Source organism: Aedes aegypti, chromosome 1, assembly GCF_002204515.2.
Source record: "Aedes aegypti strain LVP_AGWG chromosome 1, AaegL5.0 Primary Assembly, whole genome shotgun sequence".
Lineage (NCBI taxonomy): Eukaryota > Metazoa > Arthropoda > Insecta > Diptera > Culicidae > Aedes > Aedes aegypti.
This window is the reverse complement of record NC_035107.1, coordinates 98,602,751-98,674,839: the sequence shown is the minus strand read 5'-3', so window position 1 is coordinate 98,674,839 and position 72,089 is coordinate 98,602,751. Positions and strand designations below refer to the sequence as shown.

The following is a 72,089-nucleotide window of genomic DNA, read 5'->3' as shown; positions in this document are numbered from 1 at the left end:
CTTGCGAGCAAACGATCTTCCCCAGGACCCCAACGTCCACCCGTGCAAAGCCGAAGTGTCGATTTGCCGAAGAGAAGTGATCATACCCCGGACCCCTGCGTCCACCCGCTGCAACCCCGCATCCATTCATCGGACCGTCAGCGTCATAAATGGACCCTAGCGTCATCATCATCAAGCAACAAAAAATCAATCAACGAAAGCAAAACATCATCCCGTTCAAGTGTGCTACGTGCCATCGACCAAAATCAAGCGAGCCCTCATGCCAGGCTAAGAATGCTACCTAGACGGACTGCGCATCACCACCGTCGAGCGTGAACCATCTCACTCTGCCAACAGCAAGCTATCGTCGCGCCGAGCCGAGTACCTACCAACAGTGGAAAACATTCGTTTTCGGGCGGGAGTATGTTCGGGCTCACCGCAACGATTCCCCATTCATTGCTAGGCGCACTCTGCTACAGCAGATGCGCAGCAGCGTATTTAATTTCACTGTTTCTCCCCCAGCTAGCAGCAAGCAGCCCAACTGCTTTCATGCTGTTGCATTGGGCTGCGTGATGCTAGCTGTCGGCGCAAATTATCATTGTAAAGCAAAGCAAATCCGTACTACCTCTCGTATATAAAAGAGGCACAGTATCATGTGTAATGTTAGTTGTAAGTCGTTGTTGTAACCGTAGAGTATCCCCCACCGAGCAGGAGCACTGCCTCTCGGTGGTGGGCAATAAATCAACGTGAGAGTAATAGTTTGCGTAGCTTCGTTATTCGTCTGCCCCTCCGGGACCAAAGTAAATCACAACGTAGGGCCTGGTCAACCCTGGACGAAACACTTCTCGATTACTTTTTCAAATCGACGTAAGTAACTTCTACACGGTTTTGAGAAAATTAATTCAGAAGAATCACAACCTGTCTTCTAAAACTGTTTTAAAATGAATCACCATTTTGACATTTTTTCGCCGTGTACATTGCTTAAATTTTGCATACAATAAGCTCGCATTCAAAAACTAGGAACTTCCTGTTATTTACCACAAAAAAATTATTACAAAATGATAAGCCTATTTATTCAGTTACTTTCGACGTTTTTGTACCAGTGTAAAATTGACTCAAGTAGTGTTTTGTTTTGATTCGTGGTTAAGTCACTTTGTCTCTCCATACAGCGGAGCGGCGAAAGTAGTGGTTAGGTAGCGAAAGTTGAAAATCTTACTTGCGTCGTTTTGTAAATCCGGAAAGTAAACGTTCTAAAAGTGAAAAATCGAGTTGGTTTAGAGCAAAACGTGTAGAATTTCGTCTGCGAAACACGTAGAATTGATAAAGTAAGTTTGTATACTTTTTTGACTTGAGTCTGTTTGAATAAGTTTTCGAGACTTGCTTTTCGTTCACATCAGCAGCGGTTAAGGAATTTTTAATCAATCCCGAAGAGTTGTTATTGTGTATGATTTTTTAAAGAATCTTTATAGAAAATTCTGGATCAAATGAAAAAAGGCATAGGAATTATTGTAATTTCTTGGAAATATGTCGAGAAGATATTTTTCAAAAACTCTGGAATTAACCTTTGTGGAAGAACTTTTGTAGGACCTGTCCTAGATGAAACAGTTGAAGAAATTGGCGAAAAAACATCTGGAAGAAATCCTGAGATTTTTTCCTCACAATAATCTCTATGAAATTTACTGGAGGTGCCGTTGGAGAGCTCTAGGATTTTCTGGACCACATTCTGATCCATTGATAAGTTCCTGAAGGTATTCCAGAAGGAATCTTTGCAGAAATAGTCACATAATAGTCTCTGACAGTTTTTCTAGCCTTCATAATATTGAACTAGAACTCATTGCATCTGTTCAACCTTTTTTCCCACGACTTTGATCGACTATTACTTTATAAAAAAAAAACATTCTTAAAAAAATACTCGAACAAACAATGTTTCAAGTGGTCTAATTTTTCATAAGTTAGTTAATTTTTGTTTTTAATAGTAATTTGATTGTATATCAATAGTTTTACTGTTGAAACAGTTTGTTAAATTTTGGAATAATCTGATGGCTAAAGAATGATATTCTTGTAACTAATACATAGTATTAATCTGGTTCGTCTAAAATTAATGGAGCTCTGGAGACAAAAAAGTGACTTTAGAGACCATTTTGATTAAAATGTTTTTACAACCTTAACCAAAAGCAGAGTTTGTTTAGAGACATGCATTAAAATAGTGATCAAGACTCTTGAAAGATAATGTACTATTCGTACTTTTTGTAATTTTCACTATTTTCCTACAAAATTTATTATTTCATATGCTCATGAAAGACACCCAACTGGAACTGAGAAATGTCCTTGCCTTTACCAACTTGGCAGTCTTAGGTCCTGTTTGCTTGTTTAGATGAGTTTTATTCGGAATAAATATAAATCACTACAAATTAAAATACTGAACATTTCAAGTAGCTTTTTAAAAGCGGCGCAGCCGAAAATTTTTTCATTGAAAGGATTTCGTGTTACAAAAAGGACATATTCTACCATGTATTACTATTTCGCAATAATTTCCCTGAGTGTAATCGAAATTCCCTGAGAATTCCAGGTTTTTTCCAGGTTGAATAAAATTCCCTGATAATTCCAGGTTTTCCAGGTTTTTCCAGGTAGTAGACACCCTGCCAGGGGAGTCAAGAAAATTTCCTTTACGTAAGACACCTTCAGCATGGCTTTGTAGCCTTTGTAGCCGCGGACTCTAACCACTCGGCTAAGGAAGGCCCCATTTTCACATAAAACTGTATGCCATTGTGGCGCGTGTGCCCCCTGTTTTATGTTTTGATATACGATTTCTGATGCGCATGCGCTATTCGCTGTCTCTCCGTCAAGGTCCCTGCACACTACCTCCGACAGGTAACTAAGGGTAGGTGCACTAGTTTTCGACCGACCAAAAGTTATAAATCCAAGAGCTGCCCAAGTAGTTTTTTATTCGAATGTCTTCTTGTTTCTATTTCTGGCGTTATGTCCCAACTGATTCTCAGTTAGGTGTTATTATGAGCCCTCCCACAGTTATTAGTTGAGAACTTTGTCTATGTCTAAGTATTAAGGTTTTCACTGAAACTATGACGAAAACCGATGCATCTACCCTACCTCCAACAGTGTATCGCAGCAAAATATTTAGAGTTATATACTTATATACCTACTTCTAAGTTCTTAACAATCTTTAGTTTTAGATTTGACTGGGAAAACTCCGTTGAATGTTTTGGATATCATTAGTGAAATGATACCGACGAAAGCTACCCACAGAAATGTTCTCTCAATCTGGAAAACTGGAAATAATTCAGCAGTCGACTAATTGCAGTTTAATTATGGAAATGGTGACAGCAGTATTTAAGAAATAAATCTATCGTTCTTTTAAGCTATAGCTAAGGTATATGCAAGAGTATTTTTTGTGTTTAATACGTAAAACAAACGAATAGGAAAGACATCACGAAAACTATTTCAATACTAACGATAAGCAGCTGTTAGGAAAGGTAGGAATGTGGCTTAATGAGATTATCAGACAGGAACATAGAATCTGAATCGGTGATCTAAATCTTTCACAGCTCGTCAGGATGGATTGGGGATCACTTCCGTTGGAACTGCTTCAGGCCATTTTTGAACAACTGCATTTCAAGGACCAATTAAGCTGTGCACTTGTTTGTCGCGCCTGGAACCAAGCAATATTCGAGTGCCCTTCGCTGGCCAATCGAGTGGTGTTCTCGTTCGATGCGGCTCACACGGAACAGTTGAGGTCGATCATACCGATGAGTGAAAGAAACTATCGGCAATTAGCCATCGGGTTGAGCGTGCCGTGGAATCAGGACATCGAGAAGTGCTTGGGTGAAGCCATCCAGCAGTGGAACATCCGGTTCGTTTCTTTGGTGGGTGAACCGGACAAAGTGCGCGACTGTCTGGACTCAAACATGCCGTTTTTTAGTTCGCTCACGGAGCTGAATCTAGAGTTCACGTTGACCCGTGCTTGGCCTGCCATTGACATTAGAGAGTTAGAGCTGAGCCAGTTGAAGAAGATGCACTATTTGCAGGTCTACACCGGTGCAACACAGACCAATACACTCTTCCGGTTTGTGCTTCCAAAGGTGGAAGAAGTTTCTCTGGTTCTGGATTCCTTGGCAAACGAGGAAGCGATGTACTGGGAAGATCCTTTGATTGAACTGTCCGGCTGCGATCGCCTCAGATCCCTGGAGGTTGATTTGAACGGAACCATGTGGGAGGATTTTTTCGCCATACACAAACCGTATATGGAACGGTTGGTAATCCGTCGAGCGATCGATGAATATCAGAACCGCAACTGGAATCACGAGTTTTCCAAAATGCCAAATCTACGACACGTAGAGTTCACCTTCGCGAATAATGATATGCTAACCTGTTTGAACCGAAACTGTAAAAAGATCGAAAGACTGCTCATCAATGGATTCTGTCTGGACGATGGCACCTTTGTCAGCAGTATGCAGTTTCCGATTCTGAGAAATTTACACATGGACGGATGGTCAAATGGATCGCTCTTTTCCAACGAGCTATCACTTACTCTAGACAATCTGGAAGACCTTACCTGGAAGTACGTAGAACTGACTCCTGCTCAGGGCATATTCACTCTCATTGCGCCCAACGTGAAACGCCTTACGCTTAGAGGCTGCGAATACGCTCGTTTCGAACTGGATATCGGCAGCCGGTTAGTGTCACTCGACATGGACTACTACGGAGTACAGATAGTGGCACCGAATTTCCTGAATCGGCTAGATCACCTGAGGCACCTGACACTCCACATCAGTGGCCGGTCTGCATTGTTGGCCTCCAAAATGTGCCATCTTCGTCATGTCAAACGGCTGGAAGTGGTGTGCTCTACCGAGAGCTACGGATACGATTGTAACGATCTCTTCGAAAGCATTTGCCACAATTTGGTAGAACTGGAAGAATTCGTCCTGAGAAATGAGCACGAAAATATGCTTAAGTTAGATTACCGGCATTATACGAAACTTGCCAATTTGACTCAGCTGAAAGTGTTAACGCTACAGTACGTCACGCTGCAGAATGTTACCGGTGGGACGGAACTGAAACACGTGCCACATTTGAACGTGGGGGGTTGTTCCACCTCAGGAGATTGCGCCGTTCGTCCTAGTCTGATGGAAGTGGAGAGCTAACATAGATGAAAGAATTAGTGCGAAGATTAGTAATAATGTACACTGGTTTTCACATTCATTGATCACTCACTTTAAGTAGTCAAATCACACGCCGAATAGTGTGGCTAGTAGAGTAATATTTATTATATGATCCAAAAGAATGTTATGCTTACCTCTGATACTAAATAATTTAACATCACAACTTATTTTAATAGAAAGGAGTAATGAAGTACCTATAGTTTATACAAAGTTTTTTAAATGTAAGTGATAACATAAAAGAACTCAATTGCTTTTTCATTTAATTTGTCTAAATCATATTCCAAGATGACAAGCCTATAGAAACCTGGGTAGAATCGGATTAGCAAAATTTACTGTTGTTCATCAAAACTCACAGCTTTTATATCCAGAAACTAATCTTTGGAGAGGTTTAAATAAAACGTCCAACTCACTTGAAAGTCACGATACAAGAGATCGAACCGTTGGGTTTATTCATTCTTTATACCTTACAGCTATAATTTCGAGTTCACTCACGTGATTACTATAATAAAGTTCATTTGATATAATCTGAGGGTTTTGATCTAGTAGCTCACCGCCACTCCGAAGTAGTTCGCTCACCAGTAGCTCACCGCAGCTTTTCCTGCACTCTTGCACACGAATGCTTTCTCTCCACACTGCCGATTATCAATTATTCAGTCGTACTAGTCACTCACCTCACAGTAGTCTCATAGCTCATCACCGGCCTTGTAACCACTCACCGACTATCTCACTACAAACTTCTCACCACCAGTCTCGATAGTAGGCTCACACCGTCTAACACGCTAGCTTTATAACTTATGTCGAATTCGTTTTTGAACCCAGGTTGGAACTGGCGCAACCCGTTCTGAATCACAGTTTCAACCCCAACCCGATTCAGGTTCGACCGAACTATAATTTGCTTGACGTTTGTTTGTTTATGTGTTGATCACCGACCCAGTTCCTAAAAACGAAAACGACATTAGGCAGCCCACTTCTCACCTATTGTTTTAACATACGTTTATTCTGATTGAAATCGAACAATGCCCTTCAAAATGGCTTTCGCCGGTACCCCACACTTGCCTATCTAGCCAATAATCCCAAATGGCGCCTAATCACGCAAGGGCAAACCCTGCTACACTTAATCTATGCGACATTTTTTTTTCTTTTGTTGGACTGGAAAGCGGGGCACAGGCCACTTAATACGGCTAGCAATCGATACCAACCCAAGTAACCACTAAGCCGTATAAATCGGCACCAAATCGGTTCTATAGTCGATTTAAAAGCATGCTTAACAGGGCTTATTGAACCTATATCGTAATTAAGGGCTGATATAAAGCCACTTTTGGCGAATTATTCGGCTGATAAACGGCCTAATCGTTCCGAGTCTCTGTAGTGAGAGGTGTCAAAATTTTATAGCAGGTGGGCAAAAAAAAAAGAAAGAAAAAGAAAGTTGTTTATTTTCTGCACCGTATTTTCTATCTATGCTCCTCTTCGAAGTTTTTTTTTTACTTGTTCTCAGACTTGAACTGATGTATTCAAGGCTTCTATCAGACATTTTTCATCGCGTATTCCAACTGCTCCACCGACGCGCTGCTGAATGACTTCGCCCAGCGTCATATATAAAGAAAGAAAAGTTGCTGTAGCCTGCAGACTTTATGTTCAGCAGAAGAAGTCTAAAAGGATGGTAATGCTATCAATATCATACAGTTATTAGACCCGGAATCATTTCCAACTCCCTTTTTGAGGATTGCCCTGAAAGCTGACTGAATATGTTTTCTCAAAAAAGAGATGCATGTTATGATATCCCGAGATAAACCTCCCTTTTCCGTAAGCCATTTACGTATTTGTTTCCTTCTCTTTTACTTGCTCTCATCGCGATTAAGCAACTCCCAAACGATTTCAGTATCAAAAACTATATTAAGCGAAGGAGTTTCACTCACGCAACAAATGATTCCATTCCAACAATCATCCCATGTAATCTAGAATAGCATTCATAATTTGGGAAAATTGTTCCCAAATTTCATCATCGTTCATTACGGCTTTGTTTTGGTTCAAATTTGTTTTGCGATACAAACGTCATGATGCTAAGCCGTTTATAGGCATTGACAACTGTTGTGTGCGGCTTATATACACAGGGTTCACAAGCCCTGTAATAAAGCGTTATATAATTATATACGGCTTCTATCAGGGCTTGATGGTCACAGTGCCTATGAGCATTTTAAAAATGTCTTATGAAACCAGATAACACTGAAAAACCGTTAACCGGCTCATATACCGCTTATAACAGTGCTTAATGGTTACCTGGGAATGGCAGACCACGCCGTGCTCTGTATCTAGCCACACCACGTTTTTTAGAATTTGTACAAAATTCTGCACACAGCGATATGCTGCTCAAGCTGCAACTTTATACTACCTTTAAGAAATCGGCTCAATCTTACAGCACGCTACCACTGCCTAGAAAGTCACAAAAAAATCTGCTAAGCACGTTCTTCTATTCTAAGCTTTTTTTCCAATTCGTCACCACTTTTTATATACAGAAACTAATCTTCGGAGAGGTTTAAATAAAACGTCCAACTCGCTTGAAAGTCACGATACAAGAGATCGAACCGTTGGGTTTATTCATTCTTTATACCTTACAGCACATGTGCTTACAGCTATAATTTCGAGTTCACTCACGTGATTACTATAACACAGCGTAACAAAAATGACATTTTTGCGTGTCTCAAGGATCAAATTTTGTGTCTCTAGTAGATTTGGGGTTACTGAATCTGGTGCCATTCTCAGAAATGTTCCAGCACGTCACAATTTTTAGCTACAGGTCGCCAAAGTTGTATAAACCAATGATTTTATTAATGTTTACATGAAATTTAAAGTACAATTTATCATACTTTTTTGCAATCTAATCCACCAAACATGCAAAATAGAACTTGAACTTTTATTTCAGACATAATTTGATTGAAATTGCGCGATTAAATTTCGATTAAACCGATTTTTTCAACATGCTTGCAGTCTCCATACAAAATTCTTCGTTTCTTCTATATGGCAAAATACATCAATTCTCTAAACCATCAAAAAATGACTTTTCCGTATCGAAAGTAATACAAACTTTGATGATAAATATTGTTATCCACATAAAGTTTGAATTCTGTGGCAAATTAAGCCAATATATGACCTTACAAGCTGGCAAACTTGCATGCAAGTTAGCTGAAATAGTCATTTTTTGCATTTTCAACAGTCAATATCTCAAAAGCTAGACGTGCTATGATATTTCTGAAAACGGCAATGGATTCAGCAACCCTTAATTAAGTGAATAGCGGTATTTTGGTGCTGGAGACAAAAACGTGTTCCGCAGTGTAATAAAGTTCATTTGATATAATCTGAGGGTTTTGATCTTAAAGTCGAACATAACAACAGCAAATATATAAAATTATAGGTACATTGAATTCTCCATGAGACGATGTCCTAAGACCATCTTTGCAAAATAATATTTTTGCCGATAGCCCAAAATAAGTGCCTCAACCGTGTGCGTGAATAGCCAAAGCGTAAAAAAGTCGCGAACAGTGGCGCGGAAGTGGGTAGGACAGATAGGACATGCCCAGACAACCAGAGGTCGCATAACAGTTTACGAACAAAGTCGTTTATTAGTACAAATAGCATCACACCCGCACTACATGGAGTGCAAAATCGTTTGACCGACGATTTTACTCGCATAAAACGCTTTTTTATGGGTTCATATGTACATTTCGTTTCGTCCCGCATAAACATACAAAGTAAGTCTGATCAATCCGTAGCAGCTGTCAAATCAATTTAGTTGTTACCAATTAAGTCGTATAAGAGTACAGATTAGTTCGCTATAAAATATACACACTCACATTGCAAACTACTTTTCATCATATAAAATATACACGTATATCGCCTTCATTTTTGTACCTATAAGGCCTTTTCGCGACATCTTATACGTAAAACTTTGCGCATATAAGCATCGCATAACGCAAAAGGTGATTTCGTTATATGTACATTCTGGTTGTGTGGGTAGATACCTCACGATTTATTTTTCAGAAAAAATTTCGTGGAGGCATTGCTGAAAAATATCCTGAAAAAAATCATCCAAGACTTAATAAAATCTCATGTAATTAGTGGACGAATTTGTGTACAAATCTTAGATGGAATCTATGAAGCAATTGCTGAAGGTATCTTCAGATAAATGGAGATTCAGATAAATCCCTAGAAATTCTTGGAGACATTTCTGGAGAAGTTATTGATTGAATTTTAGAAAACCAGGAATTTTGGAGGATGTCCCAGGAAAATCTATGGATGAATCACTGGATAAAATCTTGGAGGAATTCTTGATTTTTTTTTTTAATGAGGGGGAATTTTTAATACGACACACTAAAATCAGTCCTAGCTCTGTACTGAGGTGTACAGTGCACCGATATTACCCTTGGCCTCAGACTTTCATCTTTCTCGGAACCACCTTACGGTATTTCTTCCTCCCAGTGCATATAGCACTTAACACATCAGGGTGACCACCAAATTTCGATTTTTAAATTCCCGCTTTTTTCCCGGTTTTCCCGGTATATTTTAGAAGATTTTCCCGGTTTTTAAACTTTTCTTTCCCATGACTTCAAATGTCTATTTCTACCCGTAACGCGGGTAGATCACCTTTTCGTGGTGCGTTACGGGATAAGATCTACCAATTTGAACTCTAGTCTCATCTTGTTTGTCGGGCTAGGGTAATATGTTCTGGTAATTCAAGGATTCGCGGTACAAAGCCCTTGTTACTGGCAACAGTTTCTGAAAATTAATCTATTTTACCTAGCAAATGGTTAAACATTCGGAGTTGGTCAGTCCCGAGACTACACTTGAAGCCAGGATAACAATCATGAGTAATGGTAATTCAAGGACTCACGTGAATTCTGATTACTAAACAATTTTTCTAGCTTGATTCGGTTTTGCTGCTAGCATAAAGCCCCTTTTTTCTAGTATTTTTCTGGGACTAAACTAAAAGCGAAACAAGGATGTGACTAGAGTTCCGTTGCATGGTCATTTGCCGATTTGGTTCCTCAGAAATTTATTCGATTTTGTTTGCTAAGGTGCGCGCCTTCGCTGAGATGTAAATTTCTATGAAGGGTGTAAATAGCGGGACCTTTTCATCATAGTCGATTTTTATCAATATCTGAGAAATCAAAACAAAAACTGTACAGAAATCGATGCTTCATTGCCTATCAATGGAAATGGAGTAATGCGACATGCACTATACACTAAGGATACGGGTAATGCCACAATAGATCTAAATACTGGTCGCGCCACTGCGAACACTCCGAACAGAGAAAAAAAAAGTCTATTTCTATATTAAACATCGTTTCTATTCGTGATCAAACGTCAACATCCCACCGCAAAATCGCTAGTGTTTGGAGGTGATTTTAACCTCCATATTGCCAAATAACCTCCAAGTTAGTTCTAATAACCTCCGTTATATGAAATATGGTGGCGCGTCGATCATCGCAAGTTTATCGTTAAACAGTCAATAAAAAGCACTAACACTTTTTTATCAGTTTTAATTTTTTCATCTATTTTTTTTAAATAGTAATTTAATTGTTTGTTCCACTATTGGAACAATAACTTGATTACTAGATTTTTCTAATCTATATAGAATCTTATTCTGAAAACTATGACATAGTATTCATCTTAATAGATTTGTCGCGCGTTCGTCGAAAATCAATGGAGCTCTAGAGCTACCAGAAAAAAGGTGATTAATTTTGCTAATAAAACGGATCCTACTCTTGGCACGACAGGGGATAAATTTGAAAGCTACTAAAACCATATTTATCAACAAGGTGTCCCTTAAAGTGATTTTAAAACGAAGACAAACTTCGAATTTTTAAGTTCAAGTTCTAAGATGTAGAGAACCTGACAACCATTCGCGTTGAAAATTCGATAGATTGGTTACATTCTGGTGATAATCAAACAATCAAAATTTCAGCTCAGAGCGCTGTTTGGTTCTCTAGGCTCGTGCTCTAGAGAATTCGGTTTGGCTTTGGTTTATAATAATCTTAACCCTCTAATACCCAACCCCGCCTTTAGACGGGGTACACTTTGGAGTTTTGTGTATTTTTTCATAGCTCGGAAATTAAAATGATTTTATTTTTGGCTTAAACCTTAACTCATAACACGCATATAAGAAAAGTTTTTTATGATTTTTGAAACTTATTTGTATTATTAAAAATTGTTTGAAAAATTGTATTCTTATATAACCTACTGGGATTCATTTACGTGTATTATAAAAAATCGTATCTTTTATATTTTTTTACGATCAACCTATCACAGAAGAAGAGCCTGATGGTATTAAAATGATTTCAAATATGTTTTTCCGTTAGTTACACGAAAAATAAAAAATGTTCCAGAAAAAAATTAAAAAAATCATATTTTCAAAAGTATAGTGAAAACTCAATTTTTTATTATTGTCAAAAATCAGTATCCAGAAGAGGCTTCAAGAAAAAATTTAAAAGGATAGGGATGTTCAAAAATAAAAATAATAAAAATCAAAAACCAAAATTCATAAATTTGCGAAGAAAAATAAATCATTGCCCAAACCGTGTTTAGAATGATTTTAGATAACGAAAAATAATATTTAGATCGAAAACAAAAATTTGGGTATTAGAGGGTTAAGTGCATCTTACTGCTGAGTTTCAGATAATTTGGAAGACAAAAGCCCCAGATGCCTAAGTAAATCATCAAGATGCCCAATCTACGATAAGGAATTGGACATTAATTCAAAACTTCGAATAAAAAAGTTAGAGAAAATATCAAAAATGTGAGCTCTGACAAGGCGAGAAAAAAAATTCAAAAATATATTTGGAAGCATTGCGAAGAATAGAGTGAAACATGTTTAAGAAATATGGTGCAGCATTGCAGAAATTAAGTTACTAATGTTTGAAACATATTTGTTCATAATTACGGATTCCTCATGACAATATCATCAAACATAACTACTTTCTGCAACTTATTTTATAGAGATAACAGCGGAACATGTTCGTTTAAAACGATTTTCCCGATGATCTTCTCAGATTCCCGGTTTTTCCCGTCTTTTTCCCGGTGGATTCGAATTCCCGCGTTTTTCCCGCTTTTCCCGTTTTTCCCGGTTCGGTGGCCACCCTGCACATGTAGCAGAAGTAGCCTAGGCAAACTGCTTCTCCTGGCCGACTTAAACAATATTAGGGGTAGACGGGGTAAGACCGCCCACCTAAGCAATTTAATTCATATGTCAAAATCAAGAATCAATAAATCCTTTTTTCGACGCAGCATGTTGTTTTTGAAACCTTGCGTATAATCAAAAAATGTCACAGGTGTTGTACATTGCACCCCCGCTAATTTGAACGGTACCTCATGCAAACCATCGGAATTCACTTTTAATTGGAACTTCTAGTCACCCTAGAACCGTGTTTCTCGTTATCTCTTTCACTGTTTTGTTTTGATTCTGCGTACCGTTCCATAGCGTTCCTTTTCTCTTTACTTCGTTCCATAGGTAGATGACGTTTGAATCATTTTTAATTTGAACGATGTGCAAATTAACGGGGTACAGATTAAATGTGGTCAAACCAACGGGGTACCCGGTATTTGTGAAGATTTATTTATTTCTTGAAGCTTGAAAAATTGATTTCATATCACGATTATTTTTAGCGACGGAGTAAAACCGCCCACCCACGTGGAAAAACGACCTCCACGGTTTTCGCACACAATATTGCGAAAAAAAAATGTGCCCAGAGATCCTAAAAAGTATACTGTTTTATCAATTCTACGTTTGAGTTAATTCTACGAGTGGTGTGAGGTGACAATTGTCGGTGTCGTATAGCGAGGTGACAATTCTCGACCTGAGTGAAGTGAATCGCCGTGCAAATCAAATGGAGTCACTTCACTCGAGTCGAGAATTGTCACCTCGCTATACGACACCGACAATTGTCACCTCACGCCACTCGTAGAATAATCCCAATTGATTAACGTGGATATTAAATTATTTTTAGGGTTAATTAATTAAAAAAACATAGATATATATTGATAATAAATCTTCGAGCTGTTTAGTAGAATACCTATAAGTAGATGAAAAAAACCGAATTTAGTACTATACCATTTAATTCCACTAGAGTTTGTATCCTTTGACAGATACGCGTATTTCGACCTCAACTGTAAGGCCGTCTTCAGTGTCGTGTACTAGACTCCGCTGCATCGGTGACCTCATCCAGATTTTTACACTGGAGAGTCGCTTCTATAGTCAGGGATCTTACATCAACCTCGTCGCCAAGTACTTATTGTGCCAGTTGCTTATGCTGCACCCTTTTGCTTGGCGTCCTTCTTTAAGACTAGAATCATTTCACCAATCCTAGTCCGCTTTATGCTCCGCACATCTGCGCCCAATGGCGATAACTTCTCCGTGCTTCGCATCGCCTTCAGAACCTCGGCGTATTTCACTTCATCCGTTTTAATAACGAGGGCCTTGCCTAAATTCCTACGTTTCGCTGATTTCGGTTTAACATTCTCCTTGAGCTCCGTTTTCGGTTTTCTTGTTTTTTCATTTTCCGTCTTGTATCCACGGATTGCTGTTGCCTTGCACCTGTGGTTCCTGAATAGTTTTTAGATCTTTCCGCAAAAAAAAAATGTGCTCTACAAAGAATAGGTATAAGATTACGATTCTAATGACACATTGATTTAAAAATTTTAGCCGACCCAATGCTGAGGAAATGAGCAATGTTTTTATAGTATGTTTTTTGAAATACGTCACAACTTTTAGTAAAAATTTAGTAGGGTGCCGGTCCATTAGTGGACTACCTAAGCTATAAAAAATCATAACAAAATAACGAAAAACCTTAACAGAGATCTTTTGGCGTCAACAGAAAGATTTCAACCTGTACAATATAAGAAAAATATAAAAAGAGTGATAAAATTATTTTTTTTAACATAAAATCGTTTGATTCACTATTGGTACACGTGTTCCAGTAGTTGCGCTAGTGCTCCAGTAGTAGACGTTCGGGATTGATACAAGGAATTTTAAACAAAATGGTAAATTTTTACATAGGTTTAACATTTTTCCCTCGGAACAGCAATTAATATCTTTCGAATGAAGCATAAAGATCATCTCTAAAGCTTTTCTTCATTTTTATACATCAATTTTAAGAATTGCTTCCATCCGTTGATCCACTACTGGAACACGACGGCAACTACTGGTGCAAGGGAGCAAATTTTTTGCATAAACTTAATTATTTATATGACTTTTTGATAAAATAAAAAGCTGAAATTTGGCAAATCGACTAAACTAGAGACGATCTATTCAAAAAAAAAATAGCACATGTCGTTTTTATCGAAAAATGTTCGTTTTATTCCATAGTCCAATCTACTGGTACATTACAACCATTGGTACCAGCACCCTATACAACATTTAATAACTATTTTTGGAAAAATACCTACGAAGTAAGAATAACTTACCTTTCGAATGCACCATACAGAGTTTCAATTGGATGTGTATTCACAGAGATATGTACCGTAATTCGGAGTGTAGTTGATCAGTGGGGAGAAGTTGATCATTTCCGTACCCACATGTACAAACTGTCAAGAGAGCCATGATCCTTTTTCAATTATTACAATTTCTGTGACATTGCATTACCTGATAGCTGCTACTGATGTTTCGAATTTTGGTTCGCCATTCAAGATAATTATACTATGGAAAAACAGATTTTTTAGCAAATGTTTGATGAACTGTTGAAGGGTTCTACTCCAAACATTCGACTATTGCCAAGGCTATATAATGACACCATTTAAATAAACCTTCTCATAAATTCCAGATATGTTCTGTGAACGCAGTTTTGAATTTGCATTGAGGATAAAAAATCATTTTCAGAGAGAAAAAAATTGTGAACGAGTTGCTAATTTCAAAGGAAATTGCATACCTTTAGGCGTTTAATGTTATGTATTATGCAATTTACAATATTCAAATCCAAAATTGGCCGGTTTATCAACAAGTTGTAAAATTTTTGAGATTTGATTCGGGATCAGTGACCCCCATATCTGGGTGAATTTTACGGTACCATTTTTGTTTGTTTTTTAGGGGGTGAACCCAAACTTTTGCACGAGTGTATATGCTAAACTAGAGGGTGGTCGCTTTGGTTTTCTCAAATTGGTGGGGTTCTATAACACTTCCACGAATATCATTACCCCGAAAATCATCTCCCCGAAAACCATTAGCCCGAATACGACGTTGTTATCGAATGTCCTGGAAAAACATGTTGGTAAATTTGAGCCTTAGAATCCATCCTGCTCGTGCTGTGTACGGCAAGCGAGGTTTTTCTGGAAGTGTTTAAATTATTAAAGTAATGCTCTCGAATATTCTGCTGTGTTCTATTCTAAGATTATGTTATTTAAATATGGCAATTGTAATGTTCTAATTTAAAAACGAATCCGAAGCTTCATACGAACGAATCCGAAGTTCATACCATCAGATGACGAGAGATTAAAGACAAATGCCAAGATATGGGGTTGCAGTACGTGGATGTTCAACCAGAAACTGAATGCACCCCATAAAAGCTTGGTGCCACGAGCAGAAATGTACAGGTATAATGAAGGGAGCAGCTTGACGGACAGACACGAAGTGATCGAAGCAGCACAACGATGAACACCACAACGACGCAGAGGCCACGGAAACAAAAGTTGAAAAAAGTTAGTTGATGCTTTCTTAAGTGCAGCAGATAGAGGAGCTAATTGGTTCCAAAATAAGAAAAGTCAAAGATGTCTTTCAACATCTCAAGAACAACAAGGCAGGACCAGTTTGTTTATGGTGCTGACCTTATCAAGATGGGTTCCAACAGAGTCGCTCATAAATACTAGAAATCCTTTATAAGAGAGATTCGCGGAAGCTGACATTTCTGTCAAAGTGTGAGCCAAACGAACATGCGTTATGTTTGTTTTGAACTTTTTTTGAGGAGTAATGTAATCCGCTTGAAATTATTTCGGTAAAAGTAATTTTGCATGAAGCAAAAATAATGAAATGTTTTACTTTTTTGTAATTATGTCAATGCGATTTTTAGTTTTTGATTTTTTTGGCTGTTTATTAGTTTTGATATGTACCTCAAAGATCTATAACGAAACAAAATACACTTTATAGCAATGAGGAAGTCATGTCCGGGTTACAATATTATTCTCGACGCCGAGCAAAATCAGCACTGCTGGTTTGTTGCCAAATCATTCCATTTTACTTCCGCTCATCTCTCTATAAAGGATCACTAATAAATACCGTTAATAGGGTCCTAAAGGCCTGTCACAATTTTAGTGCCAAAGGCTCAAATTTAGGCCCAAAAAGCGCGTGTTTACTCTATTTTTTTTATGTTTTTCGTGTGTTAAAGTTCAAAAAACTTTTTTTTAGATTTATTTAAGATTTTGTCACACCCCTTGGCTTAAACTCAAAATTTGGGTGTATTTTGTTTTCCGTGTCCCTTCCGAAATGTCAGATAGGAACAACCCCAGTGTTAAAACTAATACCCCTGTGGTGTTTATGCCGACTAAGCGAACGTCAAACATGATCAAAAGTGTACAGGTTCATTTATGGACGAAATTTTTAAATTAAAGTTTAAATATGATATAGCCGTTATTTGAACGGGAAAAATTTCTAAAGTCCTTACAGTATCATGCTCTTTCGTGTTATCAAATAAAAACAAGATTTCATTAAACATTTTAGGACCCTATTGTGCAAAACTGGAAACAGGGACTTCTGAGAGAAAATAATGTAACGCCATCAACTATCAAGGTCACCAATCGCTCAAAATTCAAAATCTTCTCATAATAGCAAGAATGGTGCAAGAATCATATGTGTGAAAATCAGATTTTCATCTGTACTAATCTTGAAATGGCAGTATGGTGAAGTCGTACCCATGCTTTCTGGGACACCTTATATCATTGCAACCTAATGGCTTTGGGATTGTTTTAGATGATACACACAATTTGCACAGCACTGCTTCACGAACCCAACAGAGCTTTAATAACAATCAAAAAATGATCCAATGTATGTGTGAGTGAGTTTGTTTGTTTCTTTATGTGTTGTGTGTATGTGTGTTTATGGGTCTACTGTCTGTGAGTTCTGTTCGTACCTCCTGCAATGTTCTCTCTTCACTATTGTTCCTCTGGCTTACTTAAAACATTTTGTTCGATCGTTAATATGCTTCAATGGTTTGGCTGGTTGTGTCGCACTCTTTTGCTACTTTTCGTTTCTAGAGAAAAGTTGAGAATTTTGGTTCAAGTCATGAACATCAATTAACCATTTATTACGTAGCACATGCCATCAATTCCGCTGAGTACCTGAATTAGACATCGTTTGTCCGCTTGATCATAGCTTCCTGGAGGATACAGGACATTACCAACTAGAATCCTTACGCTTAACGGTTGCTCTCTTGGAAACAACAATCGAGAGGAAATCGGAGCGTAGGGATCGGTATTTGGTCAAACGTCTTAGAGTTCCTGACCCGAAATTAGATCTCAGCAAACGCAACGCGCAGAGAGAGAACCTAGGAGGAAACACCTTAGGCTTATTTAGCTAAAAACGACGACGACGACATCGACATGGTACAACAAGCACTTCTACTAAATAGAATAATTTCTGCATTAGTCAAAACTCTTACAAACTAGGTTGTTTTGTTACAACATTTTTTCTTTCGACTTGTTTGCTTTTGTATTTAATGTTATTCAAGTTGTTTTTTGTGTTGTATTCCCAGTGTTTATGCTTATCAACAATTTATATATTAATACGAACACATTAGCGGTTTTGTTCGTATTTTGATTTTACCTACAATTTTATTATAATGTGTGTTGGTAGTAACACTAAAATATGTGTACATACTCATATGATCAATAAAAGTTGTTTCCCCATTTTTGCCTTACGCGGTATGAATGGAAACGGAAATAGGTGATGGAAAATCTCACTGCGATTGCGATCGTGCCTCTGCCTGTCTACAGGTGGTTTGGATCAGCTGCAGCTGCCGCCGGGGCCGCTGAAGTTGTGGGTGCTGCTACTACGGTTGATGCTACAGGTTGCGGTTGATGCTGTTTGAACAATTGACCAACAGACTCCGGATGAACTCGTTTGGTGGGTTGTTTTGCCAGAAAATCTGAAAAGTTGATGATCACACGATGGTTTGTTTTTACTGTTCAGATCTAGCGACGCTGTTTGAGTGTGATTGATTGATGTCGCGTGCATATTGGTTGATAATAGTGAGGAAAACAAATGCGAAAAATAAGAAGGGGAAAACATACCTTGCGATGAAGACGACGAAAATAAATGCTATTTTAGATCTCTAGAAACGACGAGTACTCAACAAAAAGCAAACTTAAACCATCGAATAGGTGGTATGTTCTATAAGAGGACGAAAAAGAAATTTGAAAGGAAGAATTTAGGAATAGAAACTTAAACGTGGTAGAAAAAAATATTTTTTGGAGTTGATACATGATACATCTGATTCTGCTTTTGCACTGGGGATGCGTACCGTGCAAAAAAAGTTTTTAGCTCAAAATGTCAAAAACCGTGCAAAAAAGTAACACAATTTCTCAACGTTTCATGGAAATTATGGAATTTTTTTGCACGGCCGAGTAAAAAAAAATCCGTTCAAAAACAGAATCGGGTGTATTTGAAATACATTAGTGTCTTCAAAACTCAATGATAGAAGTTGAATAATCGGTTTAACTAATAAAAATAGTTCTATGATGTATCAAAGTTATCTAGCATATGTATATAGTTTAAGATGAAAGTTAATATTTCCTAGAATTGTACCAGGACTTTTTAAAAAATATCTTCAGGAATTCGATAGAGTATCTCTAGTCCACTTCATTTTTACCGAAAATCTAAGTTATCTTGAGGTTGTTCGATCAATGAAGTCGGTAAATAACTCAACGTACTTCCTAAATGGAATACGCCAAGCATTGGGTACATGTCAAACCGTTCATGTACTATCACCCTCTAGTGTGGATCCCGTCTCATTGCTTCATTTCGGTCAATGAGCAAGCGGGCTCTCTTCTTTAACAAGGCGATGTTATCGAGTGTCGTTATGGAACCTTTGCTCTCACACTGTCAGCAGTATCTCAGCCGCATTCAGCTTGGTTTTACTTCTGGCCGGTCAACTACAGTGAAACCTCCATGAGTCAATGTTCCATGAATCGATATCGACTCATGGAATCATACTAAAAACAAAATTTAATAGTTGCTATAATGGTCCCTTCAAACAGCTTTCCATAGCATTTCTGTTCCTTTACTAGACATTTCCATGAGTCGATGGTCCCTTCAGATATCGGCTCATGGAGGTTTGATTGTACCACTAATTTAGTGTGTCTCACATCCTATGTTACTAATAGCATGACGGAACGTACCCAGACGGATGTCATAAACACCTACACTGAGGAAACTGGATTTATGTTATTCATAACACCTTTCGTATGAAACAGTTTTTTACTAGCTGAAAAACATTTCATACGATTCGTATAAGGACTGTTCATTTTATAAAGTGGACACTTTGTTTATGCTATATCTTTTTTATTTATTGATAAAATCGTAATCGGTTTTCTGTGTATCGTTGACCTATTATTCTAAAATGCTATGAAAATATAAAATCTTTGAAAATGCTTTTGGTTGAAGAGCTAAATAGTTTTTCCAAAAACTGTTAAAAAAGCTGTCCGTCAAAGTTTAACATTATTTTTCGCAAAACAAAAATCCTTATTTTTATGAACAAATTGTATGTTTGTATCCTTTACTATTCTACTAAAGGTAAAGCTTTAAAAATATCAACTATATTCCACCATTCTATGACATTAGGTAACTTTAGTGATTTACCCATTTATGGCCAAATTTGCTGATACACCATCCTTTCACTCCCAGCAAAAGAGAAAAGTAAAAAGCGTGTTCAAAACTAGTTTGGATTACTAAAGAAACTATATTAGTATAAACGAAAGCTTAATCGTGAGATTAAACTACAGTCTTAAGTATAAATTTTACTGTTTATGGTAGTTTTACTAAAAAGGCTCATACTTTTAAAATCATGTACGCATATTTATCGATCTACAGCAAATTGGAAACAGTTTTAACAGTTTTCTCCGAATTTTGGTAATCTCAGAATAACATATTATGAAAATAATATGTGGAAAATAAAATCGATTTTATTACAGCAGTGTTGCCAATTTTGATGATTGTCAATGTACTTTGATAGGTCTTCTATGAATAAAACAATTGTGTTTCTGTTGTGCTTTGAATGTGACGTGGGGACTTACTAAGTAACTCTATGAAGGCGTAAGTTATTTTTCATATTAATACTATATTAGGACTTCCGTCAGGACGTACTTTTACACAAAAAATTCTACTCATATCAATTCCCATCAAATTAAAAAAAAAATTCTTTAAAAATATACGGGAAAATTGATTTTATTATATCTGTAAAATTGTTGCTCCAAAAATAACTTGATTTTTTCCATCAGGCTTCTGAATGATGATGCTTTCGAAGAACAAGCCTTTTTTGAAAATATAAAATATAAATTATCGAATTTTCCAGCCAATTTCTTACAATCATTGATTTTGATAACCTCAAAAAATCGACCGATCTAATCGTTGTTCCATATTCGTGTGAAATTTAATTATTTTGGAGCATTTTTATTATCACAACATTGTACAATACTAGTCGAACGATGTGCAAAAAACCGATTGAAATTTCATTGATTGATAAGAAAGATACAGCATGCACAAGGTGTCCACTTTATAAAATGAACAGTCCTTAATTTCCATAAATCGTTTATGAAGAACATACGAATCGAATTCAAGATTCATACGAGACTTTATAACATTTCATACGATGTACTAATGGAATCCAAAGCAAGTCTTGTTTGAAAACGTTCATACGTTTTTCTTATGAACCGAGTCTGGTCTACTTTCAAATCGAATCAAAATGGCGTTAGTACATAAGAAGCTGGCGAATTACAAAGTTTTGGTGAAGGCCTTTGCCGTATTTAGAGGTAATCATCGATAATTTTACGTAGAGTGCGGTGTAAATACGGCGGCCAAAAGAAGACATTTGCAAAGCTTTATCTCATGCAATGGATGATACGGATGCAATGGAAATACGAGGTTATCAAAAAGGGTAGAACAAAACGTGTGTTGAGTTGTTAAATTTTATCATATGTTTCATATTATTAATCGTCAATCGACTATATTCTTCAGAATCTGTTCAACATCTCGAAGAAGCTTTCTGGAGCGGTGCTTGACTGCCAGGGGATTTCAGTTCTGACAACGGCAATATTCGATTGGATGGCAATTTCAACGGGGATACAAACTATTGATTTATAAACAGTGATCAAAATGTATGCTTTTAAGTAGATGATTTTTGCAAAAATATAGCATAGTTTTCAAATGTTGAAGTTCTCATTTCAAATCAGTTTGAAATGTTGCAAACATTTTCCAATAAGTGGTCGTGCTTAGAATGAAAGGGACGCTATAAGTGATATTCTATAAGACAAGGAAAACTACAAGAAACGTCTTGTTACAATTGAAAAATACTGCAAAAGTCATAATAATATAAGAAAAAATATATACATTTTCGTATAAAGGTCATACTCAAATATATTGAGATTCATAAGAGTACAATTTGATGTTCATAACAAATATTCATAGATTTCATACGACACATTTATGGAATCTATACTACTGTACTGCAAAAAGCATACTATACCACAAGTTAATTCGTTCATAACGCCATCGTATGAAATTTATAATATTTTCTTCTGGTAAAATTTCATTATCGTTTCGTATGGAAATCGATATATTTTTTTCCTCAGTATATCTTTCTGCTGCATTCGACTACTGATCCTTTATAAAGAGATAAGCGGAAGTAAAATGGAATGATTTGGCAACAGACCAGCAGTGCTGATTTTGCTCGGCGTCGAGAATAATATTGTAACACGGGCATGACTTCCTCATTGCTGTAAGTGTATTTTGTTTCGTTATAGATCTTTGAGCTACATATCAAAACTAATAAACAGCCGATAAAAATCAAAAACTAAAAATCACATTGACAAAAATTCAAAAAAATAAAACATTTCATTTTTTTGCTTCATGCAAAATTACTTTTACCGAAATAATTTCAAGCGGATTACATTACTCCTCAAGAAAATTTCAAAACAAACATAACGCATGTTCGTTTGGCTCACACTTTGACAGCTCTCGCTGCTCGATTGGCTCACACTTTGACAGAAATGTCAGCTTCCGCGAATCTCTCTTATAAAGGATTTCTACATTCGACAAGCTGGACCATCGCGATCGCAAAACTCGATAGACTTGGTGTCAGCGGCAATCTGTTATGTTGTTTTTGGACGTACCTCACCAGTCCTCAATAATTGGTTTCAATTGGCGATTTCAAATCTAGCAGCTTTTCTACTTCCTCTGGCATTCCACAAGGCAGCCATTTGAGTCCATTGATATTTTTGTTGTGTTTCAACGAAGTTCATCTGCTAATCAAAGGTCCTCGATTATCTTATGCCGATGAACTAAACAAAAATCTACAAGTCCGCTCTACAATTGATTGTCACTTTTTGCAACAACAGATTAACCCTTTAGTTAACTGGTGCTCTATAAATAGAGTGATAGTTACTAACTGGGTGTTGCGAACTGGACCCCCTTTTATTTTCAAGTAAATCAAGTAAGGGGCCCAGATAGCCGTAGCGGTAAACGCGCAGCTATTCAGCATGACCATGCTGAGGGTCGTGGGTTCGAATCCCGCTGGTCGAGGATCTTTTCGTAATGGAAATTTTCTCGATTCCCAGGGCATAGAGTATGTTCGTACCTGCCACACGATATGCACATGCAAAAATGGTCAATCGGCAAAGGAAGCTCTCAGTTAATAACTGTGGAAGTGCTCATAAGAACACTAATCTGAGAAGCAGGCTTTGTCCCAGTTGGGACGTAACGCCAGAAAGAAAGAGAGAAAATCTTGAAATATGCTTGTTGTGGCGAATTGTGTTTGTCGTATCAGGTCCTCAAACGTCATTCCAAGTTCTCTGCTCTCTAATGTCGTTTTCGTTTTTAGGAACTGGGTCGGTGATCAACACATAAACAAACCAACGTCAAGCAAATTGTGGTTCGGTCGAACCTGAACCGGGTTGGGGTTGAAACTGTGATTCAGAACGGGTTGCGCCAGTTCCAACCTAGGTTCAAAAACGAATTCGACATAAGTTTTGCTCTCCGATCTCTCTCTGGAGAGCTTGAATATGTTCAAACACCCATGACTTTCTCAAAGTTTGTTTACATTTGGACTCGATCAGCTCCTAGTTCGTGTGAAAGTTCGGAAAGTTCATTCTACATGTCTAGCTATCTGTCCCTCCCATAACTTGTGGATTACGATGCGGTGCTCGGTTCAAGGTTGCCGGAGGAAAAGCAAGAAGGATCGTGTAAGTTTATACCGGTTCCCGAATGCCTTTGTTCTCCGCTCATAGTGGCTCAAATATTGTGCTAATGATGACTTGCACTTGACGGTAAACTCACGAATCTTTTGGGTAAGTATTTCAATAAAACATCAATTATTGTCGCACCGCCACTAAACCGGATCGCGCCAGTGAGACTCGCGACGCACCTCAACTCGCGCGATTTTGAAATAAGTTTTTTAGTGTGGCGCTGCATTCTTACGATGTTTATGAACACAGAGCACTATTCACATATTAGCTGCGACGCACGGGGCCCGAGAAAACAATAATTATAAATAAATGTTGGTCTTGATTTCTACCGGATACATAATATTATCTATTCACATATCATATTACCATTATGTTCTAGGATCACTTTGGCCGTAGCTTATCGGAAAAATCATGCTGGTAAGCTAATGAGATGCAAAAATTCAATTCCTGCCATCAAACCGCATGGTATCGGCACAAACGAATCTGATGAATTAGATTCGAAACTACCGATGATTTCAGCTTCTCGATCACTTCCACTGTACTTGTCGCCCGCTCTGTTTGACCACACCCAGGTACGTGGATTTGATAGAAGAAGATCCCAATCCAGAAGATTATTTTGGCGACCAGGAAGACTCGTAGCCAATTCCATAATATTTCAAAGCCAATAAATTTAAAAAACTGCCATAATTTGAAAAAAAAAACAACGGATTAAGAGAAAAACTGATTCTGAAAGACTATCGAAAACTCGCAAATTCGACAGTTAAATTATAATGAGAAATCTATACAACGATCAATGTAAGAAAAATCTTTTAATCAACTAAATCTATATAAATAAAAATGGAGTGATGTTTGTATGTCACGAAATGGCTTGAGAACGGCTCAACGGATTATCGCAAGGTTTTCACTATTGCACTCCACAAGAAATGCGACGTGTTCGTGTGAGGAAAAGTTCGGGAAAATCTCCGGAATAATCGAGAGAATGAGAGAATACTATAGGGTCATTTTGTATGGGGGATTTCTTGACGTTTTCCAACAGTCTACTTGATGGCAAGACGAAGTTTGCCGGAACCACTAGTTTGTAATAAAATAAAAAAAAAATAAAACTTTCCAATTTTTAATTTTGATAGATTACAATACTCCGTAGCTCTCCTTAGTAATTCATCAGAAAGAAACATAACCTCAATTTCCAATGTTTGGCTCCGGCAATCAGGCTCCCGTTTGACAAGCATATTGAGTCTGTCCGCAGCACCCAGGTTACTAACCCAGCCAAATGTTCAGTTATAACGTTCTCACTAAAGAAGCAGCCGACCCTATTCGCATACAGTCCACATGGCACGATTATCGAACGCGTAAATCACATGAAAGATATGGGTGTCATCATGGACTCACAATTGTCTTTCAGGAGGGTGTACCCCGTTTGGCATAATGCTATTTAGTATAATGCCGTTTGGCATAATTGTGAGTTTTTCATATTGAATTTGATTAAATTCCTTCCATTAAGCAAAGGGGTGTTGATAAACTGCTCGCGATCGTAGATTCCGTTGTCAGTTGTTGATAGGACATACTTCTAATCTTCATTTTTCAAGCAAGCCAATATCCAACACATTTCTTTTGAAAGTGCAACATACATGATTTCCGGGACCATTGATATTATAGATCATTTTCAATAAAAATGTTTCCAACGCCTAAGTTATGCCATGTTATTTAAAAAAAAGGAACATGATATTTTATTACGTATCTTATGGTCCCGGATATTACTGTAGCACTTGTAGTATTTTCCTTTTCAAATTAAGTCATATGACCATTATGCCAAACGACTGTATGCCAAACGGCATTATGCCAAATAGCATTATGTCAAACGGGGTAGACCCCTTTCAGGCAGCATGTATCGTATACCGTAGACAAGCTTTTCAGAACCCTTGGATTTATTTTCAGGATCGCCAAAAGTTTCACGGACATCTACTGCCTAAAATCGCTTTATTGCTCCCTCGTTTGTTCTACTCTGGAATATTGCTCTGCAGTCTGAGCGAATCCAGTAGGTTCAACGCCAGTCTCTACGTTTTGCGCTTCGAAAACTACCATGGACGAATCCGTTATCCGCCTAGCTAGTTACGAGAACAGAAGAGACGCGATCAGAGCTTTGACGATCGCCGATACGCTCCATGGACGAATAGACTGCGCGTCTATCTTGGAACATGTCGGAAATGTCGACTGCTTCGCAATAGCTCGTTTCTAAGGCTTCCTCTCCGACGAACGAACTATAGTTATAATGGTGGGATTCACGGGTTACTAAAGCTTTTCAACCGAGTCGCATCAATTTTAGACTTTCATCTCACTCGTGAGTTCTTACGTCGAAGATTTTCATCTTTTTTAAGGCTGGACGAAACAACTGACATCGACATAGAATGTGCTTTAAATTGTTTTAGCCCTTGACTTCTATATGTGTTATTTGTAGATTGAATCTTTTTTGTTTCGATTTGTATGTTTAGCTTTGTTTTTAACTACACCCGATTCTGTTTTTGCAGTACCGTGTAAAAAACGTTTTCAGTTCAAAATTTCAAAAACCGTGCAAAAAAAGTAACACCATTTCTCGACGTTTCATGCAAAAAAAAAAAGTATTTGGCGAAAAAAAATGTATGGAAACTTTTTTTGCACGGCCGTGTAAGAAAAATCCGTGCAAAAACAGAATCAGTGTACCAACATCATTGGGGCTTCACTTCGCCTGTTGATGTAAACAGAGAAATATAAAAAAATAAATTTCTGTTTCAAGTTCTACAGGAGTTTTACTTGTAGCGAAGCTTGGAGCAAACTTTTTAAAAAAAATCCATGGTAATATCTGTTAGGGTCGATGTACCAATAGCCGCATAGCTAAGAACAAATATTCGTATAAAATCGAAAAATAAAGCCTGCGGAATTATTTTTAGATCATCTGAAAGCTTTTTATCTTGGCTTTGTGGAAAAATTATGAAACATAAGAAAACTTATGTTTTTGTATTTATTATCGCTTGTGCCACTATAGGAACACATGTGCCTATAGTAGCACTATTCCTAATTTCTGTTCCTATAGTAGCACTAGCCTCACGGAATAGGCAAAACACAAATCAAAACCGTATTTTTACAAAACTTTTATATTTTTTCTTTGAAGTGTGGATCAAAAGCGTTCGATTGATGTAAATAAGTTCCTAATTTATCGACTATTTTGTTCAATAACAAAATAGTTTCTCTTAGTAGTGCTACTATAGGAACAATAGGTTAACTATAGGTGCAAGGGAGCTAAAATTTTAAGCAAAACTATTTATTTCGATAATTTTTTGAACAAATTCGAGCTGTGTGTCAATGGTACATAGATAAATAGCTACTGATCTTCATGCCAAAAATTATTTTGCTACGATTACCAGCGAAACGGCCGTAAAAAGCCACTAGTGCGACTGTAGGGGACCGTCCACTAAGGGAACACCGACCCTACATATTATTAGCAATGCAATTGTACATCGTTATACATTTGCGTTATTGATGATGCTATACAATTTCATAAAGTTCACGTAATTTGTCTTAACCATTAACTGTTTTTGATCGCAGCGTGAATAAACATTAATAAACGATGAACATTGTGAAAAACTGAACTATAGAAGTTTTATTTTCAGCCTAATGTTTTGTATAGTGTATAATCTGTTCAGAAGATAACTTAACATCTAAAAATATCCCTCATTTAATCCCACTTGGACTTACCTTCCTGCCCGGGATGGCCTGCCACACTGGTGCCGGTGCTGCTGTGAACATACGCGTTGGCCGCCACCTGTCCCGGCGAACCAGGCGCCGACTGGAGCAGCATGTCGTGCAACGGTGAGCCTTCTCTGCTTTCCGGATCCATCGGAGTGGGCGAAACGGGGGCCGATTTCGGCATGCCGTACGGCGTCCGGAAGCACTGGCTTCCCCGCTGGCGTCTCTTTCGGTAGCTTTGGTCTATCAGCTTCAGCTCGCTGTTGGGATCGATACGCCAGAAACTTCCCTTGCCCGGTTCGTCCTGCAAGCGGGGCACCTTAATGAAGTAGCTGAAACGGAAATACGTTTGGACGTTGATCAGAAGTAAAAAAAATTAAGAACTAGCGTTTTACCGGTTCAAGCTTAGATTGTGCCGGATGGAGTTCTGCCAGCCCTTGTTTGCTCCGTTCCGATAGTACGGATAGTTCTTCGAGATGAACGAGTAGATTCCGGACAGCGTTAGCTGTTTCTCCGGGGAGGCGGAAATCGATTGCACAATCAGTTGGGCGTAGCTGTACGGCGGTTTTTCGTTCTCCAGCGACTGCGACGTTGCCGGGGGTTGGAAATCGTTAAAGCTGTGGCTGCCGACGCCGCCTCCGCTGCTGCTCGAAGCCAAGTGGCCGCCGGTTGGTCCACCGAGGTCGTGACTGAGTATTCCGCCCACTGGACCAATATGGCCAGACGTGTAGACGGAAAAGTCGTGATATCCTTGGCGGGGACTCGTGGGACAACTGTTGGCAGCACTGATGGTACCGGTCGGCGAAGGGTACGGACTCTTGCCATTGTCCCGGATACGGCCGCTCAAATCCATGTGTTCCATCGAAGACGAGCTGGGCGGTTCGGGAGGTATGGAGATCTTAAGCGGGGCGTACATGCTGGTGCTGCTTGTTGTGGAAATAGAGGCGGGATGCATATCGCTGTTGTTCGAGGGACCATTGCCGGTGAGTTGCATCGTACTGCTGCTGGCAGCGTACGGTCCGCAGCTGGTGTCCAGCAGGTCACGAGGTCCATCGGAGTTGTTTTTGTGGTACAAGTTCTCGAACTGGATCTTTATATTTGTACTTGGAAAACGTATGTTGCAACTGGAATTACAATGAACACGTTAGATCAGAGGTTCCCAAGCGATGATCCGCAGACCCCTGATGCGCCATGACGACTTCTCAGGGGATCCACGGAACCATTGCAAAAAAAACATCATTTTTACTATATTGAAGTCAGTGCAACTCTCATATTTTTATGAATAATAATGAAGAAATCTTGATAAGATGCTTGGCCTATTTTTGTCAGTCATTAGTAGATTCTATGCTTTTAAAGATTTGTCCCAAGATTCTTGCCAGATTACCGGTGAGATCTTTGAAAAAATCTGAGAATTTCCTAGGCGGACTCATGTTGGTTTTCAATCCATTATTCTTCCTGAATTATTTGATTTTGCTTAAACTATTGGCGAATTCTTCTTAATGTATGAAACGCTTGCTTCCAGAAGATTGCTCTTGCTCCCAGATGCCGTAAATGCTTCCTCACAGAAACTGGAAAAACTTACTTTCAGAAACAGAAAATGCTTAATGAATGGTAGTCATTGAAATTTGTCAGCATCCTTGCTGATTGTTCATCTCACATTTTCGCCAATTTGGCCAACCGCGAACTAGGTGGCAGTAGTGATCAAATCTCAAACTCAAACAAAAGTGATGCGAGCGCCACGAGTGGCCCGTCGGCCAACTACCATATATTAGAATTGGGCGCTATTCTGCTGTGCGATGAAAATAATTATTGATTGTAATTATTACATTTCCGTAAACTCTCCTCTGGGATTTCGATTTTTTTTGAGAAATATTCTTCGCTAAGCTTGTGGACGCTTGTAGATTTTCAAAGGGGGTTCCTATTCCACTGAGTTAGATGACCACATCTCGCTCAATTTATGATCTCGCCCTAAAAGCCATTGGTAACCAAGTGTGTAGCTTATGATTAATGAGCAAACGAATAGATTTACATGTTATTTAACAATATTTCGATGAAGAAAAGATCCTTTTCTATCTCTTAGTGGCGACAGTTTTTATCTTGGTCCTTTAATTTGCATAAAAACGATGAGCTGCTCACTCGATTACCAATAGGGCGAGATCATAAGTTATGCGACAAATATTTGAACGTTGAATGTTTAGTGTTGATTGCTACATCATTTGCATAATGACCCTATGTTCTACGGGATGTACAAAGGACAGTTATGCGCATGAAACACAGTCAATGCGTTATCATCATTCATTTTCCATTAAAACGTTTTCCAGAATTCAACCGAAATTATTAAAACACTTTTCGTAATGGATAATATTAGAAATCCTTTATAAGAGAGATTCGCGGAAGCTGACATTTCTGTCAAAGTGTGAGCCAATCGAGTAGCGAGAGCTGTCAAAGTGTGAGCCAAACGAACATGCGTTATGTTTGTTTTGAACTTTTCTTGAGGAGTAATGTTATCCGCTTGAAATTATATTGGTAAAAGTAATTTTGCATGAAGCAAAAATATGATTTTTTTTTTTATTTTTGTCAATGCGATTTTTAGTTGTTGATTTTAGGGCTGTTTATTAGTTTGAATATGTAGCTCAAAGATCTATAACGAAACAAAATATTTTTTGTAGAAATGAGGAAGTCATGTCCGTGTTACAATATTGTTCTCGACGCTGAGCAAAATCAGCACTGCTGGTCTGTTGCCAAATCTTTCCATTTTACTTCCGCTTATCTCTCTATAAAGGATCACTAGATAATATACGTTACGAGAAGTGTCAAAGCATTTATGAACATCACAGCAGAAGAAGTCATAGCATTTGTAGGAAAAATACAACATAACGATTTTCGGTATCTTGAAGGATAAACATGAATGGTTGAACATTTGAATAGGCCTATTCACATGACGTCTCAAATCAGCTGATCGGGAAGCACTTTGACAGTTCTTCTATGAAAATGACAGGCCCGTGTTAGCACCGGTCCTCCACCGATGTAAACAAATGCATAGACGGATCTGTCACATGAAAAGGCCTATGGCGTAGAGGCAGAACACCATGATGACAAGATGCATAGCTATAATAAATAGTACGGCACCCGAGGTCGATGGGCCGACTCTCGTGTTAGTTAGGTTGAGGATGCTATCAGGCAAAAATGTGTGTGATATGTTGGCAGAACCTCGCAGTAAGCTAGAGCTGTCAAATTGAAGATGTGCGTTTGGATAAAGCCAACGTTTCTCACCACTCTCTCAGCCACGGATTATTCAACCAACATCGAACGCTGCTCATAATTGTTGTGAGCGTACGAGGTCGCTCCATCTATCAGATCAAGATGAGCAAATTAAAGCCTGGGCGTATCATATATTTTGTATTCGATATCAATCGTCTGTTTCTTTCAAGAAAAAAAAAAGAGCAGTTGACAATTATTCAAGGAGTACAAAAGCTTGGGGAATGGCATTCTTTTGGAACTATAACTAATTGACGTTCAGTTAGATAAGAATAGAACCATCTATAAAGGCATCCTAAATTCAATGCTATCGAACTTGGCGAATGCAATTGTGGGCTTTATAGTCGCACAGTTAGTGACCGGGTATTTAGGCACATTGTGCTAAGAGAGTTGTATGTATTAACTCTCTCTATCCCATGGTAGATCCAACCGTTTCTAATTTTTGACCGCGCCGACAATAATGATAATATTTTCAAGGATAATTTGAAGTGAAAATCTTTCAGCGAAACCCTTGGATAAATTTGTAAAGCAATAATCGGAGGAACTATTACGTGTTAATTTTACTCAAAAAATAGAATTCGTGGAAGAAGTTTTGTATGAAATCATGGAAGATCGTCTGGAGGAGGAACCCCTAAAGGGGGAAAAATTTTTGGAAGAGTTTCTGGGAGATTCCTCAGAATAATCTTTGAACGTATTCCGTCGGTAAACCGGCATTTTTTTTAAAAAATCCTTGTGAAATTATTTTAGTATTCGTGTTAAAATTTTGAAAGAAATTTAAAAAAAAAACGCTGGTATACAGCTTTGTTGATTTTCTTATAAGGAATCTTTGGAAGATTTTCTGGATATAGAACTAGGGAAATCGGTGAAAGAGCTATCGCATGAATCTCTTTAAAAAAACTATGGAGGGACTCTCGGAGAAATATTTGAAGGAATTACTGAAAAAATGAACGTTGGGCTGCTAAAGGACTCTCTGGCAAACAATTTGGAGAATTTCGTTTAAGCATTCTTTGATCGATGGAAATTTTGATGCATTTCGTTTAAGCAGGATGAATTACTAGACGAATCCCTGGAGAATTGCTGGAGGAATCAAAGGAAGGATTCTTCAAGGAACCCCTGAATGTATTTCTGGAGATAGCTCTGGATGAACCATTGGAAAAGTGGCTGAGGAATAAGAAACTTAAAAAAAATCTAAATTCTTTTCGGGAAATGATATTCCAGGGAATAGAATCAAGGAAAATTACTTTTTAAGGAACAGTTTTCTGAGAAATAGTAGTGATAGCTCTCTCTCGCTTAGATTTGTTAAGTGCAAATTTTTTAGAATACTTACACTCTGGGCAGCAAATACGGCTCGGCACCTTTCCGGTGGAAAATGTTATCAATGAAGACACCATTTTTACTCAAACACGATAAGTAGAACTCCCCATCCGTGTGATCATGGTGCAACAGCAGGTGCTTCCGCGACACGAAACTGTTCCGGCCGACGTGGAAATCCACCTGCGCCCGGGACGAGTTCCGCCCGATTTCGATCAGGTCCTCCGAGATGAGCAGGATGTTGTCCTTGCTGATCAACCGAGCGATAAAATTGCTCTGGTTGATGTTGGCCAACGAGATCGGTTGCGGGGGCTGAGATGCGGGTGTGATGCGAGAACTGAGCGAATCGGTTGTACCCGAAACGGTCGGAGATTGGGAGGGAGAAAGCGACCTGGACGGCGGGCTGGGCGACCGTCTCTGGTAGGACAGCTGATGATCACCATCGTGGTGCTGCTGATGCTGGATGAGTTGCTTCCGGAGCTGGTTCTGCTGCTGTTGCTGATAGAGCGCTTCGATAATACTTTGCTCCTGCTCCTCGATAGATTCTCCGCCAGGTCCCTGATGGATAACGAGCTTTCTCCGAGGATCTTCATGATCCTCGTCTTCGCTTGGATAACCAGATCCATTTTCATGTTGTACATTGTCCATTCGCATCCGTTTTCCCTTGGCTATTTGCTGCTGTTCTTGGTGTAACCGATTTTGATGAGCTTGCTGACAGAGAGCCTCTATCACGCTCTGTTCCTGTTGCTCAATGGTCGGTTGCGTTTCCACCACCTGCTGATGTTCAATGACCACATTTACCGGATGGTTCGGATCACTGACCGGGTCGTACTCGATGATTTGCTGCGGGTGGTGATGGTGAGTGCTGTAGTCCAAACCGGTACTGGAAGCCGAAAGGTCGGCGGGAACGGTTTCGACCATTTTTATCGCACCCTTCGGAGGTCCATGCGGCTGTCCATGTGACGCCGGCTGGTGGTGATAGTACACCTGGAATTGGGGCTGCTGAGGCGGCGATGAGGACGACGACTGGATCGTCTCATGTTTCAACACGTGCTGCGGGATGTGGTGGAAATTGTTGTTGTCGGTCATTGTAGTAGTAGTCGCTAGGGGCTGTTGCTACTGAGGCCGAGCATTAGCGAAACGATTACCCGCGCTGTACCACACAGAACAGATCGATGACTCGGGGTGCAATCCGGAACAGAGTTCTGGATTAAAGTCTGCAAAAGAGAATAGAATAGAACAAATTAGTAAGCCTTTTTACAGAAACTTACTGTAAAAGTATTACGACGATTGTTGACCTTCATGGGAGATTAGGGCCTAGATTGTGAAGTAAAATGTGGCGATCGGAATACTCGATGTTTCTGAACTCGACGACGGATTGCAGAGGAGTTTCGAATAAGGAATTTGATGAGTTTGTTCTGATCAGCAGCGCATGGTCACAATGCGTAAATATTTAATATTGGTCGGCCAGAACGTCTACCAAACGTATCCTATGGCACTACCCTTTCCATCAACATTCCACAACATCCCGTAACACATATGAGAGATCGTAGAGTTCTCTGCATCTTTCTTAAGTAGGTGTTCAATCATCCATTTCCATTCCCCAGCTTTCGCAAGGACGTGGCCAGGACAGCTCTCGGCTGTTGGAGGATGCATCAGTCTTGTCTAAGAGTTAGAGGTTAGTCCTAAATTTCTGACTTTGGTAACGGACGGGAAGGAGGCATACAATGGTCTAGGAATGTACCATCTACCAATTTGTGCGAAATGCTTAATGCTAATGCTTAAGTCATTTTCTAAAAATATTATCCTGGCCGTACATTGCGTACAGAGTTTTCTATGCTTATGTCATGGAGTTTCTCAAAATTCATGGGTACCGTAATCCGGGGTAACATTGATCATTTTTTTTGAATATTTCTTAAATATTTGGTTCAAAAATGCAATAGTTGTAAATTTTATATTTTTAAAACAAGATTTGCCACCTATAGCTCGTGACTATACACTTTATTTTGTTTTTTGAAAGGTTTAAGCATGTTTAAAAAAATGTTTTAAGTGATTTTTTTATTTAGCTGATATGGGGTAACATTGATCACCTATGTAAACAACGCTCGGTAATATTGAAAATGTCGTTACCCACTAAAATCATGGCCCCTGAAGCCGAATATGAAGGCCAAATGCTTACAAGTCATTTACTTTTTGAGTTATTTTAAAATTAAAAATATCTCGAACCACGGAATACGCCTAAAGGTAGGCAATTTCCTAAGGGAAAGTTACATTCTTAACAGTAATTCGGTAATGTTGCCTAATTGAACATACTTATGCAAGTTTTGACAACGGAATCGTTTTCGGCGATGCCGTTTTTAGTAAGAACCGCATTTTCCTTGCTCATATCATTTAGAAAACTTATGTGAGACATGAATGTTTGGTAGTGTCATACTTAACTATTGAAATCATTGTTTCGGAAAGTTGCCAAATTTACGCATTAGGTGAACGCAATTTTCTCAAAAATCTTCACTTTTATCAGCTGATGAATATAAGAAAGAGAAGCACCATTCATGATTTGGAAATGTTCCATCAATAAATGATAATGGGAACTTTTTATGAGATGGGTCATTCCGATCAATGTTACCCCGCTGATCAATGATACCTCGGATTACGGTACCGTAATCCGGGGTAACAATGATCTTTTTCATTATATTTCTTAAAAACATATTTGAAAATGCATGTGTTGCAAGTTTTATATTTTTAAAACAAGTACTGACACCCAATGCTCGGTTCTAGATACAGAAAACAAACTTAATGTTTATAGCATGTGTGGGAAGATTTGTCACGGAGCGGACGGATTTCGGTTCTACGGAACGGATAACGAATAAAATATACGCGACGTTTACTTTACAAACTACTTGTCTTTTATTCAAACAGAATTCGATGCGATACTCGCTTCTCACTTACTCCTCCTTCTCTCTAGGTAAGCTGCGGTTGTCGTTGGGTGGCAGTGTTGCCACACATGTTTAAAAAAATATTTTAAGTGATTTTTTGATTTAGCTGATATGGGGTAACATTGGTCCCCCAGAAAACAACTTTCGGTAATATTGAAAATATCTTTACTTACTAAAATCATAATCCCTGAAGCCGAATATGAGGACCAAACTCTTACAACTCATTTACTTTTTGAATTATTTCAAAATTGAAAACAGCTTGAACTGTGAATTTAGGGCCCAGATAGCCGTAGCGGTAAACGCGCAGCTATTCAGCATGACCATGCTGAGGGTCGTGGGTTCGAATCCCGCTGGTCGAGGATCTTTTCGTAAAGGAAATTTTCTCGATTCCCAGGGCATAGAGTATCTTCGTACCTGCCATACGATATACACATGCAAAAATGGTCAATCGGCAAAGAAAGCTCTCAGTTAATAACTGTGGAAGTGCTCATAAGAACACTTATCTGAGAAGCAGGCTTTGTCCCAGTGGGGACGTAACGCCAGAAAGAAGAAGTTGAATTGTGAAACACGCCTAGGCAATTTCCTAAGGAATTTCTACTATAAGGGTGGGTTTCTCAGAGGCTGCACTTCTTGACAGCTTGATCAAAATTCCTTCTTCCATTTATCAGCGCCTACTTGGTTGATTCCAATCTACCACATCTCCCTTTGTTAAAAATCAAAATTGCTCTAACATTGATCAATTCCATTTTTTTCCTGATTCACCTTATCTGTGCTTCTATGATATCAGTGTTGCTGAAATTATTCAGTTTTTTAGGGCCTGTAAGAATACTCAAAACAATTAACGTTGGCTGTTTAGAATAATAATGACAATAATAATTATGCCTAGTTGGAATAATCCCGGACAGAGACATCCCATAATTTTATAGTTTTGCACGGAATATGATTTCAACTGTAGTTACTCATCAAATCTCAATTTCTTCCGGTACTTGTGTTTTGGAAGCTCTGTGAATCTTCGACATATGTAGCTGACTTATAATGATACGATGTTGCTCCATTGAATATCATCTCATCCTTTGTTATCCTCATGTTACTTGATAATTTTATCCTTGACCGTAATTTAAAATTAATATCGTAATGTAAATTACGATCCTGTAAATCAATAATTAAATAAACATTAAAAGTGCCTTCTTTGGACCGATGCGTTTGTTTGTTTTTAACCTTAAGGACCATGTTTTCTTTTGCCTTCTCCGAGTCAACACGTTGCCAGCGTGTTGCTCGTTAAGGTCTTTGACTCTTACTTGCCTTCTCCGGACCAACGCATTTTCACGTTGTCCGTTAAGGTCTTTGATTCATTTTTGCCTTCTTCGAGCCAACGGTGACACGTTGCTCGTCAGGACTTTCTATAATACGTGCCTTTTCCGGACTAACCACGTTATCCATTAAGGTCTTTGACTCATTCTTGCCTTCTTCGAGCCAACGCGTTGCTCGTCAGGGCTTAGTAATAACGGATAATTCGTTACCTGGGGATTTCTCCCATCTCTCCAGAGAACTCAAAATGGAATGCTGCTTTTGTCGCCATCCTTCAGTTCATGTGACCCAGCGAAACGTTTTTTAAACATTACTGTTATATCATATGCTGGAACTTTAGCTGAACTAAATTTCATTTATGGCTTTTCCAATTTCCCAGAAAAGCGTAATGATTTTCTTCTGCGACTCATCTCGGTAATTTGACATCAGGTGGCATTGATAGACCAGAAATATCTTGATACAACTGGGAAGTCTAGAACAGGCGCTGGAAAGACTTAACTAGACCATTGTACATACTCCAAGTATACTTATCTTTGTATAAAAAACGACTATGATCTATCAGCTACCGACCTAGGTATCATTCCGAATGTGCGCATTCATCCAACGGCCACACCAAATGTGTCCGTTGATCTCGGAGTGACTATTGGTCCCGGAGTTCGCATCCGCGAATCGATCGTTCTTGAAAACTCTGCCATCAATGGTTACACACTCGTTCCATATAGTATCGAGGGCTTTCCTAACGATCTGGACCCGAACAAACCGCTTGCCAAGATGGAGAATCCTCCACTGTCCAACAACAACGGGCGCTTGAATTCGTCGATCATGATCCCGGGCTGTTCAGTGAGCGTCCCCTCGGATGCTCTTGTTGATGCCTTTTGTAGCCAAATTAAATCGATTGTGATTTGAATCCCATTTTCGTCGCCAATATGTGATGGGTTCCTCAGAGGGTTCCGTCTGCACTTCTTGATAGCTTGACCAAAATTCCTTCTTCCATTTATCAGCGCCTACTTGGTAGATTCCAATCTACCACACTTAATAATTTCTCAGCTTAACTGACAATATTTATGAAAGTTTCGACAACGAAATCGTTATCAGCGATGTCATTTTCAGTGAAAACTGCATTTCTTCTACTCATGTCGTTTTCATTACTCATGACATGATTTTTTGAGCGTGTCATCATCCATGTTTATGAAAATCATTGTTTCCAAAAGTTGAAAAAAAAAATGCTCATGAACACAACACAATGGTGTTTTTGCAAACACCATATTGTTTATTAGCTTATGAATGGAAGGAAATGCATTGAAAATATTTCATCGATCAAAATGTCATTGCGATCAATGTTGCCCCGCTGATCAATGTAACCCCGGATCACGGTATTACGAAGCTGATAGCGACAAAGTGACTTGAAAATAAGAACTTACGCCATGAGGATTGAACTTGAGAAATACAGTAAGGACCCGATTTTGTCATCCCCTCGATGAATTTTAGGCTGACAAAATGGGGAACCTGACAAAATCGGGTCATTTTATTTTGTTCATGTTTTTCAAATTTTGACATGTTAGATGGTTATGTGGACTTTCAAGAGGGCGATGGACATGGGCGTAGCTAGTTTTTTTTATCAGGGGCTCCCCCTCCCTTATATTGGTAATATCGATTTTTAACACTTATTGCCATTGCCCCCTCTGGCTACGCCCATGCGTGCACGACATCAAACATCATCATCAATTTTAATGTAAACGTGGTAAAACATGACGATAACAATTTTTTGACGAATTTAAAATAGGCTGACAAAATCGGGTCAAAAAGCTGACAAAATCGGGGGTAGACAAAATCGGGGGCAGACAAAATCGGGGGCTGACAAAATCGGGTCAGTACTGTATTTTGTAAGAACTGCAGGAGTAATTCTTGGATGAAATGTTGGAGAGCTGCCTAGATTTATTTATGGAGGTATCTCAGTTCGAATTTTTTGAAGAATTCCTGGAAGAGTAGGGGAACATGGTCCGATTCAGATCTAGTAACAGTTTTTTGGCCATGTTTTTTTTTCAGCACGATGAACGGCATGAAATGTTTTATGTTTTCGTGAAAGCCTGATTTAGTGCGCACAATTTTCTCTCAGAGAGTTTTGTGTTATCTCGTACCAGGACATGCCTAGACATGTTTGAACAAAAATTTTCAGAAGGTCCTAATTGGACTAACACTTTTTCAATTCGGACCCCTATGTTCTAATTCGGACCACCCTATATTTTATCGTTTTTTTTTGCTATGGTTGTTATAATATATAACTCCAATTTGTTTGGTATCAAAACTTGTTGAACTTCATCTGTAAGCGCAAGCATAAGAAATAAACTCATTGCTCAATTCAATCCGAGTTAGAACAAGCTCAAGTAAATTGTGAATTTCATTAAAAAACGTGGGTAAAATCCGAAACTGGTACAAAATTAAGTACAGTCTCGATTTCAAACAGACCATCGTGTATGGAAGATATCGATATGGAAAACACACATTTATTTGAGCTTTTTGTTATTTTGACATTCGAAAAAAAAAACATTTTAGCTAATAAAATTTCAACACGTTGAAACTTTTCATGAAAATACCAGGCTAGAAAGAAGAACTTGTACGGGATAGTGAAAGAGACAGCATCAAGTCTCGGGACATCATGATGGAGAAGTATCGACTTAAATTTTAGGGTCAAAGTGCGCTATATTAAAGTGATCATAAAACGGAGCAAAACTTAAAATTTTCAAGTTCAAAACGCATCATATCGGGCAAGGGAAAGTCGACTAAGCACTCGAAAAAGTTTTTTTTTGATAGTTTTGTTAAACTTTATGGAATGCTGTATCCAAAGAAGACTTTAGATGCTTTTTAAGAGTAGCTGATTTATTGATTCCTTTTTTGTGGTCTACCGTATTTCTTAGATTTTTCCGTTGACCGCAACAGAAACAAAGGCACTATCAATCAAAATTAAAAGCGCTGGAGTAATTTCAAGACGAATTCTCGGAAGAACCGAAGGAGAAATTTTTAGAATTGCTGAAAATTGAAGGATTGCTGAAGAAGTTGAAAAAAAAGAAGAAAAAAAAAATTCTGGAGAAATAACTAAAATAATTCTTGAAACATTTCCTTGAATTCATGAAAAAAAAAATCCATAATAATTTCTGAAGGTATCTATGAAGCCTATAGTATTTTGCACCAGGATGCGTTCATAAGGCGAAAAAGTGATTTTAGGCAAAATGGTCTGGTAAAAAAGAGTTGTTAGAGACTTGCTTTAAAAATAGAGACCAAGCCTCTAAAAAGGGACCTTCTACCAGCCGTGCATTTGGCAAAACTTTCATCATCAAGACAGACATCTTTGGGAAAAAAGGGGCATAAGGTACCGTGGGGCAAGTGGGTAATAGAATTCGCATAGTTGAGATTCTTCCAATTCTAGAGACTTTAAATTGAAACAAATGAGGTTGTGTATATTTTTTAGCTTGGCTCCCACCATATATAAGCAGCATGCTGAAATTGATTTTTATGAAAAATTGAAGAAAAATATACAGAAAAAGTTTTTGAAAAATGTCTCCTTACTTTTCACTTAGTCCAAAAGTGGGGCAAGTGAAAAGTTTACCGTTTTGAACAATAAATTCAAAAACTAAAAGTTATATTCACGATTTCTATTAGCTTTAACACTTGATAAGGCTTCCGAATGAACAATAACATAAGTAACATGTAAACAAAGAAAATGTTGTTCTTTTCACTTCAATTTTCTTCTGTTCAGTAATGTTAGTTGAAATGATTCGACAACATTATAACTGCAACGTTTCCAATGTTAGTTCTTACATTATAGAACAGCAATTGCTTTTCTGCTCTGTAGAATTTCCACCGCTCGTTATTTGTTTTTGAGAAAGTCGGATATGACGTCGGATAACTCTTCGGGAGAAATCAAACGGTATCCTTCAATAACGTATTTAGGGTCTTTTTTATGTGGGTATACCCCATTTTTATGTTTTGAACTAGCTTTACATAGACATTCCACGAGATTTCCGTGTGTTCTCTAATATTGCAACTTTTCAGTCAACGTCTTCCTTTTAATTGGCTGCCCGAAGTAGACATATTGATATTGTAATGTTTGGCAACATCTTTAAGAGAATTTCCATGATTTCTAATAGCTTTTAACGCTTGAGTATAGTGTTTCTTGAGTTATCAGCATGTTATGTTTTTATATGATAATTGTGAACCATTATTACTTATGGCGACTTAAAGAGAAAACACAAATTCAATCTCTAATGATAAACTTTTCAGTTGCCCCACCTGATAAGAAAATTGACGGTGTTTAAATTTAATTATTTTTAGGTCTACGTCGAATTAATTCTAAATCTTTGTTTATTGCAGTTTGAAACTGTCACAGAGGACAACTAAAAAGTGGCACAGGAAAATATTTTCCGCAACTTTTTTCCACTGAAAATATTAAAATAAGATTGTACGCCGCCAACTTGTTACGGAGTAACAGTTGACAGATTAACAATTTTTCACTCTATTATGCAATAATGGCTGAAAAATCTCAGAAATCTCTTACCTATCGTAATGTTTTCAATGGCCTCAAAGGTTTACGCATGAGTTTAAAACGTTAATTCACATATTCAGTAAAATATTTCAATTGTTTTCACTTACCCTATTTACCCACTTGCCCCGCGGTACCTTACCTAATTTTGGTTATGCCAAAAACTGTTTGTCACTACTACTCTTTGTGCTACTCTTTTTACCAAAATTATTCAAAATGCTACGTCCACTAGTTGGGACCCCTCCCTCCCCCTCGTCACACATCGTCACAAATCCGTGAAGACCCCCCACCCCCCTAAAATGCTACGTCATTTATGGTCGACACCTTATCAATAAAACACTCATACAATAAATAACAAAATTTATAACTCACATGTAAACTCTTCAAATTATTATTGGCTTATTCAAAGCCATAATATTTGGCAATGTTGTTCATCGTAGAAATACCTATTGAGATTTATGTGCAGAATTTTTATAGAGGACAATGGGCGACCTCTGGCAATTTTTCTTTGTAAAAGTAAGTTTTCCCATAGTAAATCCCATACAAACTTTAAACGGCTGGCACTAAAACATAGTTTCACCGATCGAGCTGAAATTTTGCACAGTTGTTATGGGACCTAAATGCAATCCAAAAAGTGGACTGGAGCGAGAATATTAATCTTGTCACACACTACCTACATCTTTGCATTAATTTCAATTTCAAAGTGCAATTCATGAAATATAAATACATCACGAGATCAACAATTATAAGTTTTGAGATGGCGTAAGAGTAGTTTATGTTTAGCAGGTGAACGGCTGGCGCTAAAATAAAGTTTCACCAATCGAACTGAAATTTGCACAGTTGTTATGGGACTTAAATGCAATCCAAAAAGTGGACTGGAGCGAGAATCTAAATTTTTCATATAACCGTGTCCTAGGCTAATGTAGGGAGTGTCCATTCTGCCCCGGGTGTTCATACTGCCTTCGGTACCCTACGGTTATTTAACTGCATGGGATAGTTTTGGAGCAATTTCTAAGAGTAATAGTGGATGAACTCTTGAAGGAATATGTCTAAAAGAATAATTGCTGAATTGCATTCAGCCTTGAAGTGCCCCAATAATGAAATACCTCATCTCCACCTGGTCAAAATAATGAGTGCCAAACGTATATAGGGTTCTCATCACCGGAATGTAGTCTGAGCATGCTCTCGTAAACTCATAGTACTCTAGAGTACACATAGCTACTAGCGCTACTATACAATCGCATACGAGAACAATCATTCAAGAAGGGAGCGCAGAGTTTACGCTGATTTGCTAGTGAATGATTGGCTCTGTAGAACCGGCCATGCACATAATTTATAGTAGGTACCCACAAATCACACATCAAGCAGAATGATCTATAGCGTGACCTGATAACGAGTTATACTACAATACTCATCGCAATCGCATTGAGGGTACGGAACGGAACAATACCATACAAATATAAAACCGAGCGACGAGATGTTATTAAACAAACACATCGTTCTGCCCGCAAATGGAAATGAGAGCTCCCTTTTTTCTTGTATAATGACGCAAGAATTTTGTTGAACTTTTACTTTTGTTTTGCTCAACTTGTTTATGATGAAAAACTAGTTTATTATTCACTTTCGGTCGAAAGATAAGTCTATTTTGTGTCTTACACCTGATCTAAAAATAGATTGTATGTTGCCAACATTTGTGGACCAAAATAAATACTGATTTCACGCACGTAATACTTTTTCGATTTAAATCCTTTGCAGTTGTCGACTAAGTAGGCTTGAGCAATAAATCAATAAAGTTCTTAATTCAATCAAAGGAAGCCCGGAAAATTCCGCACGGATGCGTTTTGTTTACACTTTTTCTACTTCCGCAGAGGTCACTTTGACAGCTGGTACCGTTTTCACATCCCGTGGCCCTCCGGGGGACACACGGACACGGAACGATTTTCAGGTTAGAAATCGAATGGGGAACTTTACCTTCTCCGGAAACCGGACCGCAATCGATAAAACTTTTCACTGCACCAGAACCACGTTTTTCCACACACAACACACTTTTTATAGCCTCTAGGCTTTGACTTGACTCTTGTCGAGACGAGAGGCCTCTGGTGAAAATTGCACAAGCAAAAGAGCAAGAAAAAGGTTAGGGATTGGAACGCGCAGCGAAGTCGTCACAGTGGGGCAGAATCCAAATAATGCGGAAAAACCTCTATTGCTGCTAACTTTTCTTTTTGCTTTATTACGTGAATTTTAACACATCTGGCTAGTTCTTCACTCATTGCTGCTAAATTTTATCTTTAATGGTTATTTCCATTTATATAACTTGATTATTCAATGATATCATTAACAGTGGTATGATAAAAGCCATCTGTAACCGAGTTTATAGCTCAGTAATTTTAAGCAAATGAATGAATGAAGATAAAACAATCACCACTGGTAGATAGAGGAGGTTCTTCTCTTCATCGTAGCGTTGTTAAATAACGTGAAAATCCATTATTTTGCACAGTAACAACAAACTACACACTTGGTTACCCATGGCTTTGGGCACGATCATAAGTTAAACGATACCGTCCCCACCCCCCGTCGTACTTCTGGTTACCCCTTTGGCTGTTTTGATTTGATTCTGCGTTCCGTTCCACAAAGTTCCTTTTCACTTATCTCCAGTCCATGAGCTTTATGACGTTTGACGTAATTAACAAAACCTAGGAACAGTAAAAATTATTCGTCTTATTGCGCATAAGGTAAAATTTAGCAAAAACGCCAAATTCCGAAAAAAAATTCGTATTCGACCTTTTGTCTTATATCTTATCTTATAAGTTAACAAAATCCCCCAGAATCAGTGAATCAAATTGTCATCAAACCAGATGAAAAATCAACAAAGAAAGCTCGCTTACAACCGTTTATCCCAACTTTTGCGGGTTGGGATACAATCAAAAGCAAAATTGTCATGACAGTCACAGGGCACAACATTGTTGCCACCTTTTCAACTCGCGATTAATCAGTTATTTTAAACACAAAACCAAATTTGTTTTTTGGACGCTGTTCGATAATGTGCCAATGTTTACCAACACAGAGAAAGTTCTCGAGAATTGCAATGCGAAGCCCAGAAAATCGCTGCGCACGAGATGATCTATCATTGTCATATTCTTTTCAAATGGTGATAAACTGATGTTGCGGAATAAAATTGTTGCAAAAAGTTTAGGAGATGACAATGTCTTTGTTGTTGCGTGTTGAGTGACAATTGATTCACTGCCCAGAATCAAACTCTGGTTGCGCTACTGACTAAACCATTTATATTGAGATGGAGACAAACAGCAGTGCTATACTTGGTGCTGTGTCGTTTCCTAGGAAATCTATCATGTTTTAGTGTTCCCGATTGTGTGAGATCTTAGAGAAATGTTTGAGGAAACACTCGGCGACAATTTTGCTTTTTTCGTTAAACTTTGGTAGCCCTCCGAGCATCACCGCAGAAGTAACAAAGATGCCTTATGGATGTTCCTCCAACAATAATCACAAGTGAATCTATTATCTATCCGACAAACTCATTCAGAGTAGCTTCCGTTGCATCTTCTTCAAAGTATACATTCAGCGGAGATGTGGACTTGCACTGAATAACATCGATGATCGCATGGATCGCTTCGTACATACCTTCATGCAGAAAACTCCAGAAATTCTTTGAAAATCTCTTTCTGTTTTCAGCGGAGGGTTGTATGTGCTTCACTGACCATCAATCAGTCCGATCCTATTTTGACGTATGGACATTTTCAGATGTCAAACATCTGAACGTATGCTCGTTTGATGTGCTGCTGTGACTGTGAATAAACAATCTCAGATCGACGGAAAATGCTAGTAATTTAAAAAAAAAAATGTGTGTATTTTTTGTTCAATGGTATACTGGAGGGGATTTCGTTTTGTGTCTTAATATGTATATTGTGTACCTTTTAGCTATTTGCTTGAAACTGGAATTGAATTTTTGAGAAACTCTTTGAGAGTTATCTCAGATAATCAAAAATGTCACATTCGACCTTTTAAAATCGAGCTCCAGAAATATGTTCAGATAGCAAGAAATTGAATGAAAATATAAATAATAACTTATATTCTTTTTGTAACCAATTGACATGCATTTCGTTGATTGTTTGTGTATTGTAAAACAATACACAAATTGCCACTCAGAACAATATTTTTACAGTAATCTGTTCAATTTTATTACCTATCAAAAACCAATATATCGGCTTATATTTAAAGTTGTGTATATGAAAATATCAATACTTGTGTTGTCACGATACTTAACAACCCATACATTATATTGTAAAAATCTCATATACCATACAGTAAATTGCTCAAGTAATATATTAGACTGTAATTTTCGCTGAGCTTTACTGAGGAACCAATAAGAAATTCTCTCGCTCTCTTTCGATTATAACAGAGCGAACAGAGCAATACTAAATCTTTTGTAATGTGTTTCACTACAGATCGAAAGACAATGTCCTTGGCTAGCTTTTCATATAAAAAAAAAAACACGCAACAGAAGAGGTTAATGAGGCTCAGTTGATTAAAAAGGTGAACAAACAGAACTTCTGCATGTTAGATAGGTTATTTCGTAAAGTTACGCGAGAATTGTATTGTCGTTTTACAATAGTCCATTTTACGAGACGTGTTTGAACAGCTGATCGCTTATTTTAGGAATGAAATTTTGACAGAAGGCGGTGTCGTAACGTGTGAAGGTAACAGCAATATCATCAGTGTTGTCGTTTCGTAAAATGGACTATACACTGTATTGTATCTCCAATGTTTTGAATGGTAGTGTTACGTTAGGGTGCCGGTGCCATTAGTGGACTACCTAAGCTTTAAAAAAATCATAACAAAATAACGAAAAGCCTTAACAAAGATCTTTTGGCGTCAACAGAAAGATTTTAACCAGGTTCGTCACACTCGGGCTCAGATTGAGTACCACTTCTAGTACTGCATTTGGTCCCTCGGTAGTACAACAGGTACCCAAATTTGACAGATCGCAGTACACTTTTCACGGCATTCTAGATTACCTTATGAGCCATAAAATTTTGAGCAACTGCAAGGGACATGGATGTCTTTAATTTGTCTTTGTTTCAACCTCTACTATATGGGAAAAATATATAGAGTGATAAAACTATTTTTTTAACATAAAATCGCTTGAGCCACTATTGGTACGCGTGTTCCAGTAGTTGCGCTAGTGCTCCAGTAGTAGACGTTCGGGAATGATATAAGGAATTTCAAACAAAATGGTAAATTTTTACATAGGTTTAACATTTTTCCCTCGGAACAGCACTTTTGGGACTTTTCTTCATTTTTATACATTTATTTTAAAAACTGCTTCCATCCATTGATCCACTACTGGAACACAACGGTAACTGTTGGTGCAAGGGAGCAAATTTTTTGCGTCAACTTTATTATTTATATGACTTTTTGATAGAATAAAAAGCTGAAATTTGGCAAATCGACTAAACTAGAGGCGATCTATCCACCAAAAATAACACATGTCGTTTTTATCGAAAAATGTACGTTTTATGTCATAGTTTAATCTACTGGTACATTACAACCATTGGTACCGACACCCTATATTGAATTTTTATCCAGGTCTTAAATCCAACGAGCTTAAGATTTTTTCCAACGTATTTTCGTATATTCTGCCCCAGTGTGAGTCGACGGGCTCTGACTGCCAAACAAAAACACGCCACCGCCCGTCGACCGAACGAAACATCAATCCAAGCGCAAGCAAAGGCAAAGCAGCAGCACGCAGTAGGCGACGGACGACGGAGAACGGAATGTTTGCTTTGTTTACAATCCGTAATCGATGGTCGCCCTTCCCGTGCCCTAGCAACGATTCTTCACCGCAAAAGCCGATATCGCACTCCCGAATCCGGGCCTACTCCTACCGGAAAGTACTCACCCGATCTTCAGCAACGCAAACCAACTCCGCTCGGATGGGATGGGAACGGGTTTTCCGGTGATTTTCGCGAAAAATGCAACCACACTTTGCACGAACAAGATCAGCCTCAGCCAGACGACGACGGGAAGGAAAAGAAAAACAAGCACGCGAGCAGAAAACCACCGCAGTGATGACTTTTCGGGTGTGGTGGAAAAATAAGCAACTGACAGCCATCTGGCGTGCGCTGTCAAACATGTTATTCACCACAATGCTGGCAGCAAAATGTTGTGGCGAAGTCACCACACACAGCATACACCCTGGGAAATAATCGGGTGCTAAAGATTCAAAATCCGTCAAAAGAATAAAAATTAGCAATCTACAAGCTTTCTTCTTGACATTACGTCCTCACTAGGACAGAGCCTGCTTCTCAGCTTAGTGTTGCACTTCCAAAGTTAATAACTGAGAGCTTTAATTTCCAAAGTTGCCATTTTCGCATTCGTGGCAGGTACGATGTCAAGGGAAGACAAGGAAATTTTCATTGCAAAAAGATCCTAGACCGACCGCGAATCAAACCCAGTCACCTTTATCAAGGCTTTGCTTTGTAGCCGGGGACTTTAAGGCGAAGTAGGCCATCATTGAAATTTGTACGCGTCCTTGATGATTGTTGCTAATTCATCTCACGATTTCGAATCAAAGAAAATCAGTTGGTTTTGCACTAACACAGCTGAAAAAGTATCAGCATACGTAATGCATGTTAGCGCGTGCCGTGATACTTTTTCAAGTCAATATAAACTATCAAGTATAAGTTTTATCACTTTGAAATGCAAGCTGAAAAGTCATCATTGTTGCCAAAACGAATGACGGGCTACTTAGCCTTAACTACTCGACTAAAGAAGGCCTGAATCAAGGGGTGGATCACTTCTGATGCATCTGATGCAACAACAAAATTAAATGCATTTAAATGCACATTTCTGAAAATGCGCAATAATTCATGGCTTGCTCGAACTATTCTCTGTTGTCGTTTTCAAAGTGTCAGTTTGAAATTTTTCTCGACCAAGTATCTTCCTTTTTCAAAACGTAACGAGCAAAAGGTTGTAAATTTCTTCGTGAATAATAAAGCTGGCAAATTATTAGAGATGAAGAATGGCAGTATCATGCACTGCTTCACCATATCATTGTGATCTCATAAGTCTCAATTCCTGAGAATATCACAAATATAATTAGCGTTCTTCCGGATAATAATATTTTATATGTTATAGCTTCGAAAACCGACAGACTGGACGTACCACGGGTTGGAGCATGGGTTTTGTCTCATCAAAAAGGTGGCATGTAGAAAAGCTCAACGTAGAAGCATTCCCGGTACCTAAAGGCGATAGCGGCGTCGTTTCTAAGTAAAAAAAAAAAATCAAAATATCCGTTTCCTTATCTGGCATAATCCGCATAAGTTGGTCCGAAGAGTATTATTAAAAATAAAGTATGTGCAGATTATACCTACCTAGGAAGATGAATATCCAGGAACAGTTGTTTCGTTTTTCGAAGCTGCTTTAAATGCTATCCAACAATGGATGGAGTGGAATTAATATATGCCCTTAGAGCAGTTTATAGCCATTTGAGATAATTTTTACACGATTGGAGTCTGGGATACTTTATTCAAAAAAGAGTTTTGGAACAGCTCCGTTCCGTGGTTTACAAACAGCAGTAAAGGATATCATTGTTGGGGGTACAAGGCAAGGCTCCAATGAAAATATCCCATTGAAGGTAAAATAGTTAATCAACATCAATTTTCATCTTTCCATACAAGCCCACAACCAACATTAAAGCAAATAAAACAAGTTTGATACATATATTATCCACCCGACCAAGTTAAGGTGAAGATGAATCGAAGCCAAAGTTCAAATTTTCAAGAGCACGGATCTGGAGAACCAAACATCCATTTAAGCTGAAAACTTAATCGATTGGCACTAGCTGGTGGCGACCAATCGATAAGATTTTCAGCTCTAACGGGTGTTAGGTTCTCCAGATCCGTGCTCTTGAAAATTTGAACTTTGGCTTCGATTCATCTTCACCTTAAGGTGTCCTCAGTAGAGTGGGGATTATTCAGTCCGCCACCAGTAAATACTGTTGTCTACAACCAGCTCCATTAGTGACTCCCGTACGGGAATACAAACTATTTGCTTCTATCAACGCCCCGTCCGCAGTGCATGTACCACAAATGAAGCTCGTTCTTATATTTGCTAGCTTTGCTGGTTAATTTACAAGCTTGGTAAGCTGAAATAAATAATGTTTCTGATTAATTAGAAAATATAGAGATGGACCTGTAGAACAAACTCGCAACTCTAACAACAAACAATGACGCGTTGCTATAACACGATACGGTTGTAGTCAGGGCTAAGTTGATGTAGAAGTCTAAAAAATGCATTTGATGCAATTCAATGCACATCTGATGTGCATTGAACAAGTGATCCACCCCTTGGCCTGAATCAATAAAGGTATGGATGGGTTAAACACCTAGTAAGAAAAATTTGCACACGTAAACGCAAACTCTACAAGGTTTTTGAAAGTTTGCATATTTCAAGCAACACTTTTTAAACCGCTTATCAGCGGTTTCTTCACCACCGCTTAGGCCTTAAACCTGGTTTAATCGTATGGATAAACGTGGTTTACGGCTTAAGCGAAGGTGAAGAAATCGGCCCTTAGTCTATAAAAATTGAACACCATTTATAACCAAAGTTTATTTTTAGTAATGGCAAAAATAGAAAGGTTTGTGTATATTAGGAGGAAAATAACCATCATCGTATTACAATTTTTCAAACCCAGTTTTTTTGCTCAAATCTGAAGCAATGTTTATGAAAATCTATCATTGCAATGCACTTACTATCTGTAATGCAATGATAGATTTTCATGACATTATCTCTAAATTTGAACAAAAAAAACTGGTTTTTCATTGTTGATGATTGCTGACGATTGAATGATGGATTCTTGAGCCTTAAGTTGATATAAAACAGTAAAAATGGTTTATGCCGACACCCTCAGTGACGAATCATTCATAATTTGTATGCAAATTACATAAGTGTAACGTTGCAACGATAAAAATCTGTTATCATAAGCATGAAACGAGCTAATCAGTTGGTAATCCATCCTCGACTCAACTCGAATTACTTTTCGCACTCGCACAACGCGAACCGGACACATTTCTCGCGAAACATTAGTAAAGGACCTATGTACAAATGAGAGGCTCTCTTTGTTTACTTTCTCTTTGATCAATAACTGAGTCACATTAACCTCTTCTGTTGCGTTTTTTGTATGAAACGCTAGTCAAGGAAGTTGCCTTTTGATCTGTAGTGAAAAACTTCTCAAAAGCTTTAGTATTCCACTGTTATAATCGAAAGAGAGCGAGAGAGGAGAGAATCTCTCATTTGTACATAGGTCGTTTAGTAATGTATCGCGAGATTTGCTTCTGATTCCATCACTCGTCTCACAGGAGCAAGCAACAGAATTAAAAGACCCCGCACCACTCTTCACAGTGGCCGATCTGGCTGATTGATAACCATAAAACTTTTCAGAATAGTACCATATAGGTTTATTTCTGAACATAGGGGGTAGTCCTATACCCGGACTGATTGAATTTTCCAAAAACGAATCATGATATTAAGATTTTAGTATTCCATGATTATACTAAAACACATTTTTGCAGTGTACACAAACTGTGATGTTATCATGTCCAAACGTAAACAAACAGTTGCTGTGAAAAGTTTCACCATTCTATTGAAAAAATGTGAAACGAGAACATTTCATACAAGTGTAACCTCAAATGTTTCTTATAATTTAAGCTTAATTAGAAAATGTAGAATTCGAGAGGGATTCGCGATAAGGGCCTATCTGGCAATTCAATAACAATGAGAAAATAACCATTGAAATCAGGCTATCGACATGATGGAGACACCATCTTCTATGGTGACAGAGGGCTCGATTGGCTTGTCAGATAGATCGGGCCCGGGACATCCTGTCTACTGCAAATCGCTGCAGTTGATATAGGGCATGTCTATTGCCTGATTGAAATTCTCATGTGCAATTTTAAATCCCAATTGGAGAAAATCTAGAAAGATTCGCGAATCAGGCGAAACTGACAAAATGTACACAATTTAAGAAAATATAGCGTTGAAATTGTAGCTCGATTGTCTATTCACTGCACTTGAACTTTTCCCCTATCGATAATTTAACTATTCAAAAAACGCAAATTTGTAGAAGACGAAACTTCACCTCATGCCAAACCACACACTTTATTGGTTACGCCTGTGTTTTTGTTTATCAAAGTGATGGGCGCATCTGAAATCGAAATCAAAACACGGCGAGAGTAAACGGCGACACTGCAAACAAAAAATAAACAAGGCGTACATGGCGGGCTTAATTGAAACCAGAATGTAAACACGGCGCAAAGTAATAGGCGACACTGAAAATAATATCGATTACAGGCTCATAGCATTGGGCGATACTGGCATTCTCGAGTACGTTTTAGGCGAAACCTTTAAAGATTTTTTGAGTACGAAATAGCTAGGGGAATTGTAGGAGATGTGTGTGGTATTGATGAGGATTTTAAAACTTAGTTTATGAAATATGTTTTAATGTGAAAAGGTTAAAGTTTGAGTATATTTTCTCCAATTGGGATTTAAAATTGCACATGAAAATTTCATTGATTATTTTCTCATTGTTATTGATTTGTCAGATAGGCCCTAATCGCGAATTCCTCTAGAAATATACTCAAACTGTAACCTTTTCACTTTAATACACATTTTATAAACCTAGTTTTAAAATCCTCATCAATACCACACACATCTCCTACAATTTCCCTAGCTATTTCGTACTAAAAAAATATTATAAGGTTTCACCTTAAACGCGCTCAAGAATGCCAGTATCGCCCAATGTTATGAGCCTGTAATCGATATTATTTTCAGTGTCGCCTATTACTTTTGCGCCGTGTTTACATTCTGGTTTCAATTAAGCCCGCCATGTACGCCTTGTTTATTTTTTGTTTGCAGTGTCGCCGTTTACTCTCGCCGTGTTTTGATTTCGATTTCAGATGCGCCCATCACTTTGATAAACAAAAACACAGCCGTAATCAATAAAGTGTGTGGTTTGGCATGAGGTGAAGTTTCGTCTTCTACAAATTTGCGTTTTTTGAATAGTTAAATTATCGATAGGGGAAAAGTTCAAGTGCAGTGAATAGACAATCGAGCTACAATTTCAACACTATATTTTCTTAAATTGTGAACATTTTGTCAGTTTCGCCTAATTCGCGAATCTTTCTAGAATTTCAAAGAAAAGCAACCTTTTTGTGGAACCATTGCCAAGTCCTCTATGGCCGGACACCTCATGTTCTTCATGACCGGACAGTGGAAATGTTAACCTAATAATGCGATCTAATTCATAATTCGCTTTTTTATATAAACGCACGATACAAAAAATCGTATAGCAACAAAAGTAGACCATAAACAACAAAACTTCCGGTCCTTGGACCCCTTATAAAGTGCTGTAAATAGGATGCTTTGAAGGCAAATGAGCGCACTAGAAGCAGTCACAAGATATGATGTACAGTCATCTCTCCAGAACTCGATAATGAAGGGACCATCGAGTTACAGAACACTAAACCAGAGCAAATGCGATTCATTGGACCATCGAGGTAGGCATGAACACCAAATTTTACTATGGTTCTCTAACTAGATGTTGAGATACGGAGGTCAAGTAAGCGAGAGTTGACTGTACCTAAGAGCACACTTCAAGACCGCATAAAAAAACTTCGAGCTGGGAAAGAAATTGTCAAGAACTACAAACGCGTTGGATTCCAGAAGACATTTTCATCAAAAAGGAGTTTATGGAACTGACTTATGATCTCGCTTCATACGCTGTACATCATGCAAAGATTGAACCCACAAGGCATTAGATGACGTACGAAGCACCCCCTCTGCCTTTCTGTGGGTTTGGTGTATACTTTGATGATGCAAATCATAGTGTCCGAGTATAAGGACCAGTGCTGTTAAATATCATGAATATCCGGTTGACTTTGACAATAGGGTCCTAAAATGTTTAATAAAATCCTGTTTTTATTTATTAACACTGAAGAGCATGTTACTGCAACAATTTTAGCAAGTTTTCCCGCTCAAATAATGGCTGTATCATATTTAAACTTTAATATAAAAATTTGGTCTATAAATAAATCTTGACACTTTTGATCATGTTTGACGTTCGCTTAGTCGACAAAAACACCACAGGGCTTTAAGTTTTAACACTGGGGTTGTTCCTATCTTACATTTCGGAAGGGACACGTTCGTTAAACAAACGAAAAACATTAAAACATTGATGTTTACTCAATTTTTTGGCCTAAGCTTAAGCGTTTGGTACTAAAATTAAGACAGGGCTTTAGGACCCTATTGAATATTGCTAATATCATCCTTTCCCGTGGAAAAAGTCATCGGAAAATGTTTTTGTCGGTGACCTTTTCCGAATTACTATCGGTTGGCAAAACTTTCTGATGCGATATTTCACATGGGTGGGTGCTATAAGCATTTTAAATTTTCCAAAATTTTGACATTTAACAGCACTGATAAGGACACATTTCAGTGCATAGGATTTTTGGTACCTACATAATGTAACCCATCATAAAAATGAATTGTAAAGGTTTATTTTTTTCTCGTGTTATTTTTTACTTGAAACATTGTTAATTTATTAGACTGTACAAAAATAAATGGTAAAACTAAAGTAGATTTTGAAATATCACCAAAAAACAAAAAAGTGTCCGGGCATAGAGTACTTCCCCTACTCATCATCAAAATTTGATACACATTTGAGTGTCTTCAAGACTTAAAAGCTAGAAGTCGTAAGTTCATTTAAGCTTAAGCTCATTGAAAGCAGATGGTAAATGAATGAACTCTCTATAAAGTTAATATTATTTAAATAACCTAGTTTATTTGTAAAATTCATCTTAGAAGTTAAGTCTCTAACAACAAATTTAAACTAAATGCAAATTCTTAATAGATTTATTTAACCCTTTCTTTCCCACGATTTTGGTCGACTACATAGAATATATTTATTTCGTATGGAAATGAAAAAAAAATGCTTTGATAAAAAGTTCTATTTTTTTTAAAGTAATCTGATTTAAATAGTAGGAATCATATTCTAGTATTGCATAGTATTTAACTGATTAGGTTTGTCTCAAGTTCGTCGAAAATCCATGGAGGTCTGAACGGAACTAACAAGCTTTTCTTAGATTTACCTAAGGAGTTGGGTATTTTAATATATTGGTTCTAGAAAAAAAAATCATTTGGGTCTAGAAAACCTGCAAAACATCTTCGAAAAAATATACCTTTCACACTTCCTTATGCATTTCCGACAAAATATATGGTATACAATTTATTTTCGCATGATTCTCATGCTGTAGGATCCGCCATTGATGAGAATAAAAAAACAAGGTTTTTCGTTTAAAATCAAGAAACCTTACACGACAATGTGTTCACTATTTTCTTTTCTCCAATCGAAACACAGTGAACACATTTTCTTCGAATAATTTTCAATTTTGAACAGAAAAACTGCTTTTGATGACGATGATTACAATGACGGATCCTTGAACGTTAAATTACAAATAAACATAACTTAAATTAATAGAGGTAATAAACTATAGAGCAGGGATTGAATCCTGAGAAAATTGAGAGAATCGCTCACGCTCTGTAACTATCATAACATGCTGCACATTATGAGAGACTGTTTATCGTATACTGCTACAACTTTGATCAGATTGGGGGGACAGTAGTGTATGATAAAACCCCTCTAAACATGCTCCAAGCCTGGGGGACACTATTGCTACTGGAAGTTCGTGGATTGTTTATCGTGCCAGTAAAGAAAAACTCCTATCCCCAACGGTTAACAAGCGAGTAAAATGGGTTTTATCATCGCTCACTCCTTGGGGCTTCCGCTCGCTGCTTCCATCTATCAGACTTGTTACACCTTGCGATACAATGACGACCGTGGACCGCAACAGATGGGATGTTTTTCTTTGCTTGCTTTGATCGTGCTTCATACTCAAATGAGAGCGAATTCTGCAAAGCCTACTATAGAGGAAGAATGTCGCTGGTGTCGCTGTCGGAAGATCTTTTACTGGCGGGAGCTATAAATGTCAACGCGAAAATGTATGCAGTTTGACAGTTATGTACCCGACATGTCCTCGAGCAAGTTCAAAGGGAATATCAACGACATTCGTCTCTATAGTTTTCTATCTCTATTCTTACACTGCCTTAAAACGAAGACGGACCTGATGTAGTGGTTAGAAGTTAGAACATACGCCTATCACGCCGAGGACCTGGGATCGAATCCCATCTCCAAGATAGTCTTTTATTACGTAAAAGTTATAGTGCGAAGGGAAGTAAAGTCGTTGGTCCACGTCTACGAGACGAAAATTATGGACATGGTGCGGACCTATCTTTCATTCTTGCATGACCCCTTCAACATGTATTCGTGGACTTACCAAACTAGCGCATCTTTAGCCTTGGCAGCAGAAATTTTCTTGGACGTCCACGAAAGACTCGGAATTCATAGTTCCGGAGTTGGAATTTTCCAAATAGCATGCAAAAATTTATGAGCCATTTTCAAAAGTTATTCTCGAGTCAAAATGATCATTTTTTATGGAAAATACTTATTGTATCATACCAAAAACATGTGCAAAATAGCAAATCGAAGAGGGTCGAGTTCTGTGACTGACCGATTTGACATGGAATTCGTCTATTACGGAAGACTGATTTTTGCTTGCTAAATGTTCCACTATATTTTTCCCAATTAAGTCGTTACAATCTTCGGAAGCTCCTCTCAGACGGTTAACTCTCAGCTCATGTTTTTGCAGGCATCGATTTCGGGAAATAAATTCTAAGGGTAGACAACACAACTCAGAAACCTTCTTCTCAAAACTATCCAACCAGCCGACAAAAACAATGCCCTCACCCTATATGTTTGAACCAGCATACTTCTAAAAATGTATCAGTTTTACAATAAAAATAATATCACGAGCACATTGCATTCCTTTTCTTGCCGAAGACCAGAGTTCGCGCTACACCCCCACAATCGGTAGCTCTTCATCGATGAAATTATGTTTTTTTTTCGCAAAAAAACATGAACTTACAACTGGCGACCGCGACGCATTTCAGCTCAAAAAACACCGTTTGCTCGGTAATTTCCGACGGCCATGTGAAAGCACACGCACTCCGAGCTCAAAAATCTGATTCCGGTTAAATATATACTGTTAAAAAGGAACAAACTCACCAGATGCCTTCCTCCTGAAATTGTATTCCGGCCGAAAATCCAACACAGTATTATTACGGAAAGAAAGTAAAACACGCAAGATCTTTACGGTTCACCACTACTAATCACTACCTTAAGAATTTGCGAAAATTTGTAGTTCGCCCTTCACTGTTAGAAAAACAAATCAGCCAAAACTCCAAGCAGTCTAAGGTAAAAGAAATCCTAGAAAAGTTTTAGTTTGGAATTCATTATTCTTAAGAGTATTATTAATAATTTCTATGAACTTATGTGTGTCCTTTAAAGGTTATGAGTAATTATTTTCAACTGCTCCCAAGTTAACTTTTCGCCTCCTTTCTGGATTTTTCACCCCCTTTCTGGATTTTTCGCCCCCTTGGACCTGAAAATTCGGATTCGCACACTTTGGGAATCACTGGTGTAGACTCTGCTGCACTTCTATCTCAATTAAACTTCTACACACACACACCCTCTCGGCATTTAGGAACAAGAAAATTATTTTCAGAAAAATCATGCAGAACACATTATGCTCAAAACGGATCAATAAACTGTATGATGCATCAGTATAATGTACATTGCGAATTCTTCGGCATTACGGCATTACTATGTCCAAAGAGTAGCTTAAAACACGACTAAAGAACAATAGAAGTAATCCGTAGCATGTAAGAAAGTATTGTAATTATTGTATGTAGTCTGTGTGCTTGTCGAAATAAATAAATAAATTTAGGTTCCTAGATAAACTAATTCAGCACTAAAAATCTCGTTAATAAAGATAGATAAATTGTCTAAGAACGATAATATTTTTCTTCTTGGCATTAACGTCCCCACTGGGACAGAGCCTGCTTCTCAGCTTAGTGTTCTTATGAGCACTCCCACAGTTATTAACTGAGAGCTTTCTTTGCCAAAGTTGCGATTTTTGCATTCGTATATCGTGTGGCAGGTACGATGATACTCTATGCCCAGGGAAGTCAAGAAAATTTCCATTTCGAAAAGATCCTGGACCGACCGGGAATCGAACCCAGACACCTTCAGCATGGCTTTGCTTTGTAGCCGCGGACTCTAACCACTCGGCTAAGGAAGGCCCCTAGAACGATAATATAATCGAAAAATTGTTGACCTCAAATAAATTCCAGATTTTTTTCAGGTAGTCGACACCCTGGTTAAGCATGGGGGAGTCAAAACTTTAAATTTTGCATTACTCTAGTGTAAAAGCGAGCATCAAAAGTTGTTAAACTTCGGGCTTAACACCATCTCCAACAAGATGTTGAAACTTCGACCGATAAATTTCTCGTTTTCAATAAATTAATTTAGATTCAGCTTGTTGAGTTTTTCTTTTCACATAAACATATCGTGTGACCGGCTTTGCTTCGCCTCTTATGACGTAGTAGACACCAGGCGTTTCTAATCATTTACCGGATCAATCCGGTACCTAGAAAGATTCAAATATAATACCATTTTACATCATCGTCGCTGTGTATTTCCTAGCGGAGCCGAGCTAGTTTTGATATTTAAGTTTGATGACAAACAAAAAAAAATCTACTTGCGTTAGGTAGGTATAAAGTTGATTAGATCCTGTCGATTGGTGTCTGCTCTTCGAACGCCGATGCCTTTGAGGCTGGTCGCATGAAATTTGCATCGAAAATACATGAGTGAATCTATTTTTGGGATTTTCCTCTCACATCGATACTAGCTTTTGTACACATCTTACGTTTCGACCGATGTGGATTGAAGTTATACACGGTCGGTACAGGTTTTCCGCGTATGATTATACTATTTGCGATTGTCCGCATTGAAATACAAAAAAGTGAGTGAAATCTGATTAAATGGTGCAAATCTACAAGATGCAAAGATACAAGAATTATTACAATATTGTATAATGTAATAACAACCTTCTTTGTGAACATTACTCAAACATGCGTAAAAATCCACTATATTATGGAAAATTCCATTCTGATGAGCGTGTGATTCAAGACCCGCAAAGCGAATAATAGGGTAATGAGCTACTTGGACACTTTAATGATTAACTTTGGTATCAGAGTTCTTTTCGGCCAAATTGTCGGAAAATCGAGAAATGCACTTCAATACTGCAAAATATGGGCTTTTAAAAATAGCCTTGCCGAAGTGAATCAAAAGTGCCAATATCAGGGCCCGTCTCCCTATCACGTATGAAGACTACAAGTTTCGCACAATAACACACAAATTACAACACCCAAAATATTCTTATCTCTATCCCAATTAATTCAAAGCCCTACTTACATCACTCTGGTATTGTATTGATTCTCCTCGAAGGCACCTGTCCTTCCTTCCGCACGGTCACTATCTCGATATCCAGAAACGGGATGGTAAACAAACGGAACCCTAATGTTTACTTTTGACGAAACGAAACGGCAGCCAGTCAATTTCGATTCGACGCAAAAAAAGCACATGCAACTCGCGACGAGTTTTTGTTCGCTTCGCTTATGCGGTCGTATGTCGTATGCGATAGGTTTCTTCCTTCCTCTCTCGTTTCGCTCGCTTGTTGTCAACCGAAAATGGACCAAAACAGAACCAATTCGAAGCGGAATGTTTAATTTTTGTCACTAGTCTCGCACTAGACGAAATTTCTCGTCACTGAAGAGTCACGCAGCAGATGTTGACCGAGAAAACAGTTATGATTAATCTTCTTAATGCTCCAACGCAATAAACACTCTCGACTCGTAAGCCCTTCTGGGGGGATGTCCAAAATGTGGGGGTTGATGCTGCTGAGCTGGACCAGGTAAATATTATGATGTTCCTCGTGTCTTTTTTGTCACACTTTGAAGTCGGCAGAAATGACCTCGACACTTCACCACTGATTTCGTATTACACCTGTGTATTTTCGGTTTTGTTCAAAGACCATGCGCAAATACTACACACTTTGAGATTATTACGCGAGAATTTTTACACACAATCGCGCATGAATGGCGAGAAGAAATTATAGAATGGAAATGGAGCGAACGTAAAATTTGCTGCCTGAACGGTTCCGATGCGGGAAACTATAAACACCACGCGCTGCTGAGATGAGCTGATGTCAAAATCGCTTTTTGTTTTGCTTGTTTACAGCATTGGGCGCACTAACATAAAAAGTCGACTTTCAAAGAGTCGATTTAGTTTTAGTCACTGAAAAAAATTTCAGCTCAACAGCGGAGTTTGGATTTATGCTCATAGAAATACACACATGCAAATGGACTATCGAACTACATTAGGTATCTCTTCGCCAACCTGGAATCGACCCGAGAACGTTGCGATCGATAGGCTTGTGCGTACACGATACACCTATCGTTGCCTTGGTATGTAATGATGCTAAAACTGCTAAAACGACACATAAAGCACAGACAAACAGACGTAACACTTAGAACAAATCCCGATCAAAATCATAGTCATGATGACATGTACGCCCAATGCTAAAATCGGTGTGTTTGGCCGATGGACCAACAGATGGCGGTAGTGTGTAAACGTCAAACGCGAACAAAAACGATGCGAGCGCTGCGGGTGGTGGATTGGCCACCTACCATATACAGGTCGGACTCGATTATCCGGAGACTCGATTATCCGGGGACTCGATTATCCGGGATTCGATTATCCGGAATTTTAGACTCGATTATCCGGAATTTGTTTTTTGATGTTCTTGTTGTTCAATTTTTATGCATAAATATGCAGAGTCTATGAATGGAGAGTTGCGCGAAGAGTGAAACCAAATCTACCTATCGAACTGTCAAACCGTCTACCTATCGAGCAGACCAGCAAAACAGATAGGGGCTGTTTTCGAAGACGAAGAAGAACAACCATTCAAAGAAGTCTCTTCGCGCAACTCTCCATTCATAGACTCTGTAAATATGAGATAATTTGATATTGCAATATACAATATGAATGGTTTTGCAGTTTAGAACGTATTTGAGAGTATTTGAAAAGGGTGGCTTGAAAAAGTGATTTTTTGTGTATGCTGGCCAAAAACATTTTTTTTCTTGTAAAGACCCCTACTGTTCCTAGAAATAATTTCTAGCTACGCCACCGCATCATATAAATAAAATAAATAAATAAGATAATATTTAAGTTCTTTTATCAAAGATTTCAATTTTTTTTCTTAGTGATTCGATTATCCGGAGGATTCGTTTATCCGGAGTGAAAAAAAAATCGATACTCCGGATAATCGAGTCCGACCTGTATTTGAAGCGGCCGTTAAAAAGGTGGTCGACGGACATCGGTGAGAGTGTGACGTCTGTTTGTCTGTGCATAAAGCGTTCGTATTGCAATAATCGTTCCATATTTCATAAGACAAAATCTCGCATAATCTGGGATAACGCCCTAAAAGCCATTGGTAACCACGTGAGTAGCTCGTTGTTTCTGAGGAAATGAATCAATAAGCATCCAAACCAACACCACTGGCAGGTAGAGAATGATCCTTTCTTCACCATAGCGTTGTTAAATAACGTGTAACTCCATTCGAATGCTCAGAAACAACGAGCTACACACATGGTTACCAATGGCTTTTAGGGCGAGATCATAAGTTATGCGAGAAATGTATGAATTTCGATAGTCCAGTTCGCTGCGTGTAGGAGTAAAAACGTCTTCACGCAAAAAAAAATCTGTGTTGTTTTTTAATAAGGGCTCATCTGCATTCATCAATTTCTGTTCATCATTGCTCTCTTTGCGTTATTGCAGAAAACTAATTCTCTTTTCGTAACGTAACATATTTTGTGCTGTAGGATGAAGAATCACTTCTTCTTCTTCTTGGCATTAACGTCCTCACAGGGACAGAGCCTGCTTCTCAGCTTAGTGTTCTTATGAGCACTTCCACAGTTATTAACTGAGAGCTTTCTTTGCCAAAGTTGCCATTTTTGCATTCGTATATCGTGTGTCAAATACGATGATACTCTATGCCCAGGGAATTCAAGGAAATTTCCATTACGAAAAGATCCTAGACCGACCGGGAATCGAACCCAGACACCCTCAGCATGTCTTTGCTTTGTAGCCGCGGACTCTAACCACTCGGCTAAGGAAGGCCCCTAATGCAGCATGCGGGAACCAATCTGCGGTTGTCCAGTTTAGGGGTAGTCGGGGCGGTTTGTCCAATGGGGTGGAATGAGCACCCCTTGAAAACTACATAAATTCTTGAAATTTCATCTGAAATAACATGCAATCCCAAAGCTGATGAGGAAATGAAGCAATAGGCATGTTATAAGTCAGTGTTCAAAACTCAAAGAAAAATAAATAAATGATGTTCGAAAAAACTGCCCATATTGCCCCGAATGGCTCTTTTAAAATTCATCATTTCAGAATGATGATGTTTGACTGTTAGAATGTTCTTAACAAATTATATCTTTTTGTTCGGAGTGTTTATAAATAGTTATAACTTTGAAGTGTAGTAACAACATATTTGAATTTTTAGATTACACGGAGAAACATGAAAATACTAGTTAGAGTGATATTTATTACTTCTACCACATTTGTGATTTTTATTCCTTGCAAATCATATTACTTTATACTTTCTTTGGCATTTTCGTAAATTATTTCTGACGGTGCATTTACGTTGACTGATGCTGCTTTTGTAGATCACCCGCCACCGCCATTGTATCATTCTATCCGCGAGTGTATTGTATATCCAGCTCTTGTATGAAAGAACTTTATTGGAAGAATTTTAATCCCAGGGAAGCAGAAATAACAAAATATGAAATAATTGGTGAAAAATGGATGCGATAAGGTAAGCTCGTTTTAGTATTCATATTGATTTTTCATCATGTATAACTTTTTCAGTTCATTTTGCTAGAGGAGCACCATTCCGAACAGCGTGAGCAAATTGGAATTAACTGCGGCAAGGATTTGGATAACAGATCTTAATCGATGCGGGAAAGGATCGGAAGAAGCATTAACAATAGGCAGCAAAGGCACCTTGTGAAGAATTAGATACAACATAGATTTCAAATGAAAATAAACGCTTAACATGCGGTTTCACTTCCTCACGTTTTCCTTGCTTTTGTTTACAGTAATTTAATTAAAATGGTTGATTTTATGCGATTTTATTCAATATAAAGAATAGGGTCCTAAAGCCCTGTCCCAATTTTAATGCCAAACGCTTAAGTTTAGGCTAAAAACACTTGTTCACTCAATTTTTTAATGTTTTTCTTTTGTTTAAGTCCAAAATACATTTCTTTAGATTTTGTCACATTCCTTGGCTTAAACTCAAATTTTGGGTGTATTTTGCTTTCCGTGTCCCTTCCAAAATGTCAGATAGGAACAACCCCAGTGTTAAAACTAAAAGCCCTGTGGTGTTTTTGTCGATTAAGCGAACGTCAAACATGATCAAAAGTGTCAAGGTTCATTTATGGACCCAATTTTTAAATTAAAGTTTAAATATGATGTAGCCGTTATTTCATCGGGAAAAATTGCTAAAATAGTTGCAGTAACATGCTCTTTCGTATCATTAAATAAAAACAAGATTTCATTAAACATTTTAGGACCCAATTAAAGATTTTTATGCCTTGAATGCATAATACCAAAAAAATCATTCATCGATATAAAACCCGTTTATACTAGCCAATGCTTAATGCGCAAAAATGCATCGCAATGAGTGAATAGACCGAATATGGTTTTAGTTTGATATTTAAGCAATCTAGTGTAACATTTTTTAAGCGTGTATATGAGATTATTTTGCAATCAAAAATGGGGTGCTCATTTCACCCCATCAATAGAAAATCGACTCGAAAAATGACAAATTTTGATAAATCAATCATTCATCCGTGAACTTTATAAGACAAGGGAAATCATTCGGATCTAATGTATTCATCTGAAAATTGTTGGAAATCATGCAAATATTCGAAAAATTCATCATATTTTCAGCACTTTTATCGACTTTTCCTTAAGGTAAACTGCCCCACTTTCCCCTATATTGGGTTCCAAACAAACAAACTGGTACGCATTTCTGTAATGAAACATTATTTAGGCCCCAATGTGAACGGCAACGCGGTACAACGGCAAAACGGCATGACTATCTTGATCTACACTATACTTATCAATCCCATGTTGACTAAATCCTTTTCAACATTGACTTGACAAGTAGAGTGTAACTCAAGATGGGCTTGCCGTTTTGCCGTTGTGCCGTGCTGCCGCTCACATTGTGCTTGGGGCTTTACGATCAAGTTTAATTGGGTCCTAAAATGTGTAATGAATTCTTGTATTTATTTATTATTGGATGTTCTTGTAACTACTTTAGGAGTTTTTCCAGCTCAAATAATGGCTATAACATATTTAAAATTTAATTTTAAAAATGGATCATTAAAATAACCAAAACGGCCGCTATGGAAAGCATAGATAGCGCCACCGTACACTGAGAACAGCGTTGCAGTTGAAAATACTATATTAGAGGGTCAAATTAAATACACGACGCCACTTGATTTGTGCAGACTAAATTTGCATTTATTTCAAATATTTTGGGCATTCAATTTTACCATGGTACCATTTCGACAGTAAAAATTACTATATTATGGTTAAAAACTAGCAGCAAGCCAGAATCGAACCGAGGATCTTCCGATTGTCAAGCGCGAACGCTTACCGCTCGGCTATCGATGCGGTTGGATTGAGAGGAAACAAAACGCAAATAAAAAGCGTTCTTGATAGCTCAATCATGATTGGAATAGTAAAATTAAGAACTTGTTCATGGTTCTCATTACTTCAACGCTTGTTTCAGTGTACACTGAGAACAGCGTTGCGGTTGAAAATACTATATCAGAGGGTTAAATTAAATACACAACGCCACTTGATTTGTGCAGACTAAATTCGCATTTATTTAGAATATTTTGTGCATTCAATTTTACCATAACACCATTTGTATAGTAAAAATTACTATATCATGGTTAAAAACTTGCAGCCGACTAGAATCGAACCGAGGATCTGGCGATTGCCAAGCGCGAACGCTAGCCGCTCGGCTATCGACGCGGTTGGATTGAGAGGGAACAAAACGCAAATAAAAAGCGTTCATGATAGCTCAATCATGATTGGAATAGTAAATTTAAAAACACATTCATGGTTCTCATTACTGCAACGCTTGTTTCAGTGTAGCCTTGTGTGTTTGACAGAACAGCAATGCTGTCACATTGTTAAATCCCATATACAGTGGTGCTTTTATTTTGATGCGGTGAGGACTGACAAAAACTACCTTCAATGATCCATTGTTCCAAATATAAACCTTGACACTTTTGATCATGTTTGACGTTCACTTTGTCGACAAAAATGCCACAGGGCTTTAAGTTTTAACACTGGGGTCGTTCCTATCTGACATTTTAGAAGGGACACGGAAAACTAAATATACCCAAAAATTTGAGTTTAAGCCAAGGGGTGTGACAAAATCCCAAAAACATGAAAAAAATGTTTTATTGACTTTAACCAACGAAAATCATTTATAAATTGAGTAAACATGTGTTTTTGGCCCAAACCTCAGCGTTTGGTATCAAAATTGAGACAAGGCTTTAGGACCCTATTTCAGAAAACGCTATATTTACAATCTATGATATTAAACAACGCCCTCTGCCAAATTTTGTAGATCGTCTACCTTTATTACAGTGTTGGTGTTGCTATCTATTACTAAATTGATGCAATTGATATATGCATGTAATTGAGGATTTTGCCCTCCAACAGACTCACACCTAAATAATTTTGTCACACCAAAATATTCTCCCACCATGTTTTCTATATATTGGATGGCGTCGTAGCTAACAAAACCAACAAGTAACGCACATGTAACGCATTATGTTGGATTGTACATTGAATGCAAGGTGCGTGCTTCTATGAAAGTGCCATATAAACTAACGTGTGAGTATTTATTTTTCCACGTTGAAAATGTGCACGAGAATCTATTCCTCAACTAAGCGAACAATATAAGGTGAAGATGAATCGAAGCCAAAGCTCAAATTTTAAAGAGCACAAATCTGGAGAACCGAACACCCGTTTGAGCTGAAAACCTATTCGATTGGTCACCACCAGCGAGTGACCAATCGATTAGGGTTTCAGCTTAAACGGATGTTTGGTTCTCCAGATCCGTGCTCTAGAAAATTTGAAGTTTGACTTCGCTTCATCTTCACCATAATAGCTACAATAATAACGAGCTCGCCAAAGCATGTTGCGAATATATCTTGTATGCATATAATATTAGCACAGACAAACAGACGTAACACTTAGAACAAATCTCGATCAAAATCATAGTCACGAAGACATATACGCCCAATGCTAAAATCGGTGTGTTTGGCAAACAGGCCAACAGATGGCGGTAGTGTGTAAACGTCAAACACGAACAAAAACGACGCGAGCGCTGCACGTGGTGGATTAGCCACCTACAATATTTTTGAATCGACCGTTAAAAAGGTGGTCGATGGACAATGATGAGAGTGTGACGTCTGTTTGTCTGTGATATTAGCGTCGATCGATAACGTTATTGTACATTTGATGGTTGGTGAATCCGACATGCTTCACTAATGTAACTCAGTAGAATGTATAGGAAATTTCTGATAAAGTTAAGGTGAAGATGAATCGAAGCCAAAGTTCAAATTTTCAAGAGCACGGATCTGGAAAACCAAACATCCGTTTGAGCTGAAAACCTAATCGATTGGTCACCACCAGCTAGTGACCAATCGATTAAGTTTTCAGCTCAATCGAATGTTTGGTTCTCCAGATCCGTGCTCTGGAAAATTTGAACTTCGGCTTCGATTCATCTTCACCTTAACTGACAGATTTATTTGAGTGTATACTGTCAAGTTGGAAATGGTTCTGTCTCGGATAATCCGGAACGTCTGGTCACTTTATTTTAGGGGGTTAACTTAAGGCGAAGTAAGCCGTCATTGAAATAGGGTAATGACTGTTTATTTTGTTCTCAAACGCTAACAGTTGGCGCCAGCGGCAAAAAGTACAGGCAACAACATTTCGAACATTCAGTTTCTTTCACTGACCGCCGAGTGACGACACTGTTGTTTGTATTTCACCCACTGATCACGCTACGCTGGATTCTCAAATTTCTCAAACTTCCAACACAAGCGCATGGAAGAATGGTAGTTGGAGAACTGTCAAAACGTATGGAAAATGATGAAAAACGTAAATTACTTGCAATTAGGAAACTGGATCAAAAAAGTAGTGATTAGAAATCAAGTGTAAAGTGAATACATAACTTTTTGTGTTTAGTTCATCTTCCGTGGTGCTTTCTTTGCTTCAGGATTTCGTTTTTACTACCATTGAAAAAGAGCCATCTATTGCCTTTTCAGTTTTGAATATCGCCCTATTGGTACTGGACATCGATGATTGTGGCTGATTCGTCTCACGATTGTGAATTAAAGAAAATCTTTTAGTTTTGCACTGACATAGCTGAAAAAGTATCAGCATACTTTCTACATGTAACCGCAAGTACAGTAAGATTCCGTTTTTGGCAACAAAATCGAAATTTTAAGTTGCCAAAAACGGAACCGTGCCGAAATCGGAACCCATTTTTTCAATTTCAAGATTATTATTTGGACGTCATTACACACTGAACCTCAGAAGTTTTCAATCAAAGAGCTGAAAGTTCTGTTTTTTTATGATTTACAATTAGTACCCAGTTTAAAAAATACCGAACAAGCAAATCGTGATTGAGTGTGAAGGCTTCAACCAACGGTATGGAAGCGAATACGACGAAATCTTTGCGCCAGTTGTACGGTTGACAACGTTTCGAGCACTCCTGTCAGTTGCAGCGAAGAGAGGGATGACAGTCCAACAGTATGATGTAAAGTCTGCTTTCCTCTACGGTAACCTTGAGGAGGAGATTTTTATCCGCCAGCCTCCGGGGTTTGTTGTCGTTGGTGCGGAAAACAAGGTGTGCCGTCTTAAGAAGAGTTTGTACGGGCTAAAGCAAGCTGCTCGGTCCTGGAACAATCGGCTTCATGGGGTTTTCGTCAACGAAGGATTCCAAATATGCGATTCGGATCCATGTCTCTATCGCAAGAAAGTTGGAGATAAGCTGTGTTTCATTCTTGCTTATGTGGTCGATTTGATCATTTCGAGTGATGATAAAGCTATCGTGGACTCCCTGGAGCAAACTTTGAAGAACAATTTTGCCATTAGTAGTTTGGGATCCATTCGGAATTATCTTGGTGTTGAAGTAGAGCAGGATGCAGGAGGAGACTACTATATAAGCCAGCAACGGTATATCGCCGATGTCGTTGCAACTGCTGGTTTAGAGGACGCGAAAGCATCAGCGATACCACTTGATACCGGATATGAGAAACAATGAGCAAGATTCAAATTTTCTTCCGGACAATCATGAATACCAACGAATGATTGGCAAGTTACTGTTCTTAGCCGTCAATTCTCGTCCAGACATCGCTGCATCGGTATCAATTCTTAGTCCAAAAACAAGCAAGCCTTCTCAACGTGACTGGAACGAGGTGAAGAGGATAGTACGCTACCTAAAAGGATCCGCGAATCTTCGACTTCGCTTGAGCAACAAAACTGATGAATCGGGACTGGTTGGGTATGCTGATGCCGATTGGGCGGAGTGTCGTGATGGTTGTAAGTCGAACAGTGGTTTCGTGTTTCAGTACAATGGTGGTACGATTTCTTGGTCGTGTCGAAAACAATCCTGTGTATCACTTTCGACAGCCGAGGCCGAGTTTGTGGCTCTTGCAGAGGCTTCACAAGAAGCGATATGGCTTAAACGGTTACTGGTCGACCTGGGAGAAAACGTGACATTGGTTCTCATAAACGACGATAATCAGAGCTGTCTTCGAATGCTGGACTGTGGCAAATTCAGCAACCGCACTAAACATATCGACACCAAGTATTACTTTACCAAGGATCTGAAACAAACCGGAGTATCAATATAGTCCGGTTGTGTTAGAGGGATGAGGAGTGTTGTTCTAGCAACATAGATCGTATGAGCAAACATATAATAATAATAGTACGATTTTGTTCAGTGCATATTTTTCTGACGTTTATCTACACTTGTTTTTTTATTTCTCGAACATTCAAAAATAAAATGTTACCGCGTGTCGATGTGGAAAGTTCCTTTTTTCATTTTAAATAAATACCTCCGTTTTTTTCGTGATAAACTGCGTGTTTTTCGAGTGATCCGAAACCTGACTCTGCCCAACAACTATTGAATATTAAATTTTATATACAAAGGCCGTGTAAAACAATAATCGCAACAGTGACCTTTATCCTAGAACTGGAAAATTCCATAAAATAGTTTAAGAATACAGAAATACAATACTTTTCATTAGAAACGTATCAACAAGAAAGTTCTGGGGTTACAAAACATAATGAGTTTTCTAATTCAATGAACATAACATAATAGTTTGTCTTTTAAGTTCAGGCGTCAAATTTTACAATAACGGGATTGGTGGATGGCGCATATCGCTGACGATTGGAAGGTCTCGAGTATCTCCGGTATCCAGGCGATTTTAAAATGTGGTCGTTATATTGTGGTAATTGTAAACACTTTATTTAAAGCGCAGAGAAAATAATATGCTTTTGTTTTTTTTTTAATTATTTTTATACCAACCGTATACTAAAAGCTGAACTAAATGCTTGCAAAACGTTTGTAAAGCTGAAAAATGAAGTTGGAATTCAATGACATGTTTCAAAGTTTTTCCAAACTTGTGTTAACAATCCGCATAAAGATTTACCGTACTTGATATAGTAATTAATGTAACACGAGCATAGATGATACTGTTACTACAGTCGATGCTCGTTTTAGCGACATCGCAAGGGACCGTCGGTATACGGAGATGTCGCTATAAAATCGTCGTTATAAAGAGGTTGGATGTCGTTATGGAGCATGGAGGAATAAAACGACCATAATATGTACTAAAATAGCTAAACGAATGTCGTTATATTGAGTAACTATTGAATATAACACTAATGTCGCAATAGAGAACGGTCGAAACAGAGAAATGTCGCTATAAAAGTTGAACTTAGTATGGGAATTTGAAGGGATCATTGGAAATGTCGTTATAAAGAGATTTGTCGCAATAAAAGTTGTCGTTATAACGAGCTTCGACTGTAGTTTACACTATGTTCGTTGTACATTCCATGATTTATGGTAAAACATTTTCTTCTTCTTCATGGCATTAACGTCCCCACTGGGACAGAGCCTGCTACTCAGCTTAGTGTTCTTATGAGCACTTCCACAGTTATTAACTGAGAGCTTTCTTTGCCAAAGTTGCCATTTGCGCATTCGTATATCGTGTAGTAGGTACGATGATACTCTATGCCCAGGGAAGTCAAGGAAATTTCAATTACGAAAAGATCCTGGACCGACCGGGAATCGAACCCAGACACTTTCAGCATGGCTTTGATTTTGTAACCGCGGTTAGACCACTCGGCTAAGGAAGGCCCCAACAACAAAGCCTATTATTTTTTAAAATCGTGGTAGTAATGACATCTTCGTGGTAGTGCTCATCCCAGAAGCTTCAACCCTGACCTACAGTATGCAGTTTTCTAACTGTCGCATTCGCTTGTGATTGACGATGACCCAAATAAGCCATGTTATTTTTCGCAACTACGGCCTTGCTAGATAGGGTTTATTCGCAAATTTCATAACGCCAGAAATGGCCATTTTCAACAACCACCCACCCCCTCATAACGCATTTTGTAAGAATATTTTCCGAATTTTGTATGACCTGTAACATCTTGAAGACACCCACCCATCCCCTTCAGCGTTATGAAATATGTGAATGGGCCCAAAGCAGAACAATACCCATCATACAGATGAGAGATGAGAGAAGGGAGTCCCGAATGCAATCTAAATCCCGATGGACAGCCGATCACCATAGGAGATACTCTACACTGGCCGTAAGACCGTGGGCCAACTGATGACCAGAAAGAGTGTCTGCTGTTAGTTCAATTCGATGGCCGCCGGGTATAGGCTACCGCAAATAGTAATAAGTTTTACTCTGTGTTTGTAGAAGTTCGTTAATTAATTCATGCTACAATTAATTCAGTGTAATGTTAATTTGAGTGCTGAAGTGTTTGACTGTGCACCAGAGGAACTCCAGTTGAACCAATGACGCACTTAAAGTTGGACCCGTTGGCGAAAGCTAGCGGTGGTAATCCTTCTTGGACACCGTCTAGGGAAAAAACCTCTCGAAGGTCACGTCTTTCTCGTTTATTAACTAAACATGGTATCAACAACTAACAAAAGGAAGGGTGAATCTCTGAATTCACTACTTCCTTCCAAAAAAGTGGGTTTTAAAACTGTCACTACACGTGGCAAGAATGGAAGAAAGGACGCTTCTCCGGAATGCGAAGTTTCTTCCAAGGGTGAAATGAATAATTGTATCGAAATGAGCAATCAGTTCGATGCTCTAGACAAATTTTCCGAACACCAAATCGAAGCAGCCTCTAGCCCAGGCTCTTTGATTCAAGTAAGGAAGCAAAGAATGCCGCCTATCGTGGTCAGTTGTTCCGAATTTGCGGGATTTAGGCAGGAGATCTTGAACTCCATTAGGGGAATCAAGGTTTCCTTCCAAATCGCAAAGAAAGGAGACTGTCGCGTTTTGCCGGAAACTCTTAAAGATCGTGAACTTCTTCTCAAACATCTTGAAGAGAAGAAGCACAATTTTTTTACTTATGAAGACAAAACTGAACGTTTGTTCAAAGTCGTCTTGAAAGGTCTCTCAAGTGACTATAAGTCACCTGAAGAGATCAAAAATGGAATAAATGATATACTTGGATTTTTCCCAGTCCAAGTAATCATTATGAAAAAGAGAACCCAATCTGGCATTGTTCGGAAAGGGCTTTCTCAAGAATTTTATTTAGTTCACTTTAACAAAAAAGAACTAAATAATATTAAAGCTTTAGAAAAAGCAAAACTTTTGTTTGATGTCCGTGTGACATGGGAACATTTCCAGAAACCTGGAGGAAATTACCAGAACCCCACTCAGTGCCGTCGGTGCCAAAAGTGGGGTCATGGTACAAAAAATTGTCGCATGGATGCTAAATGCATGATTTGCGGAGGTTCTTCTCACGCTAAGGACGTCTGTCCAGTGAAGGAAGATACCACCAAATTCATATGCTGTAATTGCGGGGCTAACCATAAGTCCAATTTTTGGAATTGTCCTTCACGCAAAAGGGTCATTGAGGCTCGTGCCAGGCAGATGAAAGATAATATCCGTTACGATAACGGTCGTTTCCGGAATTTGCCTGGTAGAGCATCGAACAATGCTCATTTTTCAGTTAACGATCGCTTGATCATGAATCATACCCATCAGGAAGATCATAATCATGCTCATTCACAAACTAATTTTAATCCGTCGGGTAGCCGTTCGAATCTTTCAATTTCGAATGTATCTACCCACGGTAAATCCTTTGCCGATATCGTAGCAGGAAATTCGAACTCATCCCCTGTTCGATCAATGGGTACCCATTCTACTTGTTTCAAATCAAATGGAAAAAACCCTACCACCACAGGTAACTCCGCTTCTTCGTCTACCGGAAATTCTAATGGGAAATCACATGACATGTCTGCCTCTGATTTTAATTTTCTAACTGAACAATTGAATCTAATGATTGATGCAATGTTCAAAACCACCACTATGACTGAAGCAGTCCAAGTAGGTGTAAAATTTACAAATCAAATTGTTATTGGATTACGTTTTTCTAATGGATCCAAATAATAATTTAAATATTTTAAATTGGAATGCTCGTTCTCTGAATGGTAAAGAGGACGAGCTGTTTAATTTTCTTACGGTTAATAACGTGCATATAGCAGTTATTACCGAAACGTATTTAAAACCTGGATCTAAACTCAAAAGAGATCCTAACTTTTTTGTTTATCGTAATGATAGACTTGATGGGGCATGTGGGGGAGTTGCAATCATCATTCATAGGCGTATAAAACATCAACTGTTTTCATCATTTGAAACTAAAGTTTTTGAAACTTTAGGTGTTTCTGTTGAAACACAGTTTGGTAAATATACTTTCATAGCTGCCTATTTGCCTTTTCAATGCTCTGGACAGCAAGTTAATTTGCTCCAAACTGACTTGCGTAAATTGACTCGCAATAAGTCAAAATTTTTTGTCATTGGTGACTTTAATGCCAAACATCGGTCATGGAATAATTCTCAAAGTAATTCCAACGGCAGAATTTTATTTGATGAGTGCTCTTCAGGATATTTCTCAATTCAATACCCTGATAGCCCCACATGATTTTCCTCTTCTAGAAATCCATCTACGATTGATTTGGTCTTAACCGACTCTAGTCATCTTTGTAG

General features: G+C 38.2%; 2 protein-coding genes across 7 annotated transcripts; one reads left to right on the top strand and one right to left on the bottom strand.

Annotated features, from left to right (window-relative positions):
- Positions 1 to 3,057: 3,057 nt before the first annotated feature.
- Positions 3,058 to 5,419, top strand: LOC110676261. 2 transcript variants are annotated; one of them, XM_021843451.1, is made up of 2 exons: positions 3,058 to 3,474; positions 3,543 to 5,419. In XM_021843451.1, exon 2 carries the CDS (start codon positions 3,552 to 3,554, stop codon positions 5,136 to 5,138), a length of 1,587 nt encoding a protein of 528 aa, XP_021699143.1. In that variant the 5' UTR covers positions 3,058 to 3,474; positions 3,543 to 3,551; the 3' UTR covers positions 5,139 to 5,419. The 2 variants fall into 2 exon arrangements, with proteins under 2 accessions (XP_021699143.1, XP_021699137.1); XM_021843445.1 differs by having other exon boundaries at positions 3,060 to 3,470.
- Positions 5,420 to 17,128: 11,709 nt separating this feature from the next.
- On the bottom strand, positions 17,129 to 58,874 carry LOC5573529 (forkhead box protein K2). 5 transcript variants are annotated; one of them, XM_021843431.1, is made up of 6 exons: positions 46,573 to 46,728; positions 31,891 to 33,091; positions 27,701 to 28,429; positions 27,315 to 27,637; positions 18,420 to 18,519; positions 17,262 to 18,274 (listed from the first exon to the last, which is right to left on the bottom strand). In XM_021843431.1, exons 2-5 carry the CDS (start codon positions 32,961 to 32,963, stop codon positions 18,494 to 18,496), a joined length of 2,151 nt encoding a protein of 716 aa, XP_021699123.1. In that variant the 5' UTR covers positions 32,964 to 33,091; positions 46,573 to 46,728; the 3' UTR covers positions 17,262 to 18,274; positions 18,420 to 18,493. The 5 variants fall into 5 exon arrangements, with proteins under 5 accessions (XP_001660928.2, XP_021699110.1, XP_021699123.1 ...); XM_021843437.1 differs by lacking the exon at positions 46,573 to 46,728 and adding an exon at positions 42,627 to 42,784; XM_001660878.2 differs by lacking the exons at positions 18,420 to 18,519; positions 46,573 to 46,728 and adding an exon at positions 58,102 to 58,874 and having other exon boundaries at positions 17,129 to 18,274.
- Positions 58,875 to 72,089: the final 13,215 nt, after the last annotated feature.

Coding starts and splice junctions, on each gene's coding strand:
- LOC5573529 (XM_001660878.2), bottom strand. CDS start 32,963: ATGACCGACAACAACAATTTCCACCACATCCCGCAGCACGTGTTGAAA. Junction 28,430..31,890: donor CCGTATTTGCTGCCCAGAGT/GTAAGTATTCTA, acceptor TTGTAATTCCAG/TTGCAACATACGTTTTCCAA. Junction 27,638..27,700: donor CACAATCTAAGCTTGAACCG/GTAAAACGCTAG, acceptor TTTCCGTTTCAG/CTACTTCATTAAGGTGCCCC.
- LOC110676261 (XM_021843451.1), top strand. CDS start 3,552: ATGGATTGGGGATCACTTCCGTTGGAACTGCTTCAGGCCATTTTTGAA.